The sequence below is a fragment of the Dendronephthya gigantea genome, unplaced genomic scaffold (assembly GCF_004324835.1).
Source record: "Dendronephthya gigantea isolate DGI-Jeju-01 unplaced genomic scaffold, DenGig_1.0 000141F, whole genome shotgun sequence".
Taxonomy (NCBI): Eukaryota; Metazoa; Cnidaria; class Anthozoa; order Malacalcyonacea; family Nephtheidae; genus Dendronephthya; species Dendronephthya gigantea.
In genome coordinates, this window is record NW_021163151.1 from 121108 (window position 1) to 193196 (window position 72089).

Below are 72089 nucleotides of genomic sequence, written 5' to 3' on the forward strand. Positions count from 1 at the left end.
CGACTGAAATTGCGTATTACATTGTACTTCTGAATTTGCGTTTTGTAACGATAGGAGAAAGAAATTCGCAAAGTTTTAAAAAAATATTCTTCGAAAATCCATTATTCTCCATTAATCCATTATGACCAGTACGAACTGTCGTTAAGCCTGAAATTGCCGCTAAACGCCTGGAAATCTTATATAGTTTGCATTTTTGACATGTCTGACAACGTTCGATGTTCGTGAATATTTGCAATTCAAATCAGATATTTCGTTTGCAAGCAAAGTTGATTTGTCCTATGTTTGTGAAGAGTATTATAACGAAGTATTTGGCACGGTATATATATTCCTGTCGAAGTTTTAATAAAATGCCCATATTGAAAAAATTGATTATGATTATGCTAAAGGGGATGGCCACTGACCAACAACAGAGGGCACCACGGTAAGGATTTCTGTCGATGGTTAATTGTTTTAAAGTTTGAAACAGTCGGTGCTACTCGCGGGTGTTTAAACCCTCTTTATAATAGTGATGCATTGTGGCAATAAGGGACACTCTACACACAAATTTCTAAATTGAAAAATTTGTCAACATTCGCATGCATGGTTTCAAATACGTTTCAGCCATACGCAACATACCTAACTATCGGACATTCAACTTCCTCTAAACAAGTAGAATAGAATCGAATCTGAATTTCCGCTTTCGAATTCTTTGTTATAATTGTATATCATCTCGCGAAATTCTTAGCATTATCAATCGGATGTCTTTTCACTTCTTGGAATAGCGGCACAGTATAAGAATTGAAAATGCATGTCAAAGCACATTTACACTCTACAGTCAACCGTCCACAAAACTAATAAAAATGCATAACTAACCAAAGGAAAGATACGTCATTGTAGGATGGAAGAAAGGTAAATTGAACATATATATCTTTTATAAAACGAGTGCGTGCAAATATAAAACTTCCGTCGTGTATTGTAGGATACAGGTGTTCAAAACTTAAAGAGGTAATTAATTAGCACTGCCATTCAAAGGGATATACAAGGATACTATAAAATAGTCTTCCTTGTGTCAAATCTCAATAGTGGTATATAGTTAACAACTGCCTAGAATAAATAAAAATATCTTTCGAAGTTTCGACTTTTCGATCTTCGTTTTTATAACACATTAATAATCGGGTGTTAGTGGTTTAAAGACGCTGTCATGCATGCTGCTTCCTGCTTTTGATTATCATTACTGGACGATCCTTGAAGTATCCATGCAATGCATCTTGTAATTACAGAACATACAGAGTGTCGCAGGCGCACACGAAATAGATAAGTAGATTGCACGACTTCGGTGCAAAGGTAATATTTGCATTAAAGTAGTGTTAATTGTTTTAAAGTTTGAAACAGTCGGTGCTACTCGCGGGTGTTTAAACCCTCTTTATATAGTGATGCATTGTGGCTCTAAGGGACACTCTACACACAAATTTCTAAATTAAAAAATATGTCAACATTAGCATGCATGGTTTCAAATACGTTTCAGCAATACGCAACATACCTAACTATCGGACATTCAATTTCCTCTAAACAAGTAGAATAGAATCGAATCGTAATTTCCGCTTTCGAATTCTTTGTTATAATTGTATATCATCTCGTGAAATTCTTAGCATTATCAATCGGATGTCTTTTCACTTCTTGGAATAGCGGCACCGTATAAGAATTTAAGATGCATGTCAAAGCACATTTACAGTCTACAGACAACCGTCCACAAAACTAATAAAAATTCATAGCTAACCAAAGAAAAGATACTGTCATTAATTGTAGGATGGAAGAAAGGTAAATTGAACATATATATCTTATATAAACGAGTGCATGCAAATATACAACTTCTGTCGCGTATTGTAGGATACAGGTGTTCAAAACTGACGAGGTAATTAATTAGCACTGCTATGTAAAAGAATTTACAAGGATACTATAAAATAGTCTGGCTTGTGTCAACTGTCAATAGTGGTATATAGTTAACAACTGCCTAGAATAAATAAAAATATCTTTCGAAGTTTCGACTTTTCGATCTTCGTTTTTATAACACATTAATAATCGGGTGTTAGTGGTTTAAAGACGCTGTCATGCATGCTGCTTCCTGCTTTTGATTATCATTACTAGACGATCCTTGAAGTATCCATGCAAATCATCTTGTAATTACAGAACATACAGAGTGTCGCAGGTGCACACGAAAAAAATAAGTAGATTGCACGACTTCGGCGCAAAGGTAATATTTGCATTAAAGTAGTGTCATCACCAGAAATCATAAGCATTGCTGAAATTATGCACTGGCCCCATTCCTCTTATGCAAGTGGCCGTGATACATTTCATACATAGAAAAGTATTGAAAACATGTTTATTGAACGATTTTATTCCATTTAAACAAAAAAACTTAAAAGTTGAACTTACATCTTGAAAATTGACATGATTCGAAGATACTGGTGTAAACATGGGCCAAAAATATTGAAAAGCGACCTTGATTTTTTTCGTTTAAAAACTTGTTGCTCCTGAAAGTCCTGTCAATTTGACGCGTGTTGCAATATTCTAATTACAATACAAAATGTCATCAAATAGCCAAAAAATCTGGTCAAATATAACGAACACATGGCCTTAAAGAGGAATGTTGAACTTGGATAATTGCACACGAATATAACTGCACTCTATTCGAATGACTTTTAAGTCAAAACAAGATATATTACCTTGCTTTTCCCGACTGAAATTGCGTATTACATTGTACTTCTGAATTTGCGTTTTGTAACGATAGGAGAAAGAAATTCGCAAAGTTTTAAAAAATCTTTCGAAAATCCATTATTCTCCATTAATCCATTATGACCAGTACGAACTGTCGTTAAGCCTGAAATTGCCGCTAAAAGCCTGGAAATTCTTATATAGTTTGCATTTTTGACATGTCTGACAACGTCGATGTTCGTGAATATTTGCAATTCAAATAAGATATTTCGTTTGCAAGCAAAGTTGATTTGTCCTATGTTTGTGAAGATTATTATAACGAAGTTTTGGCACGGTATATATATTCCTGTCGAAGTTTTAATAAAATGCCCATATTGAAAAATTGATTATTATTATGCTAAAGGGGATGGCCACTGACCAACAACAGAGGGCACCACGGTAAGGATTTCTGTCGATGGTTAATTGTTTTAAAGTTTGAAACAGTCGGTGCTACTCGCGGGTGTTTAAACCCTCTTTATATAGTGATGCATTGTGGCAATAAGGGACACTAACACACAAATTTCTAAATTGAAAAATTTGTCAACATTCGCATGCATGGTTTCAAATACGTTTCAGCCATACGCAACATACCTAACTACGGACATTCAACTTCTCTAAACAAGTAGAATAGGAATCGAATCTGAATTTCCGCTTTCGAAATTCCTTGTTATAATTGTATATCATCTCGTGAAATTCTTAAGCATTAATCGGATGTCTTTTCACTTCTTGGAATAGCGGCACAGTATAAGAATTGAAGATGCATGTCAAAGCACATTTACACTCTACAGTCAACCGTCCACAAAACTATAAAAATGCATAACTAACCAAAGAAAAGATACCGTCATTGTAGGATGGAAGAAAGGTAAATTGAACATATATATCTTTTATAAAACGAGTGCATGCAAATATAAAACTTCCGTCGTGTATTGTAGGATACAGGTGTTCAAAACTTAAAGAGGTAATTAATTAGCACTGCAATTCAAAGGGATATACAAGGATACTATAAAATAGTCTTCCTTGTGTCAACTCTCAATAGTGGTATATAGTTAACAACTGCCTAGAATAAATAAAGATATCTTTCGAAGTTTCGACTTTTCGATCTTCGTTTTTATAACACATTAATAATCGGGTGTTAGTGGTTTAAAGACGCTGTCATGCATGCTGCTTCCTGCTTTTGATTATCATTACTGTACGATCCTTGAAGTATCCATGCAATGCATCTTGTAATTACAGAACATACAGATTGTCGCAGGCGCACACGAAATAGATAAGTAGATTGCACGACTTCGGTGCAAAGGTAATATTTGCATTAAAGTAGTGTTAATTGTTTTAAAGTTTGAAACAGTCGGTGCTACTCGCGGGTGTTTGAACCCTCTTTATATAGTGATGCATTGTGGCTCTAAGGGACACTGTACACACAAATTTCTAAATTAAAAAATATGTCAACATTAGCATGCATGGTTTCAAATACGTTTCAGCAATACGCAACATACCTAACTATCGGACATTCAACTTCCTCTAAACAAGTAGAATAGAATCGAATCGTAATTTCCGCTTTCGAATTCTTTGTTATAATTGTATATCATCTCGTGAAATTCTTAGCATTATCAATCGGATGTCTTTTCACTTCTTGGAATAGCGGCACCGTATAAGAATTTAAGATGCATGTCAAAGCACATTTACAGTCTACAGACAACCGTCCACAAAACTAATAAAAATTCATAGCTAACCAAAGAAAAGATACTGTCATTAATTGTAGGATGGAAGAAAGGTAAATTGAACATATATATCTTATATAAAACGAGTGCATGCAAATATACAACTTCTGTCGCGTATTGTAGGATACAGGTGTTCAAAACTGACGAGGTAATTAATTAGGACTGCTATGTAAAAGAATATACAAGGATACTATAAAATAGTCTGGCTTGTGTCAACTGTCAATAGTGGTATATAGTTAACAACTGCCTAGAATAAATAAAAATATCTTTCGAAGTTTCGACTTTTCGATCTTCGTTTTTATAACACATTAATAATCGGGTGTTAGTGGTTTAAAGACGCTGTCATGCATGCTGCTTCCTGCTTTTGATTATCATTACTAGACGATCCTTGAAGTATCCATGCAAAATCATCTTGTAATTGCAGAACATACAGAGTGTCGCAGGTGCACACGAAAAAAATAAGTAGATTGCACGACTTCGGCGCAAAGGTAATATTTGCATTAAAGTAGTGTCATCACCAGAAATCATAAGCATTGCTGAAATTATGCACTCGCCCCATTCCTCTTATGCAAGTGGCCGTGATACATTTCATACATAGAAAAGTATTGAAAACATGTTTATTTAACGATTTTATTCCATTTAAACAAAAAAACTTAAAGTTGAACTTACATCTTGAAAAATTGACATGATTCGAAGATACTGGTGTAAACATGGGCCAAAAATATTGAAAAGCGACCTTGATTTTTTTCGTTTAAAACTTGTTGCTTCTGAAAGTCCTGTCAATTTGACGCGTGTTGCAATATTCTAATTACAATACAAAATGTCATCAAATAGCCAAAAAATCTGGTCAAATATAACGAACACATGGCCTTAAAGAGGAATGTTGAACTTGGATAATTGCACACGAATATAACTGCACTCTATTCGAATGACTTTTAAGTCAAAACAAATATATTTACCTTGCTTTTCCCGACTGAAATTGCGTATTACATTGTACTTCTGAATTTGCGTTTTGTAACGATAGGAGAAAGAAATTCGCAAAGTTTTAAAAAATATTCTTCGAAAATCCATTATTCTCCATTAATCCATTATGACCAGTACGAACTGTCGTTAAGCCTGAAATTGCCGCTAAACGCCTGGAAATTCTTATATAGTTTGCATTTTTGACATGTCTGACAACGTCGATGTTCGTGAATATTTGCAATTCAAATCAGATATTTCGTTTGCAAGCAAAGTTGATTTGTCCTATGTTTGTGAAGAGTATTATAACGAAGTATTTGGCACGGTATATATATTCCTGTCGAAGTTTTAATAAAATGCCCATATTGAAAAAATTGATTATGATTATGCTAAAGGGGATGGCCACTGACCAACAACAGAGGGCACCACGGTAAGGATTTCTGTCGATGGTTAATTGTTTTAAAGTTTGAAACAGTCGGTGCTACTCGCGGGTGTTTAAACCCTCTTTATAATAGTGATGCATTGTGGCAATAAGGGACACTCTACACACAAATTTCTAAATTGAAAAATTTGTCAACATTCGCATGCATGGTTTCAAATACGTTTCAGCCATACGCAACATACCTAACTATCGGACATTCAACTTCCTCTAAACAAGTAGAATAGAATCGAATCTGAATTTCCGCTTTCGAATTCTTTGTTATAATTGTTATCATCTCGCGAAATTCTTAGCATTATCAATCGGATGTCTTTTCACTTCTTGGAATAGCGGCACAGTATAAGAATTGAAAATGCATGTCAAAGCACATTTACACTCTACAGTCAACCGTCCACAAAACTAATAAAAATGCATAACTAACCAAAGGAAAGATACGTCATTGTAGGATGGAAGAAAGGTAAATTGAACATATATATCTTTTATAAAACGAGTGCGTGCAAATATAAAACTTCCGTCGTGTATTGTAGGATACAGGTGTTCAAAACTTAAAGAGGTAATTAATTAGCACTGCCATTCAAAGGGATATACAAGGATACTATAAAATAGTCTTCCTTGTGTCAACTCTCAATAGTGGTATATAGTTAACAACTGCCTAGAATAAATAAAAATATCTTTCGAAGTTTCGACTTTTCGATCTTCGTTTTTATAACACATTAATAATCGGGTGTTAGTGGTTTAAAGACGCTGTCATGCCTGCTGCTTCCTGCTTTTGAATATCATTACTGGACGATCCTTGAAGTATCCATGCAATGCATCTTGTAATTACAGAACATACAGATTGTCGCAGGCGCACACGAAATAAATAAGTAGATTGCACGACTTCGGTGCAAAGGTAATATTTGCATTAAAGTAGTGTTAATTGTTTTAAAGTTTGAAACAGTCGGTGCTACTCGCGGGTGTTTAAACCCTCTTTATATAGTGATGCATTGTGGCAATAAGGGACACTCTACACACAAATTTCTAAATTTAAAAATATGTCAACATTAGCATGCATGGTTTCAAATACGTTTCAGCCATACGCAACATACCTAACTATCGGACATTCAACTTCCTCTAAACAAGTAGAATAGAATCGAATCTGAATTTCCGCTTTCGAATTCTTTGTTATAATTGTATATCATCTCGTGAAATTCTTAGCATTATCAATCGGATGTTTTTTCACTTCTTGGGATAGCGGCACCGTATAAGAATTTAAGATGCATGTCAAAGCACATTTACAGTCTACAGACAACCGTCCACAAAACTAATAAAAATTCATAGCTAACCAAAGAAAAGATACCGTCATTGTAGGATGGAAGAAAGGTAAATTGAACATATATATCTTATATAAAACGAGTGTATATACAACTGCCTGTGATATACAATGTGAGTGTGATATACAACTTCTGTCGCGTATTGTAGGATACAGGTGTTCAAAACTGACGAGGTAATTAATTAGCACTGCTATGTAAAGGAATTTACAAGGATACTATAAAATAGTCTGGCTTGTGTCAACTGTCAATAGTGGTATATAGTTAACAACTGCCTAGAATAAATAAAGATATCTTTCGAAGTTTCGACTTTTCGATCTTCGTTTTTATAACACATTAATAATCGGGTGTTAGTGGTTTAAAGACGCTGTCATGCATGCTGCTTCCTGCTTTTGATTATCATTACTAGTCGTCTAGTATCCTTGAAGTATCCATGCAATTCATCTTGTAATTACAGAACATACAGAGTGTCGCAGGTGCACACGAAATAAATAAGTAGATTGCACGACTTCGGCGCAAAGGTAATATTTGCATTAAATTAATCAAAGAGACAACCGTCGAGAAATCTTCTATCTGAAAGCATATAGTAAGCATCATATGAGCTTTTCTTAGTTATGGCGTGAATTTAGTTTTTCTTCTGGGTTGTGTATTCATGCATCTTAAGCTTTGCAAGCTTTAACAATTTCTTTTTGCATCAAATGACTACTATAGTATGCATTCCCGAACATTCAATTTAAATTTGTAAGTTTTGTCAATAAACTTTACCTAAATCATTTCGTGAATATACATAGCTACTGCATTTATATATATTATTTTCGACAGCTTGTGTTATGATTTGATGTTTTATAAACGATCGTAGCTAATAGCCTAATATATCGTGTAGTTTGTGAATGTTCGTATGAAACAATGTAACAAGAGTCATATTTTTAAGTGTTTTGCTCATCGATTTAGATGATATTTCTGGACTGATATTATTTCTATATTTTTGTTAATTTCAGGTCAATGTCGGTATCGTTTTTTTATTTAATTCCTATTAAAAACACAGGGGGTCTGACTCTTTGAAAGCTCGGTGTTTTTGAAAGCTAATCTTTATCACGATTTCGCGAATCCCTGCTGGTAAATGTTAATCACTTTATTCAGGTCATATTTATTCAACTCAAGTTAATTCTGATATAAAGAACGTAACAATAAAAACTGCACGTATAATAATTTGTGCGTTATTATTGAGAAAGGAGCAATAAGAATATAGCTATACAGCTAGTTTTTCGTGTAATTTAGTACATATTTTAGTACTATATAGAAAACGTGGCAATCTTAATAATCATAGTTATTTTTAAGAATTTTTTATCACCGCACATATCATCCCAAGGGGAGGTGAATGATAAAAATGGTCCTAAGTGGAAATAGGTAATTTAAATATGGCGTAATTGTACGGGTTCTACAGAGATTTTTTTGTATTTTTGAGACCCCATTGCCATGACTTGATTTCCAGCATTTTGCGTGACAATTACTGATGAATTCATTTCTGCAGAGTAAGGTCTGTTGAGGAAATAGCATTATCACTGCATATATATCTCATCTTATCACTGCACATTCTGCTTTTATCACTGCACAAATTGGTTATCACTGCACACTAAAATTAGTTTGCACCTACCAATTAGAATACTCCGTTTAAAAAACCAATTTTTGAAAGACACTTTTAGACCATTATTATTCATTCAGTGATCGCAATTTCATTAAAAAACTCAGTATGAAGTCTAAATTTCTACTTTCGAATTCTTTGTTATAAATTTGCATCATCTCGCAAAATTCTTAGCATTGTGAATCAAATGTCTTTTCATTTGTGCGAATAGTAGGAATTGAAGATCTCAAGATGCATGTTACATGCAGATAACTGTCGAGAAAACTACCAAAATTCATAGTCAACCAAACAACATATAGCGTTAGTGCAGGGTGGAAGAAAGGTAAATTGAACGTATTTGATATTTACCAGACACAGCTCAGCCCTGTGCACTTATACCAAACACCGTCTATCATGCGACCGCGAACCCATGCAAATAACGGGTAAAACGAGTGCATGCAAATGTATAACTTCCGTCTTGTATTGTAGGATACAGGTGTGCAAAATTGACGAGGTAGTTAATTAGCACTGCCATGCAATTGGAATATACAGGACTACTATAAAATAGTCAACCTTGTGCCAATAGTGGTATAGGTAAAAGCTCTCTAAAATAAAAAAAAAATTTAAAAGTTTCGACCTTTCTGTCTTCGTCAGGAATGTTAGTAAAATCATCTTACTAAATCTCCTGACGAATTAAGGCCATATATAGATAGTCAAAAGTGTCGTGAAGCGTCTTTGTCTATTTTAGGCAGTTGTTATATCACATATATGATCCGGTGTTAGTTGTTTGAAGAGGCTGTCAATTAAGGTGCTTTCTGCTTTTGATTATCACTGAACGATCCTTGAAGTATCCATACAATGCATCTCGTAATTACAGTAGCTACAGAGTGTTGCAGGTACACACGGATATTAAATAGATAAATTTCACGACTTCGAAGCAAAGGGTTATATTGGCATTAAAGAGGTGTTAATTGTTTGGAAGTTTGAAATAGTCGGTGCTACAACGGTACGACTTTCATGCAGTAAAGTTTCCTGTTTGTCCAACCCTAATCGGTATGAATGCTCGCGGGTGTTTAAACCATCTTTATATAGTGATGCATTGTCATGATTTCAAATACGCCGGTTTCAGCCATATACGCAACATAACTATCGGACATTCCACCTGCTCTATTCAATTAGAATAGTCTGAATTGATTAATATTTGCCAAAGACAAAGTGCATGGAATGAGTTTAAAGTGCATGTCTCGCGATGTTCTTTTCTTATAACGAACTTGTTTGAAGGCATCATATGAGCTATTCTTAGTTATGGCAGGACTGAATTTAGTGTTTCCTCTGTGTTGTGTATTTCTGCATCTTAAGCTAACTCGCTCGACGCTGCGCCGCTACGTGCCTTATTAGCGCGTACGACTCAAATTCGCAGAATAACCGGTAAACTAATTAGTACATTATTTTCTAGAAATAACCTAACAAAAACCGGGGTTAACCGAGGTCAGACCGAGGTCGAAACACGGTGAGACGGAGGTTTAACCTTGGTTGAACCTTGGTCTGACAGACATTAAGATATTTTCATTTGATTAATGTGTTGTCGTTCTTAGCTGTTCATAACATGCATTCCGTTCGGAAGCGAACGGCAACCTCGATCGTATTTTTTCCCTTGCGGTTGTCTGCGGTCGACCGCAATCGTAGCTGGAACCGCAGTGTTAGGTTATTTCTGGACAGTACTGTATATATCTTTTAATGACAGTTAGAGTAATCCTATCCCTATAAGAACTTTTATGCAAATTAAATATCGTATAAGAGCTAGCATATACAGGCCAAGCAAACACAAGGACGCAGATGAGATGCGCAACTTTGAGTTCCCATTCATTTTGATAACGGACAAAATTAGCTAAATATTTTTATTTTATTAACTCGTTAGAATACAGACGCAAGCCGCAAGGAGAAACTTCTTAGCGCCTTCAGAATTTGCCCATAACTAATTTAAACTGGCCAAAACGCAGCGTTTAATCCAGCATTAGTAAATTTCATAGTATATTTCAGTAAGCTAAACAATTGTGTTCATCTTCTGACGTCACACGACAGCAAGATGGCGACCAAAAAGTTCGTACAGGAAGTTCCAAAAATTGCAACTTTAGAGAGCTATAAAATCTGAATGTTGCGTTGACCAAATGACGAAACGGTTTTTATACAGTGAGAAAGGTCCCGGGCAACGGTGATTTTAAGTTTGTATATTTGTATCTTAAGCCGGTTTGTATATCATTGTGTATTTGTAACCTCGTGGCTGCTTGGGCCAATATATCACTCATTCAAGTGTCTTCTTTGCATGCAACCGAACCTAAATATGCAGGCACGCAAATTTAATTGGCTTTCATAGTTACTATTTAGTTGTTCATCAATTCAATTAAGATGTGAAGACTTACTTCAACATTTACTTTCTGTGTATTATTTTATAATAGCGTCAGTTTGCAACCTAACAGCAATGGCGATAACAGCGAAGAAGAATGCCCTTCTAAGGAACGAACACGCTTTTGCTTCAGATCTGGAATTCAACAGAAATGGGCTTTATTGCACCAGCTTTTTATCATATTTCTTGAAAAACTCTTTGAAATATCTGCCATATTTATTTCTCGACGGCCATTTCTCGTGACTTTGTGTTGTCTTTTTGTCACTATTGCTCTTACGGGTGGCTTCGGGAAATTAAAAGTCGAAAAAAGTGTGAAGTTTTTGTACCTACCAGAAAACAGTGAAGCATCACAGGATATACGAAGGGCAAGAAGTCTAGGCTTCGAACTGGAAGTGCGACAAGAAGAACTTATTGTCTTGCCTAAACCTGGGAAGTCTGTCCTGTCGCAAGAATGTTTGGCGGAAATGATTGATTTACATAACATTATTATAGAGATAGAGCATTACGACGAATACTGTTTTAAACTAAACTCTAATAGCAGTTGTGCCTCAACAAACATATTGGAAGCTTTTGGTTTGAAAAAGGAAAATCTAGTTGGCAATATTTTACAACGTATCGAGACCATAATCCAGAATGATACTTTTCTTATGTCGAACGGAAGAAGACTCTTGGATAATTTTAATCAAATTTTTGGAAACACCGCTTCTATTAATTCAATTAATTCCACAAACGCACTGAGAATAGTTTACTTTATGAGAGAGTATGACAGAGGAGAAGAGGGAAGGGAAGGCATCTTGGAGTGGGAAAAGATATTTTTGAATAAAGTATCATCTTTTTCGAAAAATACTACGTGTGCGAATGTCTTTTATGCAGCAGAAAGAAGCCTGGACGACTCAGTTGAGGAAAGTACTGGTTCTGATATTAAGTTTTTTGCCGTAACATTTGTGATCATGGGAATTCTTAGTGGCGTTGTGAATGGAAGATGCGCAGATGCTCGTTACGGCCATCAATTGTTAGGATTTAGTGCCTTGTTGTCCATATATCTAGGGGTCACTAGCTCGCTTGGTTTCTTAATGTTGGTCGGTGTTCCTTTTATCAGTATGGTCGGTGTTCTACCATTTTTGGTTGTTAGCATTGGCATTGACGATGTGTTCATTATCCTCCACGAACTGAATGAAATGATCCATCAAGATATACCTGCAAATCATATTCTTAGTGCGACAATGGCTAGAAGCGGTCCAACTATTACTATGACAACTCTTACAGATCTCGTAGCATTTGCCGTGAGCTGTCGCTCCATCTTCCCTTCTATTCGTATTTTCTGCACATACGCAGCTCTAACAATTTCATCTGTTTTTGTTCTGCTGCTAACATTTTTTGTTGGTTGTATGTGGTTTGATATTAAAAGAATCAACGCTGGACGCCGTGATTTTTTGCCTTGGTTAATGAGTCCTTCCCCAACTGATTGTTGCTCAGGAATCCGGAGAAGTGGACTTGATAACGTTATGAAAGCATGGGGGAAGAAAATTGTGTCACCCGCTGGCAAAATCATTATCTTTTTGAGTTCACTAATTCTTCTTTCCTTTGGGATTTATGGCGCTCGTAGCATTGACGAGAGCTTCAACAGAAAGCTGTTTACAACTGAAGATTCGCATTACCGGGAATTTCTAAAAGTTTATGAAGAAAACTTTCATCTTAATATCGAAGTCAATATTATCTTTACATCACAGGCTGATCAGTCGAGCAACGAAATTGAAAAAAAATACTTCTATGTGGAGAATCTTGTTAAAAATAATGAATATTTCGTCACAGGAAGCATATCATGGTTATCTGAATATATATCTTGGGCACAAAAAAGAAACATCGAGATTAACAATACCAGAATGTTCCATGCCTACTTGCATGAATTTATTTCAATTCCGAAGTATCAAAGATTCGCCCAGGATCTCAAATTTTCTGAAGATAAAACACATTTGAAAGCTTCAAGGATCTTAGTTTATTCTAGAAGTGACCCTGACTCAACCTTTCAGAGAAATATGATGGCCAGCATTCGAAAAGATCTCTTCCATTCCTCGAATGTTCATGCTTTTGCCGTTGCCCTACCGTTCATATACTTTGAACAGTATGCACGTGTACTTGATGAAACCATTAGGTACTTGATCGTCGCCGGAATTTCAATTATTGTGATATCGTGCTTGTTTCTTAATCACTTTGTAATAATATTTTGTCTTATGTGGGGATTTGTTGCTCTTATATTTGAACTACTTGGCCTGATGTACATATGGAATGTCTCGTTAAACTCAATTTCTATGATAAACCTTGTTATGGCATTGGGATTTTCTGTAGATTACAACGCACACGTCGCTTTTCACTTTGTTTCCTCTAAGGCTACCACGCCTGAATTTCGTGTCATCGATGCTCTACACAGAGTTGGCGGTAGTGTCTTCCTAAGAGGGCTTAGTACCTTCCTTGGAATGATGCCAACGTTATTCACTTCCTCCACAATATTTCAAACATTTTTCAAAATGTTTGTTGGCATCGTTATTCTTGGTTTGCTTCATGGCTTAGTTATATTACCTGTTTACCTGACTCTACTAGGAAAGATATTTGACTTCCGCGAAGAAAACAATGACTGGTTTATTACGAAATGGTTCAACCGTACAAAGAAACGCAAATTCAGAAAAATTAAAAACCTAAGTTTTTCTAAATCAGTTGCTAAAACTGAAACGCCTAATCCTATTGCAATTGTCGGAATCAGTTGCCGGTTCCCCGGTGGTGCAAACTCAAAAGATGCCTTTTGGGATATGATAGCAGAGGGTAGATGTGGTATTGGCACTTATCCAACGAACAGGCCAGACGCGAGAGAGTTTACCGATTCCTTTAATACAGGAAAACACACGCCAGGAAAACATTATGTCCTTACTGGTGCTTTTCTTGATAAAATTACAGGATTTGACGCCCATTTTTTTGGAATATCCCCAAGCGAGTGTCGGTCAATGGATCCGCAACAGCGAATACTTCTCCAAGTTGTTTATGAAGCAATTGAGGATGCTGGCATACGTCTAGAAGATTTACAACAATGTCGAACTGGTGTTTATGTTGGATCGATGAATATAGAATACGCTTCTCTTGTTATGAATCAGTCAAATATTCGAAAAATTGATCAATTCTCCTCGACTGGTTGTGCTTTGTCAGTTTTGGCAAACCGTATATCTTTTTCCTTGAACTTAACTGGTCCAAGTTTAACGATGGATACAGCCTGTTCATCTTCTCTGGTTGCTCTTGATGTAGCATATGTACATTTACAAAATGGTGAATGCGACGCTGCGATAGTATGTGCGCCAAATATTCTTCTGGTTGGAAACATATTTCATACAGCATGCTGCAGGACTGGATTATTAGCCGAAGATGGACGTTGCAAAAGTTTTGACATAAAAGGAGACGGATATGGGCGGGGGGAAGGTGTAGCTGCCATCATTTTGAAACCAACTCAAAACGCTTTGGATGATCGAGATAACATTTATGCGGAAGTTGTAGCGTGTGGTACGAATAACGATGGTCAAACGGCAATCCCAATGACAGCACCTAGTGAGGCAACACAAGCCGCTCTGTTTCAAAGAGTTCTTCAAGAATCTGGTTTGTCTAAAGACGACATAAGTTATGTGGAAGCGCATGGTACTGGTACAGCTGTTGGAGACGTCGTCGAAATGGGCTCATTATCCGAAGTTTATGGAAACAGTAGTGGAAGGGTACTTCGTGTAGGATCAGTTAAATCAAACATAAACCATACGGAGTCAACAGCAGGATTAGCCGGATTGATAAAAGTATGTTTGATGATAAAACATGCTCGATTTGTCCCTACAATTAACGTGCATCAATTGAAGCCGCAGCTTAAATTGCCCGAGCGAAAAATGGTTGTTCAAGCTTGTAATGAAGCTTGGAAAACTGAAGAAGACAAACCGAGAGTTGCTGCGATCTCCTCGTATGGCTTCGGTGGAACAAATGCTCATGCTATCGTCAGAGAAGTTACTAAGAAGCCTGTCGTGATAGTTAAAAATAGATCTTCATTTAACAGAGTTCTGACACTATCTACGGCGTCGAAAGATGCATTGAGGGCAATGGCCGGGAAGATGTCCCAATCGCTTATGTTAAAGCCTGATGACGATGAAATTCTTAAGGACGATATTTGTTATTCCCTAAATGAAAGGTACACAATATTGCCCCATCGCTTAGCGGTCAGCTTTCATTCATTCAAAAATGCAGCAAAAGCCCTAGAGATGTTTTCCAGTCAGACAAATGGATGGGAAGAATTAGTGGCTACCGGCAACGTTGCTAAAGTACCTAAAAGTGTCGTATTCCTCTACGGTGGTCAAGGGGCTCAGTGGCACGGCATGGCAAAAGAAATGTTGGTCCATGAGCCGAAATTTAAGGAAAGCATTGAAGAGATTGACGCACTCCTGAAAAAACACAATGCTCCCTGGTCCTTGATTACTGAGCTCAAAAAACCCGAAGAAACCTCCCTACTTCATGAAAACCAAGTTGGACAGACGGCATTGTTTGCCATACATGTTGCTTTGACTGACCTGCTGCATTCATGGGGTGTTCGACCGTCTGCTGTAGTTGGTCACAGCCTTGGAGAAATATCAGCAGCTTGGGCATCTGGAGCATTGCCTTTGAGTAAAGCTTTGCAGTTGGTTCTGTTTCGCTCCCAACTTCACGAGAAATGTTCCCCAACAGGCTGTATGGCTGCCATTGGGATGGCAGAGGAAGAAGCTCGACGTATGCTGCAAGATCTTCAATTGGAAAACGAAGTTGATATTGCAGTCGTCAATAGCCCTGGTAATGTTGTGCTATCTGGTAACAAATTGTCTGTAGATCTTGTTGAAAACCACGTATCCAATCAAAGAGGAGAAATATTTTGGAAGAAACTTACCACAACACGAGCATATCATAGCCGGGGAATGGATGAAATAAAGCAAGCATATTTCAAACTCACAAGTAAATTCAATGTCAATCAGACGCAAAGCAATATACCATTTTACTCAACTGTTACCGGCGCCCAGCTATCTGGTCACCTCTTGTCACTCGAGCATTGGTGGCGTAACATCCGTGAAACGGTTCTACTAGAGCCTGTATTAAAAAATATGTTTTCTGATGGTCACCAGTTCTTTCTTGAAATTAATGCAGCGCCTCAGCTTTCGTACCATGTTCGTGAAACCTGGTCCCGCAATCAAGCGTCTGGCCCCCGGCAGTCAAATGACGTCGTCGTGGTTCAAACTCTGCCAAAGCGGTCAGTTAATAACCAGCACTTATCATTTCTTCAAAATTGTGTTGCTCGTCTCTTTGTAAATGGTGTGCCGTTATCATGGAATAAAATACAAGGCTCAGGATCGAAAACCTTTTTCCCCCGTCCGACATATCCATGGCAAGAGAAAGAGTTTTGGTACCGCAGTGCCCATCCGCCTGAATTCGTTACATTCCTTGATCAGCGAAACACTGACGAACAAACTACTACAACTGCCACTATCCATCCCCTTCTTGGCAAAACTGTACCGACAGAAACATTTACTGGTTTAGAAGCTTGGGAATCTGAAATCAATTTGCACGATGTTCCCTACATCAAGGATCACAAATTTTCACAATCATCGGACCCAGTGATGCCTGCAGCTGTTTATGTCGAGATGATAGCTGCAATGTCGTTGCATTTATCTCCACAATCAACTCCCGAAATACGGATCATTCGCTTTGAAAAACTCCTGACCATATCCAACAACGATTCGTACAGGATTAGAACACGTCTTCTGCCTAGAAAATCTTTCAGTGAAGAAAAATCATTTCAGATAACAATAGTGGAAAGCAACGAAGAAGAGATTGTTGTTTCACAAGGCTCTATTCAACTTGGTGTTGAGGATGGGAATATTTTAAAACGTATGTATTTTTAAACAGGTCATCCGTTTACAGTTAGATAATTACCTTCAGATAACGTTTGCATAACCTCGCAATTTAAAGCAATCAATCAAAATGAACTATCAAGCAAAACATGAGGCAGGTTGCGATGGCAAAATACTAATTACCACGGGAAGTTGCACTTTCAAAATTTTAAGATAATTTTTCGCATCCTTTTCTAAATATGAACGGTAGATTTTGTTGTGATCGTAAGGTGGCCCCGTATAGGGTATTGAAATTGTCAAAATAGTACACGTCTTGAACAGGAATATTAAGCCATATAAATGTTTGTCTAGAAGACTGAACTTTAATATAACATTTACGCAACATATGTAGAGCCGAAATCAATTTCGAACTTTCGCTTGGCAACCGTTGCTATAGCAAAAGAGGCGTTTCAAAATGGCCGCCAATTAGAATTTAATAAGTATATATCAGAAACGAGTACGGTGACCCCCGATTTTTTTGGCATCAATATTTCAAGTTCAATATTTTTAAAAAAAAACATTTTTTGCAATATAAAAAACTAGATTAAAACTAGATTAAACTTTATTCAACGGCCATTTTGAAATGCCCGTAAGATCTAGGCTAGCGTAACCCGTATACCGAGGGCGGAACACTTTTTTGTTAAATGTGACATCGGCACCGAAGTGATTTAAATTTCATTATCTATGTGACATTTAACTGGAAGGTCAACAGTCAGGTATTTTTTGTTATTCATATGTACTCGTGTAATATCTCTTTGTTATTGTGGTTTTATAGTTTATAAGGTATTTACGTATTTAGAGACCACACGGCACACACAAACATACACGTTAAAATTTATACGAGTGCGTTTTCCGTTGACAAACCCAACAACGCCTCTGTTGCTCTGTTGCTATTGCAACGGTTGCCTACCAAATGTTCGAAATAGATTTCGGCTCTAAATACATTGCCTAAATGTTATATTTAATGTTTAGTCTTTATATATATATATATATATATATATATATATATATATATATATATATATATAATACTATTATTATTATTATTATACAACGCTTTTCAACTTAGGTACCCCCCGAGAACGAAATTTCAACACTATTGAAAAGCTCAAATCTGAAATGGAAGAAAGGTCTACAACAGATATTGAAGAGATTCGTAAAATTGCAGGATTCGCTTTCGGTCCCCAGTTTAATTTGATATCTCAGGCCTGGTCTAATGACACTGAAGCTCTTTCTCTCATATGCCCAACTGAAGAGATCAAGAATACATCAGCATATGTAATCCATCCTTCTGTAATTGATGCTTGTTTCCAGACAGCCTTCCTATTAAAAAGTATTGCAGGTAAATTGGTGCCTAAGACGATCACAGGTATCACCATTTTCCAGAAGATCCCGTGCACTCAACTGTTTCATGCTCACGTGAAAATAATAGAATCTAAAGAAGCACCCACTTACAGTATTACTCTTATGGATTATTATGGTCAAGTTGTGATGATTATTGACAAGTACATAACGGCACAAATTTTATCAGACAAAGTGAAGACAACATTTGATGAAGCAGTATTCACTATTGGTTGGCAGCAGTTAGCGACTGAATCTTCAAAGGCTAGTCAGGATAATGTGTGGCTTATTTTGAGGGACCAAAGTAAGTTTGCAGAACGATTTACACAGCATATTCCCGAATACGAAAGTGTAAATTTTGTTGATGTACAAGACACGACAGATTCAACTCGTGACGCAGTTTCTCAAGCAATAGATAAAGTATTGAGAAAAATAAAAGGCAATAAAAGCTTGCTGGTGATCAATTTTTGGCCTGTCGATGCCCGCATGTTTAATGCTGATGCAAACAATTTCCACATTGTCCACAGCCTTACGTTCGAAACTTGTCTTTCGGTTTCTCAAGAGATTTTAAAAAGAGAAGGCTCTCTCCCGAAGATTCAGCTCGTTTTTGTCACTTCAGGAGTGGTTTCAATTCCTCAAATCCAGGAAAATCAAAATGAAAATTTTCCATGGGGTGCTTCTGTGTTTGGATTTAGGAGAACCTTTTCCGAAGAATTCACAATCCCTAGTGCCTCAGTGATCGACTTGCCAACCGATCCTAGCGAAGAAGATTTCCATGCAATGCTGCAAGACGTTGAAAAACATGTGTTGGAAGAAGAAATTGTTTATCGAGGTGGTGTACGGTATGTCAATCGTATTAAAAAGCTTGTCCTTGATGATTCTACCCTTGCAAAAAAAGAATCGCCTCTCTGGAAAGACGGGACACGTAAGCCTATAAAATTGGCAAGTATGTCAGGGCAGTGGTTCCTACAAAAAGTAACGAACGAACGAATTAAAGAAAAAAAGGAAATTGAAGTTCATTATGCCTGTTCTATCTTAGACAAGGAATGGCGAGATATGAAGAGGAACGATTGTATTTCAATAGCCGGTAAAATATACAATGGACACGAAGAAACTGATTCCTTTGCGGTTGGTGTTTGTAAAGTTGGTGATCTTGCAAGTTTTGTTGCTGCAGAAAAATGCTGTTTCGCTGAGATGAAAGTCGATTTCACAGCCCAACAAGCTGCGTCCATTGGATTTCCAATGGCAATGTCCTACCACATTCTCACAAATATTCTTGGTAATCTGGAAAGTAAGAGAAAAGTCCTTGTCTATCATCAAAGTGAAGAAGTGTGTTTCATCTTCGCTTCCGTTGCCGTATCCATGGATAAAAATGTCGTGTGTCTTGTGGACAATCAGGCAAGTAAAACCCGGATGATGAAATTTGGTATGTTCTTGGTTGTGACTGAAGACGAATTAACGAGGGCTGACTCAAAAGATGCTTGTTATGAGGAATTAGATGCCGTATGCTTTCTCGGTAGGACCAGTTCTTATGTCACACGCCAAATACTGAAACATCTTAAATCAGGGGCTACTGTGATTGCAGTTACTCTCAATGGGGAAGAAACGTTCAGGTTCAACCCATGGATTTACATGAAAGATGTCTTCCTTGTTTTGACCAGTTTACAAGACATCACTGAAAACTCTAAGGATTTTTCAGAGCTATTGGACTTGTGCTGTTCAGTCTTGAAATCGAAAGGCCATTGGAACAACCTTTTGAATATACTACAACACGCATCCAGCATATACGATATCATCGGGTTCCGCAATGAATCCAACAAGCGATGCACGGAAAAAACGCCTGATGTTGAAACAAAGAAAGAGTTTTGTCTAAATACAATTTCTCTGAAGCCTAAGTATCCTCCTGATCAGGTTGATTTTTACAGTCTACCTCTTGACGACAACGGTTTGAAAGATGATCGCACTTACCTTGTTATTGGTGGTGTTCGTGGTTTTGGATTCGAAGTCGCGAGATGGATGGTTGAAAATGGAGCAAAAACAGTCATGTGTACGGCTCGCTCAGCACCATGCGAGGAAAAGAAAGAGGAGGTCAAACTTTTGGAGAAGAAAACTGGAGCTCGAATTTTTTTACGACAAGCAGACGTAACATCTTTGGAAGAAATGAATGTAATAAGGAGTGAACTAGAAAGTTTGCCTGCGACAGCCGGAATTGTTTTTACTGCCATGGTATTAGCCGATCAATTGCTAAAAAATGCCGACTTGAAGACATGCAGAGAGGTTGTGGGTACTAAGGTAAAAGGTAAGTGTTCTGCTTATTGTGGTATTGTAGTCTGCTATAAACTTAACTCAGAGGGGGTTAGACAGCTGTCACTTGAATTTTTGGACCAATGGCAGTGCGCTGTTTCCCAAAAATATTACACAGGATTAAGAAGAGTGGTTTGAGAGAAGGGTCGTTAAGCTAGCGATATATGTGGAATTTTTTTGAGATAAACGTTTCCAACCTGATTTATGAAATTATATTTGATCGACCCGATCGATCAAGGAATTTTAACAACAGTTACAAGAATTTCTTTACGTTTCGGATTTGACGGTTCATGTGCGCTTTTATTTACGATTTTTAAAATTGAAAATCTTAGGATTTAGGATTCAATATACGCCTCTAAGAAAAAAGTGAATGGGGAATCATTAAAATTTGCTCTCTATGTAGCCCAAGTATGTTCCCGAGAAAAAATATTTTGATGATGGCCATCCTAATGGGAAAGTATATGTACCACCACAGCTCTTGGGAGACAACTGTGACATAGATAAATACGGTCACATACACTTATCAAATACCAGTATATTTCGCGCCAAAACACACTTGCGACGACGAAAAATCATAAGAAAAAAACAAAAACAAAACAAAACCTAAGTGAATTTTCAGCTTCGTCTCTCACGCCAGAGTAATAACTGAATACAACGTTATTTTACTGTTAAAGCGCCTGGGTACGAGGCTCTGACTGACCTACATTTCTGGCCATGTTAACAGTGGACATTGCATTACGCTATATTCGAATTCATTACAAACTCTTGCGATATTTTTTTCCTATTGACAGACACACGAGTTACTACTTATTTCCAGATTAATCAGTGAAAATTTAACATTCTTCCTGATGTATGTGTTCGGGAAAGATGTTTTGCATCTTAGACTATAGCTTATGAGAGTAAAAATTGTTATTAATTTCTTTCTAAATTATGAAGTAATTATCAAAAGGGTCTATTAGTTTATTAAGAAATTTACTTTGTTCTAAATAGGAAGTGTTATCCTTCATGAACTCAGTCTATCGATGGATCTAGATTTCTTCATCATGTTTTCCTCAATATCTGGAGTTCTTGGTAATTCTGGCCAAGTATCTTACGCTGCAGCTAACTCCTTTTTGGACCAACTATGCGAATATCGTCAAAACAAGCTTGGGCTGCCTGCCTTGTCGATTAACTGGGGAGCGATCAGTGGTGCTGGGGTATTGGAGAGAAATAAAGATGTTACCTCTATCCTGGAAACTTCTGGATTGCTTTCCCTTCACTATACAAAAGGTATATTGTAGCTAACTATATACGAAATTCACGCATACAAAGACCCCTTGCCTTTTATGATGGCTCGCAATTAGTTTTCACACAGTTGTGCTGAAAACACAATCATTTTATCATGTTACTCAGTATAGTTCTCACTTGTTATTTTTGGGTATTTTTTACTCCTTTTAGAGAAGAGGGTAAATATTACCCCCACAGTAGATTAATGGTAGGGATGTGATTATTACCCCAAAACGCGGGGTATTAATTCGTCTCACATATTACCCGAATTTTCGGGGTGACTTTAACAAGTGAAGCAATAAGCAATCTATGCATTTTTCTTATTTATATATCATAAAAAACAAAAGCTGAAGATAATCAACACATTGGTGGATGTACTGAATTAGATACATAATAAATGGCATGCAGTGTTAGTAAGGCTAACTGCAGTCTCCGTCTCATAGCATATTTCTGGATTTGTCTAAATTATGCAAAAAAAGCCGTATCAAATATTAATCAAGCTTTTCTCAACTGAAACATGCACTATTAGCAGTAAATAAATGACACTTGACAAATTGTTTATTATGAAACAAAGTAGCTATTATTAGTTACAGAAAACAAGGATTTCGGATTGTGTTGCCCGAAAGTCTTCTTTTTCATTGTGTTTCACTGGTGATGTTATCTCGGAAATTGGCATGACATACTCGTGGAACAAATCATCGTTATTGTCTACTTCAAATACTTCAGCAGAAGGAAGAAACTCCTCGCTCTGAAATAGGAATAATGCGGCAATTTCTGATCCATGCATATGCACGTTTCTTAACTATACAATTATGCTACAAGTGTTCTATTAAGTTTAATTGGCGTAAAATATATCTATTATATGAACACGACTGTTATAGAGGTTTATACGCCACTGAGAAAAATCTTTATATATCATCATATTTATAAAAAAATCATATTTATAATATACACGTTCAAGAGACTATAACTATAAACGCATTTTACTGAACACTGTTATTTTAAATGTGTGCCCTTCAATACATATTTGTTTTTGAGTTACTAAGAATTGTCGTTAAAGCATAATTTGCTCATATAATAAACAGAATAGCACATGGTTGCTTGGAAATATAGATTTATCTATTGTATAAAAAAAATATTGCTCACTCGTTCGCTGCGCACACCCGTGAGTAATATTCTCTCAACACTCGAAATAAATTCCATATTTCCGCGCAACCATATGATATTCTATATTTAATACATATATGAGGTCTGGATAATATATTGCTAATGTTCTTTTAAAAAAACACTTCCGGCCGTAATACAAAAATATACTAAATTATGTTGCTAATTTCAGGCTATATTATCAACGTTTATAACATTTTACGGTATGCGCTTTCCGAAAATTTCCACTTCATATCGCCTAGATAAAGGCCGAATAGCGAATAAGGCCATTAACAAATCATACCGTGATGTTGCTATAATATAAACAATTTGAAATAATAGTACTCGCCATGTTTGAAATCACTCGTACTATTAGACCTAATCCCAAATTATTCTCGACATCGCATAGCTTGCTACCTATACAAATTCATGCACAGCTATTTTTCCGACTTAAAACTTTTGTGCTACTCAGCATAACCCCTTGTCTATAGTTAGCTATCTAAATTAACCCAAAAACACATACATCGAAGTTTGGCGTATAGAGTTGTGATATGCTGCAACATTATACATGTATTTTCTTTTTATATAATTATATAGGATTCGAATTTCTGAAATCTATCATGCTTAAAAAATTTAACGAAGCTCAAGTCTGTGTATGTCCTGTGGATTGGCAAATCTATCTTAAAGGGCATACTTCTTCGAGATTGCAATTGAAACGAGATGAAACGATGGTTGTTGCTGACGATATTATGTTGGAAAACCTAGCACTACAACCGTTAGACTTCAGAGTTAACTACGTTCAAGATTTTGTTAAGCGCCTCCTCAGCTCATGGTCGGGAAGTGAAGCCTCCGAATTGAACTTAAACATCGGTCTTTACAAGTATGGCATCGATTCAATTGTTGCAGCAAATATGAGACTTCGAATTAAAAATAGCATTGGTGCCACGTTTGAGGTACGTTTGTAATAATATTTAAGTCAGCAAGATCTCGTGCATTGCCAAGTTCATCTGATGATGACTGCACTTATCCGATACAGATTTGTATTTATAAAGATTTCAATTTTTCTTGACATTTAGACGTACTATTTTATTCAACCAAATGTGAGCGGCCTAACAATCGTCAATGATATTCTGGAACAAATCGAGAACATCAACACCACGAGTGTGAAGGGTGAATCTTCACAAAAAGCTAACCAAAGCAGAACAAATAGTTTGCCTGTTGACAGAGAGAAGGGCGCTTCTGCAGATAAAAATGTTCTCTTATCTAATGTTTTCCCCGTTTACAACGCTGAGAATGAAGAAAGTGAAGATGGAGTTGAATTGCAATCCGTTGACAACCCCGAGAAAGTAATTCCTCTCTATACATCAGAAAGTGTGTTTGTGAAAGTATTCATGGTTCATGGTAGCCCCAAATCAGCCCTTGCTTTGGCATCATTTGCACAAGGTTTCCAAAAACAGGTGAAAACTTGTTGTTTTAACATAAAATATACACACAGGAAGAGCACAAGAAGAACTTTCAAAACGAGGACAGATCGCACTTTCTCTTTTTTTCCGCGCTACTCAATCGCCTATAAAGATCGTTTGACAAATAAGGCGTGAGACTAGGTGTGGCAATGCTCTTGTTTATCGAGAGAGACATATGTTATTCATACACTTTGTTGTACAAGAGAGCTGATTTAATTTTCTTCTATTCCATGCTTCCAGAGGTTATCATTTGTTCAACTTTCTGTTACAGGCCAAGATTGCATTGTATGGTATTGGAGTAGATGACACGTCGATTGAGAAGAGTGACTATGGAACAGTGCTGACACTCGCCCGAAGATATGTAGATTTAATCAGAAAAATACAGCCAAGCGGTCCATTTTATCTTGGTATGGATATTTATATTAAGCATTGTAGCAAAACAAATAACAAAAGACTTTTTGTAATTCAGTGTTGGGTTCTCAACTGTCATGCATGCTAGACGCCTTATCATAAACAATATAGGGAGATTTAGATTTACGGCTACGAGATTCACCATCGTCGAGCAAAACGCACATTTTTTTGGATATGCTGCCTGGTACCGTTCTGATAATTAAACCTCGCCACCAACCATAATAAAAGCGTGTTTATACTGTTAAGTTTTCCGTAAATAATTAGACTTTTCGTTTTGAAAAATAAATTTAAAATTACGGTCATGAAAACAGTCCTCTCTGACCCCCCAAGAAATATCAATATTTTTACACTGAAATGCCGTAGTCAGTCAGTAAGAAGAAGGCTTTAGCAGTGACTACGAGTACGACTACGGGTCGCAGCGTAACACCTGATACACCCCCTGTTAACGGTACTCCACGCAGAAGAAAAGGTGTTTGAAAGACGGAAAATGTTAACATTTTAAAGTTGACTCTATCGATCACCATCTTTGCACCTTAATTTTAAAAATAAACGGTAAAGGAATATTGTTTGGTTAAAAAATATATGCGTTATCGTCTACCACACTAAAAATCACGAGGCATCCTTTTTTTAAAAAAAAGCAAACTAAAATATCTCCTAAATCGATCCTGAATCCAAAAAATATATAATTAACGCGAGGATTAAACGAAAAGTTTTATTAGTTAGGGTTTTTCTCCGAGCAAATGAAAGGATCCATTGGTTATTTTATTGTTTCATTGTTCTATTGGATTGTCCTCTAAATTTATGAATATATGTAAAACGTAGGCGTCGCTTTTCTTAGCAAACTGAAATTCTCATTCCCCTTATTTTGGGAAAAGATAACTAACAAAGTTATAAAGCAATCTTGATAAAATTTTCATTGTAGACTTTAAAGGGTCAATTGCGTCGGACGTGAACCTGAAAGTGTTGTATTTCGTTCAGTCCAAATAAAATAACGACTGTTTATTTTAGATAGATCGTAGACGTTTTAGAAATTATAGAAATAATCGAATCGCAAACCATATAAGAACTAGGATATTATGTTTTTAGCTGGATACTCCTTTGGTGGCCTGGTGGCTTACGAAATGGCGAGTGAACTGAAAAGAAATAATGAAACTGTCGCGATGGTGTTCATGGTGGATACGTACGGATGGCACCCTAAAGCTTTGGCAAACTCCAACGAATTCGTGAGAAAATTTGCCGAGCATAAGTTGAAGTTGACTGAAAAATATGTGGTAAAATGCGATCATTTATCATGTTGATTTACTCGTGCTATATATTACTATTTTTTCTTGAATCCACGGGCTGGGAAAACCAGTATGTGAGAATGTGCTATATACCACAATTGTCGCGGCCTATAGCTATATATAGCACCAATCAACGGGCTTTTCCATTGGTCAATTTGAAATTGTGGAGATAATACCATGACTATAAAAACAGTAAACAATTGGTTACCTATTTATTGGACCAACTTTTTATTGGATTTCAAATTTGATTTCTAGACAAGAAAACTCATCGAAAAAATGGCCTTCGCTGAGCTGGGTATAAATAAGGATACCCTTAATAATTTTTATGGAGAATTACAAGACGACGTGGAAGTCATTGCGGCGTTAGAGAGTCAAGCTGCCGAAGAAAACCTTGTGTTTCCATTGAAAGAAAAAGCTGAAAAACTTCAGTATGAACTCAGATCAGCCGCTGAGGCTCACTTGGATTGGCAACCTTCCAAGGTAAATGTTTTACTTTATCTTAAGATCTTTTCACTTTTTTAGTTACATGAAAACACCAAGAAATTGAGATGTTAATGGAATATTAGGGCTTAATTAAAACCAGTGTAGGTGGACACTGGCGTAGCCAGCATCGATAATTGGGGGGGTCTATATTCATATATTCATGTAAACAGACTGTAAAGACAATTGATTTGAAAAGAAATTAATCCTGCGTATCACGAATATATGAATATGGACCCCCCCAATTATCGTTCTGGCTACGCCGCTGTAGGTGGAAGAATAATCCAGAGCAAGATACTTGCAACATTACCTTGATCAAATTTTAAAACCGGTGATTTCTGACTTTTTTGTATGCAAGTGCAAACGACAAATACATTTAGTGATTACTAGTACGGTAGAGGCTATTTATTGAAAGCGATATCATATTGACAAGTAAAAGAGATTACATCTGTGTTCGTTTGAAATTTGGAAGCACATGCAATTACCTAATTTGTACATTCGCTTTAACGACTTCTGCACGATGATTTGTGTTGAGTTTGGCAATTTCATGTGTTAAAAGTCCATATGTATGTTTTTTTTTCTTTTTTTTTAAGATATGCTACGAAGGGACATTAACATACGTAAGCTGTGATGAAACAAACTCATTCTCTCTTTCCACACCAGCGATATGGGGAACGTTAGTTGAGAGAATGGATTTGCTCTACGTTTCTGGACGTCATCTAGAGCTGAGCGAGGAGACTCGGGCGGAAATTTGTGGATTCATCATGATGACTACAGCAGCAATGAACTATCTGTCAAAATTTTCATACAATAAATTCCAGGCAGTAAGATCAAAGCGTCAAGAACGATTGGTGGAATTTCTAAAGCAAGGGCTATCAATCTGGATGCTGTCAAGTCAATCTGGTACATCTATAGGTTCGTTAGAATGGATAAAAGGCACTCTCTTGTTGAATTGCGAAGAGACCGTATTTAGTTTTCAATATAAATCGTTTGGATTTCACAAAATGCAAAATATTGCGATGAGAGGTAAGTCTTATCCTCGAAATTAATACATATTCCTTTTTCTTGATGTCGGAGCCAGCAAATGAGATAACTTTAAGCCTTGAAAATAAGTAAAAAGAGCGATTAATTAAATCAATAACATTTCGACTTGTAATAACTTGCGCCAGTGAAACCCAGTAAGTTATTCTCATTATTTGGGAAGAATTCAAAATCCGTACCGGAAGAGGAAATAGGTAAAATGAGACTTTGAAGGGGAGAGATTACGATAGCACAGGTAGTAACGTGCCCCAGAGGTACTTAAGGGCGACGATGGTACTATGGCTTGTTTACCGTGCTATGATGGTACTATGGCTTTTTTAACTTCCACCATCTTCGGCTTCGCAGTTTTGCTAAGGACGAATGACGGAAATTCTTACTGCAGATATATATTAAGCTCACTGGAAACTCTACCAGATGTTTACATCCTGACGTTTTTACATGTCACGTGTTTTAGTCGAATATTTAAATCAGTTCTCGATCACAATGAAATGGGCAACCCTGGGTGTGGGTTGGGTTTGTCATTAATTGGCTTTAGTTGATTTGCTGCCAGTGATCTCTAAAAATATTTTAACGAAGGGCAACAGTTGAATTTACAGCACCGGCAAAACAACGTGGGTTTTTATGCACAAGGCCATCTCATCTGAGCAAGAGTAAAAGCCTAAAACAAGCGCAAGGACACCTCAAATTTTACTATAAAAAGGTTTAATCATTTTTTGCCAGTTGGAGGCGATGTTGTTGTTTTCTTGCAAAGTAAGCTATCGCCCAAAAAATAGATGCTCCTGTAAGCCCATAGGAGCAATGCTAATGTCTCTCTAGGCCAAAACCGCAAAATAATATTCACGTTACCCGTATTTTTTCACAGTTTTCAGCCAGAGAAAACAATTTACCACTATTTTTATCTATGGACTTTTCATGGTAAATCGCCGATTAATATATCACTCTCTCTCTGATACAATATATATTTCTAATATGGTCCTGGGTTTATTTAAAGATTGATGGTTTCGCGCAAAAACCACGCAAATATAAAGATCACGTGATTTATATATTTAGGTATCATAAGACAACAATATATTTTACTTTTTAGATTTGACAAACATCATTCCTGGCAGGCATGTTGATGTAATTCAGAAACACCATGGAAAAAAATCATACGTTGATTTACTGACATGTTTGCTGACCAAAAAAGACCGTCTTCAGACGTTCCGATCCATGGACATGCAGCGCCTCAAACTACTAGTGGATTGTTTAGAAGCACTTTTTGGGATACCGTTCATGCACTGATAGAAAATTTTACACAGTCTCTTTATGGACAATATTTATGCCCTACATTAATAAGTTTTAAAACACAATGTATACTGCACTATCGCTGTTATAATCATACCTATGAAATGTTTTTGTTTTAGACTATATAATTATATAGTGGATCAAAGACTAAGGTGGATTTTGATGGAAGTTCACGAAATAAAACTTAATTTTCCGTAATCAATAAATTTCAAATAATCATCTTTTTATATTGATATTTAAAATGTTTAGTCCTTCACTTACTTTTTTAAATAAATATATCATTGTTATAATAATCTATATAATGTGTAGAGATCAGTTTGACACTCAACGACTGAACGACACGCTTTTAATATACAAAAACACAACAAAAATCTAAATTAATATTTATGCATCAAAACATATTTTTTACCGTTCAGTTTCTTTGTAGTTTTGTTCAATAGAAGTCAGATACTCTTTCCTGATTTTACAATGGGATTGTGCGAAATGAAATTTATGTTTTGAATCTCACTTCTACATATTTCGACCTCGTCTTGAAATAAATGTAAACAAATTGACGCCAAAAATTAATGACCTACGACAATTTTTCACACGTTAAAAAAACGTACGTCCAATCAAATTGCATGAAGTTAATTTACCCAGTGAGATACGATTTTTTTTTAACATTGGTTTTTTTCATCATTGGCGTATATCAGTCCCTTTATTCTCACGAAAAGTTAGATTTGCACAAAATTTGCACTAGATGCATATTTTGTGCAAATTGCGTATTTGGAATTTACAACCATTGCGTATTTATCTTTGCAACCCAATAAATTGGAAGCGCTTTTGCCACAAATTTGCCCGTGTGCAAAATTTTCTTAAAATTTGCAACGCATTTGCTTATACCTGCAAATTTTGAACAAATTTATCAAGTTTGTCTTATAAAAAATTCTTAAAAATCGCTTTTCGTGATTTAGCAAACGAAAATTAGTTAGTCCACATGGATAAATATTTATATATCAATAAAAATAGTTCAACGACAAGATTTTAAAAACATATTTAAATGTACGCCGGATTATCATCATGTCTCGATTATTATTAGAATAACGCCTTTTCGAACGGTTTGTTCTAATTATTACTTATATCATTGTACAATTCTGCAATATAGCTAAATGTGCCTGGATTGTCGTTTTGAATATCAATAAGAGCAAGCCGGCTAGCACGGATAGCACTTTGTATAACCTGACTGACTGGATAAAATAAAAGATATGCTCAAATAAGAGGTTTTACTAAGCTATCTATAGGCTTTTATATTTTTTTAATTTTTGTATGAACAATAAGTATATTAAGGCGTATGTTATCGAAGATAAACCTAACAAAAGGCGGCAACGAGGCATTAAGCATTTCTCATATTAGTATATATCTCCACCAAATTGGCAATAAATTGGCATATACATTCGCATAATAATTTTACTAAAGCAAATAAAGCACCAAATACTTCTCAACTTTGCTGCATAGGGCAAATTTACTGCAAATTTATCCTGTGAAACCGGGCGAACGATTACGGAATTTTTTAATCAAATTAACTATAAAAAACTATACTAACCCTTTAAGAAGGTCCTTAAATGTGGTTGGAACGGCGAAGAGAGGCTTTTTGCGCATGCCTATTTAAATTGAAGCATTGACAAAATACCAATTAAGCAAGGGCTTTGAAGCAACGGAAAGGTTGTAGTTGGTGATATTGAAGGACAACATATCTCGTCAGGTGACTTGTATTTTCCAATGTGACGGACGCATAATTGCTGCCAAATTGAAGATTTTGCAAGGGCGCGAAGCGCCTAAAGTAAAGTCGAAATTATATGTGTAATGTCCCCTTCGCTGATATGTAATAACTCACACAAATCTTTAGCTTTTCTACAATCGCTTTAATACAAAATACACAAACGATACAAAACGAAAGAACACACTTCAAACGACAGCCTCGTGATAAGTTGTCACGTGACTTTAATCTAATACAAATAAATCTAATCAAGTATCCCGATTCTACATCCCTTCCTTTCCAGTCAATTTAGTGTTCGAACAACCAATCATAACTTCAACTACACGAACTATCGTGTTCATACTGTTTCGTAATATATTTGTATCACTTTGGTTTGTCCATGATAAAATCATTGAATCGCTCGGGTAATCTAATCTCCCGCTTAAGTCTATTGGTGATAACCGTTTCGCTATCCGGTTGCGGCTGTTGTTGGGACTCGCTTTCCGTAGCTGTCTCCACTGGATTATTATATGGTTTTACAAATGAACTGTCTCTCCTAAAGATCGAGCCATCGTCCGCCTCTACCATCACTTCGTTCCCCTCCTTCGTGACCACCGTATACGGCTCCTTTCGTAGTTGGCAGCTAACTTCCCTGACGTTTTAGTGTTCCGTAGTAGTACTTGGTCTCCTGGTAGAATAGTGCTATCATTTGCCCTCCTTTTTTCATCTGCATTAGCTTTTTGTACTAGCTTGTTTCGCCAATCGCGATCCCTTATGTTCTCATCAAAGTCGTCTATATCTCCCCTAAGTTCTGGAAGTTTACTTCTCAGTTCACGTTTGAACATAAGGAACGCTGGTGTTTTTCCAGTTGTGACTTGCGGTGTTGTTCTATACGCAAGAAGGAATTGTGGTAACTCCTTTCTCCAATCCTTGCCTTCAACTTGGGCCACTTTTAGTGCCTTGAGAAGAGTGCGATTTTGGCGCTCCACTTCACCGTTAGCTTGTGGCCAAAGTGGTGGTGACGTTCTGTGTTCAATATTCACTTGTTGTAAAAACCTCTTGAACTCCTCACTAACAAACTGTCTCCCGTTGTCTGATTTCAACGAGTAAGGAAAACCAAATCTAGCAAAAATTTCGTTTAGCGCTTTGATAATCTTTTCTGAAGTTGTTGAGTGCATAATGGAAACTTCGTAGTATCGACTATAGTAATCCACGACTACCAGCAAGTATTCTCCGGTTGGCATTGGCCCCATCAAGTCTACTGCGACATCTTGCCATGGGCCTGTAGGCATCTCGGTCCGTTTCATGGGTTCCGGTACATTATACTGGCTGACTACTTGACATCCATGACACGATTTACACACTCGTTCAGCATCTATGTCCATCTTGGGCCACCATACTTTCGTTCTTAATCTGCTTTTCGTCTTTACAATTCCTTGATGGCCTTCATGTGCCGCTTCCAAAACCTTTCTTCGCAACATCTGAGGAATAACGATTCGATTCCCCCGTAAAACAAGTCTACCAATCATGCAGAGCTCATTCTTTACACACGCATATGCCGACAGTTTACATTTAGTCCAATCTCCCGATTCGATATAGTATCGCACACTTTGTAATTCAGCGTCGATTTCTGACGCTCTCTCTATTTCTTTAGTCGTTAAGGCCACGGGTGTCGCTTGTATGGCAACGAAACGGATGACGTCCTCTTTCTCGCTGCTGTGGTCTTTTGGACTCTTCTGGTTCATTCTAGACAAAGCATCGGCAATGTTCGTCTTTCCAGGCCGGTAAACGACCTTGAAGTTGTGGCACTGAAGCCGTAATACCCATCTTTCGATCCTTGCTGAGGGTTTCGATGTCTTGTTGAAAATACACTCTAGTGGCTTATGGTCAGTTTCCAGTTCGAATTCACGACCATACACATATATATTAAACCGCTCGCAAGCCCACACGAGTGCAAGTGCTTCCTTCTCTGTTTGGGCGTATCGCCGCTCTACGTCCGAGAGGTTCCTGGAGGCATACGACACCGCTCTCCACTGGTCTCCTTGCAGTTGTAGCAACACAGCTCCAATTCCCTCCGGCCCTGCATCCGCGACGATTCTCGTTTTGCAGTCGTTTCTAAAATAAGCCAGGGCTTCAGCCCTAGTCATCATCCATTTCAGCTTCTCAAACGCCTGCTGTTGCTCTGACCCCAAACGAACGACTGTCCCTTTCTTAGTACACGACGCAACGGCTCTGCAATCTGCGCAAAGTCCGGGATAAACTTTGCCGAATACTGTACTAACTGTACGAACGACCTAACTTCCGAAACATTTTGTGGTGGTCTAGCGTTGACTACAGCAGCAACTTTCTCTTCACTTGGTGCCACCCCTTTGGCACTGAGCTTGTGGCCAAAAAAGGTCAAGGCCGGAAGTCTAAACTGACATTTGTCCCCATTTACGGTAAGACCTTTCTCTCGCAGACGTGTTAGTACTTTATAAAGATTCTCATCATGCTCGGATAAATCAGCCCCGTAAACAATAAGATCATCCGCAATATTTGCCACCCCATTGCACCCTGCCAAAACATCTGAGATTATTTTCTGGTACTTCTCTGGAGCTGAAGTAATTCCGAACATCAGTCGACGATATCTATATAACCCCCGGTGTGTCACGAACGTCGTAATGTCCCTTGAATCCTCTGTGAGTTCCACTTGATGAAACCCCATTTGAGGTCTATCTTACTAAATACCGTTGCTCCATTTAAATCATACAAAACTTCTTCTATGGTCGGAATAGGATGTCTTTCCCTTACAATCGCCTCGTTTGCCCTTCTCATATCGATACAAACTCGAATATCCTTTCCATCTGCTTTTGGAACAACCACTAATGGTGAAACCCACCTTGTAGGCGTTGCTTCTGGCAATTCTTCGATAATACCATGTCGAGTAACTCGTCTAACTTATCGTCTACTTTGTCTCTTAGACCGAATGGCAGTCTACGCACCGGCTGAGCAACTGGTATAACATCCTCATCGATATGCAGTTTCAGCTTGTAATCCTTAAGTAGTCCGACTCCAGTAAAAATATCAGCAAACTCCTCACGAATATCTGAATCACTTCCCTCTTGTGTGACCGTGTTAACAGTTCTTATTATTTCTTCAGGTCCAACCCTGAGTACTTTCAATTGTTCGGCTGTTTTCTTCCCCAATATAGGCCTTCCGTTCTCTTTAATCACAGTGAAATCGTCTACACATCTTTCACTGTTTGCCTCGCACACAATCTCTGCTGTAAATGTCCCTACAACGTCGATTGGCTCTTTCTGTCCATACGCAAACAGTTTCTTGTCTGATACCCTTGACTCGCACCTAACATGTTTTCTTTTAAGATAGTTCCAGAGTTCACAATCAATTACATTACATGTTGCACCTGAGTCAATTAAAATACTTTCTAGTTTCACTCCTCCTAATTAGATCCACCTGACCCATATCTTTTTGTCCATGCCCACCAATAACAAAGGCATAGTCATCTCTTGTTGGTGTTTTTCCTTCTTCTCAGAGACTTTATATGCTCTTTTCTCCTCTTTTTTTCTTTCTCCTTGTTGTGCTTCTCCCCTGCTTTTTTGCAGCAAGCTGAGAAGTGACCTATGATTCCGCATTTATTGCAGCTCTTGGACTTTGCTGGACAATTTGCGTCTCGAGCAAAGTGCCCAGTTTTATTACAGTTGTAACATCGTCGTACGTTATCCTTGTTGTCGTGCCCAGTCCCCTTGGCTGAGTATCTGCGCTCTTTCTGATCTGTGTTGACCTTTTTCTCTTTTCGTCCGCTCCAACGCGATTTATGACTCACAACGTTTACTGTATTCGAACCTTCCATTGATTTCAACTGCTCTTCTACCGCCTCATATGCCCGCGCAATATCTTGTAAATCCTTGAGTGTTGCATTAACGCGTTCAAGAAACTTCCGTCTAAGCTTTGAGTCGCCACATTTCTCAATTAGTTGGTCTCGAATTGCTTCTTCCACGTTCTGAAATTCGCACGTAGTAGCTTTTTGCCTAAGACGAGAAACAAAATGATCCACTTTCTCGCCGTTCATCTGACTCATTTGACGAAACTGGTGTCTCTCAAACGGTAGATTCACTTTAGGGACGAAATACTCATCCAAGACTTGACGCAATCCTTAAACTCTTTCTCTTCGTCTTCGTTTACTAACGTAAAATATAGTTCTTGCAACTGCAACCCCCCCGTATGCAGAAGTAATGCCACTTTCTGTTTGTCATTTATTACTCCCTTTGCCGTTAAAAACACATTAAATGACCGCTTCCAGCGCTTCCATCTCACAGCCAAATTCGTTGGGTCTTCCCTGGGGTTAAAGCAAGGAAGCCCTTTGACGTCGCTTGTCAATAAACTTGCTTGAGCGCCTGCCGGATTGCCGTTTTGTCCTGCGCCATCTTCGTCCGCGACAGACATTTCAAATATTTTCGCTAAATACTACACTCCCGATTGGTAATCTTGCCAAATTCACGGCTATAATGTTAGACGAACTTCCATCCTCGTCGCCAATGTAATGTCCCCTTCGCTGATATGTAATAACTCACACAAATCTTTAGCTTTTCTACAATCGCTTTAATACAAAATACACAAACGATACAAAACGAAAGAACACACTTCAAACGACAGCCTCGTGATAAGTTGTCACGTGACTTTAATCTAATACAAATAAATCTAATCAAGTATCCCGATTCTACAATATGGGAACTCAAAAGTGAGATATAACAATGCTTCATACCTCATCAAACTCGCAAAATTAATAACCATGCATATAAGGTAATATGCCCCATGCAGTTCCCCCATCTCATGCGGTGTTCGTGAGTTCGAAAAAGGAAGGCCAATACGATAAACAATTTCATCCCAAAGCATCAATAACAACAAAAACAGGAACATGTACAACATTACACGATGCAACGGTGTACAGAAACAGCCTATACTAAGCGTGAACATTCAGAAACCAACCCATCAAAGAGCGAGAGCATCTGCCATCTAGCCTAAAAAGATCGATGACATTACCGATAAGGTTGAAACAAATAACTGTAATTCTACTCAAACATAAGGGAAGAGCTAGGAGAAATTGTTATGTCCGACTTCTGTGTTCTCATATAATTTCGACTTTGCTTCAGGCGCTTCGCGCCATTGAAATCTTCAAATATATATTTCAAACACAGAAGCTTCGATATAACAATGCTTGTTTAAAGCCTACAAGACTCCTCAACTCTGTTTTTGGGACAAGACTGCATGACCAAAAGTGGTTGCAAACACTGGTTTATAGTTAAATCGTTTAGAAGTTGAGGAAGATGTAGACCAGTCTGCCATGCGTTGAATATCCGCTATACAAACACCCTGTTTTCGGGCCGTAGTAGTTGAGACAGACCATGTTGAATGAGCCTTAAATATCTCCGTGTCTATTCCCGCATCCCCAATAAGGGTTTTTAACCATCGTGCAATAGAGCAATATTTAACCGGCTTGAAAAGACGGTGGTAAGATTGGAAAATTGGATTGCATTGTGAAGGGGATAGATTGCAAAGAAAACCGAACGTATGTCCGAAGAAGTTTTAGTTAAACCTGGAATGTTGTATTGCATTCTGTATTGTAATCCAATGTCAAAAAATCAGACAACAACTCAATTATATTTCCCAAAGAGGTGCGAAGTGAATTAATTTTTCGTTCCGTATACCAGCCAGAGTTTGACAGCCCTCTCTGAAATTCCTTTTGCCGAGATTGACTGCTGGTTCAAGCCATGCTGCCAGAGTCTTGTTCATCATTAGAGGGTGTTGTTCCCCCCGAGGGCTTCTGAGAAGGTTGGGAAATTGAGGGAGGAGAACTGGTGCAGATATCAACATGTCCCGAATTCCGAATTGCTGGGTACCAGGCCTGTGTCGGCCAAACTGAAGTAATTACCAGCAGTCCCCTCCCCCTCCTCCTGAACTTTGGCTAAATTACTAAAATTAGGTTTCATAATGAGGCGAAAGGGTGGGAATGCATAATGTCTCCCTGGGGACCATGTCTGTCGAAAAGTATCTGATGCTAGACTCTGGGGTTTCGGTTTCTAAAAAAGTTTGGAAGCTTTGTGTTTAGGCGATTCGCAAACAAAACTATCTGACAAGGACCCCGAATTTTTATTAGAGCACAGAAAATCTCGGGATTGATTTTCCAGTCGCTGGAATCGTGGTAATACCTGGATTCCTTATCGGCCTGTGTGTTCCATATCCCTGGTAAATGTTCGGCATTCAGAATCATGCCCTTCTCCAGTGCCCAATTACATAATTGAGCCACTAGTTTGGATAGAATTGGAGTGGGTCCCCTCAAGTTTGTTAACGAAACGGACATGTAGATATAACATGTTTTTCGTAAAACTTTTGAGAGCAAAGGCCCCTGCCAACAGTTTTAGACAATTGATGTGGCATAACCGTTCTGTTTTGCCATGCAAAGTCCCCAATGCTTAATCCATTGCACACGGCTCCAAATTGGGTGGGGGGAATTAGAATGGCCCTACCATTCCAAGCATCTAGATTGGCTAATCACCACTGAAGTCCCCCCCCCCCTCATTGAAGGGCTTTGTTTTTCAGACTCTGGAGATATCGATAGTGCAATCCAGCAGGAAAAATGCTTAGATATAAGCAATAAGTTTCCCTATTAATCGAGCAACGTCTCCACAGTGATCTCTTTTTGTCCCGTCATCTGCGCAAAGAGACTGTATTGACCTGATTTTGGTTTGGGGTAAGACCAGGGTCGTGTTCAAGGTATTCATCTGAGCCCCAAGAACTCCAAGGTTTGTGAAGGGGTGAACATCGATTTTGTCTGATTCACTAAAAATCCTAGGTTCTCACGCAAATGTAATGCTTTTGACATGTCCCGACGGAGTCCTAAAGGTGTTTGGTTCATAAATAACATACCGTCTAAGTAGATTAGGCGTATTCCCTCTCTCCGGAGGAGGGCAGGGACTGGTTTCATTAATTTCGTTAAAATACGAGGGTCTCAAGCTAGACCGAACGGATTCAACGGAAGGCAGGCAAATTCCATCATGGATCCCTTCCAGAGAAAGCGCAGGAATCTCTGATGGTTTTTCCAGATTTGAATCACAAAATGGACGTCTTTGAGATCTATTTTGCCTAGCCAATCGTTCGGTTGTAGCAGGTCGCGAATTTTTAAATGGTGATAGCTTAGAAATTGATTTACTTCCTTGAGATCTATAACGGGACGATAGCCCCCATCTTTTTGGGGGACATGCATTTGTTTTAGGTTTGAACCGGATTTCTCAAAAACTCGAGCTTGTATCGTTGAAATAATTCCAGAATGACTGGATCGCTTGTTATTAACTGCCAAATTGAGTGAAAATATTTTAACCTGCCAGCGAATGATGCAGTTCCCTCGGGGTTCAAATATTTGAAAATCAACTCGCAAACGAGGCAAGCTGTTATTACGAGGCAGGTACCTTGGGGTTCTGGTTTTGTTGCCGAGTTTGTTGATTTCGGTTCCCAACAATTGAAGCTGCCGAAAGGATTACTTTGAAAGTTCGGGCCTTTCCCGGGCTGCCCACGAAAAAATCGATTGCTTTGAGATCGACAAGACGGCTGAGCGAAGGGTGTTTGTCGTTTCCGACGCATCAGATTATCGATTTCCTTGCTCAATTTCAGATCTTTCAAGAGGTGCTAATGAAAATCTCAAGCTCACTTTAAAAGCTGTGAATTACAATCTTACACTCACAGAAATATGGGAATCTAAATATGGAAATGGTTATATCATATGCAGCCCGGTCAATATGGGGGTACCGCATACTATCTTATGTATATAATCATAAGTTTGCCCAGAAATCTGTGTGTGACTCAGTCTTCCACAATGTCTTCGACTACATTGTTTACGCGCGCAGACATGCAGCTTTATACTGACTTATGACCATTGTTCAATGCTTAAGACTGAGTAGTTAACCCCGCCCCATCCAGCGTAGAGAACACGCAAAGTCAGCAATATTAGTTGCGCGGGGTCCACGCGTGAGGTTTTCGATGACATCGAAAAGAGTCGAGTAGTTTCCGATGATGAAATCGGATGTGTTTGGAAATGTTCTTATTTGGCCGAGTAAAATCATAAGCAGCCCGGCCAATGCGGGTACCGCATACTGTCTTATGTATATAATTACCCAAAGGCAGGCAACTCTTTCACAAAAAATATAATGCATACATTAATACCGTCGCTTCAAACACAAAAATTACGCTACGGTTTCTGGAAAAAGAACTAGATACAAAACACGTTGGATATATTTCCTAAATTTTTAGACTTGAAAACAACTTAAACATCCTAAATTTTGCTAATAAAAAGTGTATTTTTATCCAAATTTTGTTAAACAGAGGCGGGATGCAATTTACTCTGCAAACGTCATCATCGGAAAATTGTAGGCAAATTTCTTATTGGCTGTTGAAAGTTCGGAAAATCACGAAGACATTTTTTCTTCATTGAGTTGGCCTTCGTGATTTTTCCAATAATGACGTTTGTCGAGTAAAATTGCATCCCGCCTTTTAACAAAATTTTGATAAAATACACTATTTATTTGCAAAATTTAAGCATTTTTAAGTTGTTTTCAAGTCTAAAAATGACCGATGAATTTAGTAAATAAGTATCCAAGGTTGTTTGTATCTAGTCTTTTTTTAAGAAACTTGCATAATTTCGGTTGTGTTTCAGGCGATAGTATTTTAAAAATTGCTTTTTTACATAAAGGTCAGATTCTGTATATCATTCTATAGAATATTGTGTACAACATGTTCTATAGAATATATAATTGGATAACTAATGTGAAAGTACAATAGAATATTCTATAGGATCTGTAAATTCTATGGAATATGGCAATGGAATATGCTATGGGATAAGCAGTCCTATAGAATATTCTATAGCATTTAGACTATGCTATAGCATATTCTATAGGATTCTATTGAGCGTCCTTCACCAGTAACAATTGAAAAGAAAATCGAGCAAATTTCGTCGGATCGAAAAATTCCGCCAAGTGGAGTACTGCCTTATTTTGTTCACTATTTTACTTTACTGAACGGAATACAAGCCAGTGAATGGAAACCGGCCCGAAGTGGAAAGCAGTCAATACTTCAGCAAAGGAAGATAGAACAACATTGAAACAAAGCCAAAGAATGTCCAAGCAATATTTTCGTCAAAATAAAGCATATCATCCGTTCACACAATGTATAACCCGACTGACGACATTCAGTAGTATCCAGAAATAACCTGTTTATTTCCTTTTGTAACCTGTCTGTTCCTTTTTGTAACCTATCTGTTTTATTGGACTTCGCATTTTAATTTCTAAGGCCTCGTGTAAAATATTTTGCCCTGATAGCTTAATATAAGCTTTAAAGGCATTTAGGTTTATTTACGGGGCTTCGCTTTTTAGAGCCACGTTATTTTATTTTGTGGCCATGCGCCTTTGGGCCCTATTTTCCCTTGGGGCCCTTTGGACGCCCTCTCTGCTATCTTGTTAATCCGGCCCTGTTTCCTTTTGTAACCTGGCTGTTCCTTTTTTTAACCTGGGTGTTCCCTTTTGTAACCTGGGTGTTCTCTTTTGTAAGGTGTCTGTTTCCTTTTCTAACCTGACGGTTTACTTCTGTAGCCCGACTGCCCCTTTTTGTAATCTGGATGTTCTCTTTAATTTGTAACCTGTCTGTTTCTTTTTGTAACCTGGGTGTTTCCTTTTGTAACCTGGGTGTTCCCTTTCCTAACATGACTGTTCCCTTTTGTAACCTGGGTGTTCCGCTTTTGAAACTTGTTAACATGACTGTTCTCTTTTGTAACTTGTTTGTTTCTTTTTGTAACCTGACTAGACCACTAAGCAATATTTAATTTTCTGGAGGACTTGCTCTCGGCGAAATCTGACGCCACATGGCTCTTTTTGCTCATGGTAGTTGCCACTGCCACAACGCGATACAAAATAAAAAACAGCGGCCTTTACCCACCTAAATATTGACTTTTTACTACCTTTCTCGCTTTTTGCAACTTAAACACAGAAGTGGCTTCATTCTTTAGCCATGGTTGCCACAACTAACGTCTAAAAACCGGACCTTTCGTCTTTGCATTTCCCTCCCACTGCGACCTCTAATTGGAAAGAACCTTGTGAGAGTTTACTAAACTCCATTGCAGTACAGTCCGTTGCCTCTCCACTTGGACATTTCACATTTAGACATGCAAAATGACACCATAGTGCTTCGCCGTTTTGTTATGTCCGACTTTAAGGGCCCGATAGATTCACAAGATGCATAATGAAGTGGCGGTGATTGTGGTGCTAGATTAGGCATAAATTGAGACTCTGATTTGATTTCCATTGCTTTGCATACAACACATTTGTACTTGACAGGTTTAGCGAGGTCGTGGGCTCTTATTATCCAATACACCCGTCTTGTTTTGGCTGTTGTTGTTGCAATTCCCAAATGTCAAAATAAAGCATATCATCCGCTCAAACAATGTAAAACCCGACTGATGACAATCAGTACTATCCAGAAATAACCTGTCTCTTTCCTTTTGTAACCTGTCTGTTCCTTTTTGTAACCTGATTGTTTTCTTTTATAACCTGGGTGTTCCCTTTTGTAACCTGGGTTTTCCCTTTCAGGGTCGGATTAACCTTTCGCGGGACCCGTAGAATTTTTTAAGCGCGGGGCCCCTCAATCGCGTAAATTATCATAGTGTTTGCTCAGGGCCACCCAGAGAATTTTGAGGACCCGGAGCAAAATCCGCAGAAAAAAATCGCCATGATAAGTTCATGTAAATTTGTACTGTTGTAGCGGGATAATGCATGACCAGAACATTGAGAGGTGTAAGAAAGGTAAATTTTGGGGAATAAGCAGTATTATAGGGGCTTTTGGGGGTATTCTCCCCAAGAAGAGATTTCTGCAACATCCAATATAATATATTGCATATTAAATTACCTAAAAACGTTTTCTGAAAGAAGATTATATACTTCCAAAAACACTTGAATTTTATTCTTGTAGCTTTTTTGAGGTTCTCGCAACTCTGGTTCCCTGGAAAAATTGCTCCCTTTGACCCCACCCACTGGGCGGCCCAGCCCTACTTCAAGTCTTCAATTTCTAAACGTTCCCATCACCCTATAGTTTTCTTGGGAGAACTTATCTGGTTGCATTGCAGGGGTGCTTTTGTGGACCTCGCGTTTTGATTTCTAAGGCCTCGCGTTAAATATTTTGCTCCGATAGCTTAATATAAGCTTTAAGGTGGCTCCCAACATGGATATTTCACATTTAGACATGTAAAATGACGCCATAGAGCTTTTCCGTTTTGTTACGTCCGACTTCAATGGCCCAAAATAGTCACAAGATGTATAATGAAATGGCGGTGATTGTGGGGCTAGACGCTGTGGTGGTAGATTATAAATTATTAGGCCACGTTTCTAATATGCGCAAGTTCCGAATATAATTTAAGAAATAATATACATTAAAATGTTTTATGTCACCATGCGTCATAGAAAATAATACAATAGGAAAATACCAATACCACTGTGGCATAAACACGTACAAGACAAATCTCAGCCAATATATTAATTTTAACAATAACAATTACTACTGCCTACTGGTAACTTTGTCAATAGTCCAGTTCATTGTTCAAACAACTGTAACATCTAACAATTAGGAAAACTTGATTTTAATTCGATTCTGAAGCTAGTAAAAAACTTCACCGCCATCCGACATTTTGAAATTTAATGTAAAAGTGATCAATATTGTCGTTGGTTATTTCAGAGTACACATATTCCTGTGCTCTATAATAGGCATTTTTCGAAAGTCTGGGGCGATCAAATTTCACCCTCTGCACCCCACCCGCGACACCTTTCTACGCCACTGCGTCCTAACGTCATTGTAAGAGAAGTTGTGAGAAAAATTGCATCGTATATCATTAACCTTTATTCTCGTTCTGATTTAGCTCGTGAGCATTACTGTCGTAAAGTTTCGTCAGTTTGTCTTCCTTTGTCTTTCACTTTCACGGAAGGTTTCCTTATATTCCAGGGGTTAGTTCGACTTAGTTGTATTACTTGTATACAGTAGCGTGGCCAGGCTGATGATTTGTCCCACTATGCTAATATTTTGGTGTTCATTCACTGTGAAAACAATAAATTTCTAAAGAAATGAATAATTATAATAACTCGAAATTTACATAGCGGGAGAAAATCGTCATGCAGCCTATACGCTACTGGTTGTATAAAAGGCTAGTGAACTGCATATAGTTTATGACAGAATCAGGGCAATCAGAGTCGTGCATTCCTGAGTTAATTAGGATTTAACTGCATGTGCAAAATGTGGTTAAGAGTTTTATTCAACCGGGCCCAGCTGATTTCGCGCTTATATTTTAGCCCATCAGCGCTCAGAAGAGATGGCGAAATGGAAATCCATTCTGCAGTATTTAATCGATTATATCTTTTGTTATTTTTTCTGAAACGAGTCTTAAATTCTGTGAATATGTTTAGTATAAGAGCTGACCTCTAGCTCTGACATATATATATTTGAAACCAAAAAAGAGATATTTACCGTTATACTGTATAGGGTATTCTTTCATTGTATCTTTCTCCAAATGCCGAATATTTTGACTAGTTACACGGTGTCTAAATATTATGGTATTGCAGTAGCCTTGAATGTTTTTGATTTCCTAACAATTAGTGGCTATAAAGGCAAGGTGATTACTAGCCTTTATTCACTGGAAGGTAAAATATTGCAAAAATTGGCTTGTATCATGACAAAATTACAATGTTTCAAGTTTCAACATGAAACAGACTTGCTGTATACACAACTTGTATTTAATTGAATAGCCCAGTGTTGCTTTCTGATTTTTGAATATGAAATGAAGTGCGCTATGTCCATTTTATATTTCTATGGTGATTGTATCTAGATTTATTTATCCTGGATTCCTGGTTAAGCGGATTGGTTGCACAAATTTGTGCAAATCAGCCCCCGGATACTACATCCTACATGCCCTTTCTTGTTAACTCCAGACTTCATAGATCTCATATAGAGGAATTTGCAATTGCATAATAAAAAAACTATGAAACATCCCTATTTATCGCTTCCCTTCATATCTAAAAGATACCTTGTCATGACGAGCTCTGTTTTCTGTGTTCTAGATCTCGTACAAAAACAACTCAGACACAGAGTTGGAATAATTTTGGCAATGTGCGTAATTGTCTAACGCACATGCCGATTTATTAATTTTTACTTAACAACAAATTAATTATTAATCAACAAACAATAAATTCAATTACTAAACAATTTGCACAGAAAAGGTGGGGCTAATTTAAACGCCACAAGGCTCCTTGGGTAAAGGAGACAAACCCCACCCCGTCATGACAAGGTATCCACAGACAGACTTGTAAAATCAGCAAAACAAATAATATATAAAACATGCATATAAGAAACCACATAAAGAATCGCAGCAAGGAAAAGGTACAGATCTCCAACCAGTCGTGCCCCTGCATTGACCGGCCGAGTATCTGCAACCTGAGTCGCCAATATGAAAATAGTGATATGAGGTAGAGGAGCGCTAGCTTTACCCCTGTATCAGCATTGCGCCCGATTACCAATGAGTCTCATCGTAGTTATCGTAGTTGCAACGAATATGGGATATAACGAAATAAGTACGAACTAAGAGGTGTGCAGCCAAGGTCAACCCCGCCAGGCACGGCAATAAATTACTCATGTCGACATATGATGCGAAATAGGTCGCGAAGATAAGTTTGGACTACGAATGTACTTGCGGAATGCGTCGGATTTCCACCTACCCATTACTCTGATTTGAGCGTCAGAAAAACCGCATTCCGCAGCGAAAGTAGCTGCACCAATTCGAAAACTGTGCCCCTTATACTTAGTAGGGTCAAGACCACATGCACGAAAAATCAAAGCCAAATGCTCAGTAAATAGTTTGCGTGTTACTGCGCGCCCATCGAGAGTGCGAAAAAGTGGGCCATCGGATAAACCGCGACGCGCAAAATAGTCGAGTAATGTCTGCACAGGGCAAATATCGGAACGGCGGTGAAGTGTAAGAGAAACACGAGGTTGATTGTAGGAATGTTTAAAGTTCGCAAAATTGATTTTCAAACCGGAAATATTGCCCAAATTATCAACAAGCTGAACCACTTGAGATAATTGAAGCACGCCGGGAGACCGTGGGCAAGTCGTTATTTCACCAACCCGCAAAAAGGCAAAAAAGGCTGTCGTACACATTGCCCTAAATAAAAGTGCGCGATATTCACTAGATGCAACGAGAGAAGTCTGTTGTAAAATTGTGCGGAGGATAGAAATAGTGATTGGAAGGCGTGCATCAACACCGGAGCCAAGCTTACCATATCCTTTCAACATTTCGAGAACCCAAAATACCTTTGTAGGGTCATGCACGCCCGTTAAACGGTGACAATAACCTAATGCAGAAACATATGTATTCGCGGTCGAGGCTGCATAATTGCGCTGAAACATGAATGCGATAAATAAACCCAAGTCTGAAGGCGATATGGGCAGTTTGACTGAAGCAGATTGAAAAACTGCAGAAGAAAACTGATTGTAGAGTTTCCATGCCCTGCGATAGGTAGGGATTGACGAAGGCTGCAAACTAGATTGAATTAACCGCGAGGTAATAGCGGCCAATTGTGTGGGAGAAGGTGAGGCGGTATGACTGTCGGTGTTGGCCGAACGCCCACCGGAGCTAGCCGTTTGAACTTCGAAACCTGCAAGCGAGATAAGGAGTCAGCCAAAAACATTTGTAACCCCCGCTACATGGCGAGCGCGAAAGAGAATATTAAATTGCAAACAAGCCAGCACCAGGCGTCGAACAAACACCATAACAGTCACATCACGAGAAGTAGCCTTATTTATAATATCAACCAATGCCGCATTATCGGTGAAAAAAGTTATACGCTGGTTACGCATCTGGTCTCCCCACAGAAGAACGCTTAATACGATTGGGTAGAATTCCAAAATCGTTATGTTAAAAGTTTTCCAATTGTCGGGCCAGGCACCGTAACACCACTCAAAACCAAAAAGCGCGCCATAGCCGAAGCTAGCCGCAGAATCAGTGTACAGGTTAAGGCTAGCAGAGTCATGCCACATGTCATTGAGAAAAAACGATCGGCCATTAAAATTGGCTAAAAACGACTGCCAAATTTCGAGATCAGCCTTTACCGATTTAGTTAGGCGAATGAAATGATGAGCACACCGTACGCCCTTAGTTAAATCAATAAGACGTCGGAGAAAGGCCCGCCCAGGGACAACGACTGAACAAGCAAAATTGAGTAAACCGGTTAAAGATTGTATCTCGCGTAATGTGACCTTTTTGCGACAAAGAAAAGCCGATATCAACTGCTTGCATTTGTCAGTTTTATCCAAAGGTAAGCGGGCTTCCATGCACAAAGTATCTAATTCAATGCCGGCAAAGGAAAGAACGTTGTGTGGGCCGATTGTTTTTTCTGGAGCGATTGGCACGCCTACGTGTTCACAGAGAGACAAAAAGCGAACAAGGTCAATGCGACATTGGTGATAAGTAGGTGCGGCCATTAGATAATCATCGAGAATGTGGATTAGATGCGCGATTGACAAGTGTGTCTTAGCAACCCATTCGATAGCAGTGCTAAACATCTCGAAAGTGCGACATGACGACGCACACCCCATAGGCATAACTCGATCATAATAATATTTGCCTTGCCAAAAAATACCCAAGAGATCGTAATCGGCAGGGCGTATGGGAATAATACGAAATGCGCTTTTGATATCTGTCTTCGCAAGAAAACAACCGCGCCCAAGCTGCTTGATCATAGAAACTGCATCATCGACACGAGCATAGTTCACAGAGGTATGCTCGGGAGCAATCCCATCGTTAACAGAAGCACCGTTCGGAAATGACAAATGGTGAATCAAACGGTACTCCCCTGGAGTTTTCTTAGGAACAACGCCTAGCGGAGAGACTCGAAAATTGGGAAAAGGGGGATTGTCAAAGGGCCCAGCAATGCGATTCGCCGCTAATTCTTTCGAAAGTTTAGCACTAACGATTTCCGGGTTCTGCAGGGCCGAAACAAGATTTGTTGCAAAAAACGATATACGAATGCCTTCAAAATGAAGGGGAAAACCAAATTAAAACCATTATATAACATAGATGTCAATCGCACATCATATCCACATAGTAGAGGGGAGAGTTTATTAATTTGTACTGGTGTTGGCAGGACGGGACTTGGATGCTGCAGGGGTTGACTGCGAATTTGAGCGTGAGGGACGAAAATTACATCGGAGTGCGGAGTGGACTACACCACATTTAAAGCATTGATGTTTAAAATTACAGCCCGGACAATCGCCGCCCCGATGGAACTTGCGACAAAATCCCCTGGGAACAAATAGGGCAGGAACTGACGCTGGCGAATTAGACCCATGATTACGCGTAGGTAGCTGGGTTTTAGTGAAGCGTGAATGATTGAAATTTTGCGCCCTTATCCACAGTTCCCAGTGAGTGTCGCTCCACGGTGCATCGGCTGGGTTAGTTTGACGCAAAAGACGAAATTGAGCGTCGTAAAAACGCCAGTCACCCCCGCGAGCAGCCAAATCGCGAACAACTTCGCCGTATTTCATCAAAGCGGGGGCCTCCATGGGGAATTTAGTTGTGTACACCCCGACAAAAATTTGAAACGCTGAAGTCCATGCCTCGATATTAGGGATGGACTTCACTTTGTGTGTTGGTTCCAAAGATAAAAGCGGAACATTGGAGCCTTCTTGAGGCCCCACCGACAGCTGATAACGAGTATCACAAGCCCCAGAACCAAGCAATAGGCTGAAATCTAAAAATTCATTGGCCCAAATTTTCGACTTCAATTTGGCACTAACGTTTGCTCCGATAGGCAAACTGATGGAATTAAATTTGGAGCTTGGCGTTGGGGACCGCGATACCGGCACTAAGTTAGGCTCACCTGATATATTGAGTAAAGCAGACGCCACCGGCCCCTGCATCGTGGCGTCTGCCGTACCCAACACACCCGAAGCAACCACTGGCAATTCACGCGTCTCCGTCGAGAACTCGGGCGGTGTAGATGGGATGGTGTGTGACTGGAGGTTGGCCATGACCGCCTGCGTTGTTTCCGAAATTATTCGGGCAAGAGTAGCTTCTGAGAGGGTAAAATGGTTGGTAGACCCCGCAGAGGTGTTGTCTGTTGTTGGTGCAGTAGTTGGCGCGGACAATGGCTGCGGCAAGGTATTCACCGATGTACTGGGAGCCGTGAGTGGACCGGAGCGGGACGATCGTCGCGGACGGCCGGGTCGGGTTGGTTGCGTTCGCCTTTTCACTCGTTTACTCGCTCTGGTAGTGGTAGCAGGCATAATTCCGTATAGCAAGAACTAAGGAATAAACAAAGAGCAGAGCAAGAGCGAAACGAATGTCTGTGGTGATACGTAAAATACTATATACCAGAGACACGCCACGCACAATACAATTGAAAAATATTAAAAAAGACAGGAAGAATGGAAAAGGCAGCGGAATAATCATGGCATACAACGAGGGTAGCCGCATTTGATTATCCCGTGATGCTGCAAATACTGAAAATTATCGGGCAATCTGAAAACAACATGCCGCACCATCCCACAATATATTGACTTCAACTGTGGGCATCCGGAAACGTAAAACGCCCTACCCACTAAGACATGCATTTTTTCCTACACAGAACGAACGAGCGATATATGCATAAAACTACATCAGCACGACAAACATCACAAACCACACAACGCATATATAACAAGTAAAATCATGAACTCGTCCTGCGCAGCAAAAAACCCAATGTTGAAATCTCAACGTGGGCATCTGTAAACAGTCATGTTGCTCTAGCCCATATTGAGTAAATCAAACGTATGATAAACGACAAATAAAAATGCGGAGTATGCGTAGTAAGAGTATACAGAAAAAACATATACACACATATATAATATAATATATGCATAATATATACACGATAAATGAACTACAACAGTGCCAGAGCTTTCAAAATAGCCCCGCGATAGCTCCTATACAAACAATATTGCCCTTGTGTGTTACAATGAACGCCGTCCGTGGATAACAGAACACGGGCGGGATTGAAAAATTCCCGATGTTCCCATAGAAAAATACCCTGCTCCTCTGCAAGAACCACGGACAAATACTGGCGCAAAAGAGCGGCCTTGGTGTTAAAAACACTATCAGATTCCCGCGTTTTGGCGATGTTGCGGTCAATCACCTGGCACACCCCAATGACGCGAACGTGAAATTCGTCGCGAAGTTGGCGAGCGAGCTCTTCAAGCCTCGATCCTACTACCTCAGGGGCATGTGTAGTTAGATCATTTGTGCCCAACTCGAGAATTATAATGTCAGGTTTGGCAGATCGGACAGAAGAAAGATCGAATTGAATCACTTTTTCAACTGTCCGGCCACCTGTACCCAGCATAGTGACATAACCCGATTCGGGAATATGGAAATTTTGGGATGCACGGGAATCGAAATTAGCCTTTAAATCATCCCGTAAGCGACGGACAAAAGAATGACCCAAAATTAAAATATTGGGAAAGCCAAAAGACATTCTAAATTATTTCTAATAAGAATAAATATAGAGATAGTTACCTGTTCAAAGAGGTGTCAAAAAATTCAAATTTGATCTGTAATGACCTTGTCGAAGCGAGGAGCAGAATGAATTGGCAGCACATTCTGCTCTTTATCTATACTGACCCTCATCTCCGCTTTCCCACACGTTACCTATATGTCATCAGAATTCCAGGGAATTTACCTGCGCGTCAAACTAAAGTATTTAATCTACTTTATTATAAAGTCTCAAGTGCAGGAAGCAATAAATTCTTTATTGGTATGCCAATAATTCCTTTGTAATATCTATTACTTTTAATTGCAGGCTTTCTTTAAAAAACAGTGGAAATAACACAAGATTGCAAAAACACTATTTATTGCAATTATTGAAATAATATTTTAACGACAAAGTCACATTATAATTCTATATTCCTATACTTTAAGGCAGCTGTATAATTACTCCGGCGACAGAGCTGAAAGATCGCCTAGGTTTGGTTTTGTTTTGTTTTTTATTATTTTTCGTCGTCGCAAGTGTGTTTTGGCGCGAAATATACTAGGATTTTAAAAGTGTATGTGACCGTATTTATTTACGTTACAGTTTTGTCTGCCAAGAGTTGTGGTGCAGAGCTCGAAATCTTTGGCTAATTTCTGATGCGCGATTTCGCTCGCATCATAAGGCAATTCCTCCAAGAGGAAAAAATATACCGTTCTTTTGACGCTGTTCGATTAAGTTTAGATTTAATTGTTGGTAGGAATATATTTAATACATGTAGATTCTGGACCTATTTTAATAATATCGCTGCTATTTCGCCGTTTTACAAGATGTGGTCGTGTATGGGCGCGGTGATACGTCGCAGTTTGCAAAGGATTGAAGATTTAATATAAGCGCGAATTCCAAAGTGTAAGACAAAGTGAACGTATTATGCGTTTTATTTACAATTTTGAACAATTGAACTTCGATACTTTTTGAAGTACGATGTGCTTCTGAATGTCGCGATCGAATAACAATTAGGTTGAGGAATCTAAATGCGAATATGAACTGTATTGTTTATGTTCAGAAGCTTTATATTGAAGACTGGCACGTGCGCGGCACGCCGGAGTTAACGCCAGAACAGGCGTCTTGTTTTGGAATGAATTGCCACCACACAAGGAGTTCATTGTTAAAATAGAGAAGGCAGTTGTTTTTGAAATAAATCAAATTCGACTTTCTCTTTCTTAATAAATCTAAAAGCAGAATATTTCAATATGTTACATTAGCGTGTGTGACTGCTTGTCGCTCCCTTCGCACTAATAAGAATGTACGCATGGAAAATTATATCATTGAAAATGTCAAAAAATTTCAACGAACACTCACTTGATGTTCTTCATTGTTTCAAGGAGATTTTCGTCTTTTGAAATTATCCAAAATTCAGTAAACAGCTTTCACTCAACACGAAAACTTAATCAAACTTGTGCATTCAAAATGACCGCAAAGCATACTTTAGCGAAGGCCTGGTTGCCACGTTTTGAGCAATTTTGTGCAAAAATACGCGATTTTCTAAAAAATCTCCTCTTAAAAACGAGAAAAGTGAATCTAAGAAATGGTGAAGTAAAGTTAATTAATAGAATCACTGGAAAAAGGGAAGCAATTCACCAGTTTGTTCTTTAATAGAACCAAGTTACGCCACTGCATGGTTATACCGTTCAGATTTTGGAAGACGTGTGCAGTGATATTGACTCCTAACGAGAATATTTACTACTTCCTTGAAGTGCGGGAAGATTACGAATGCTTGGAATATGGTTGGCATTTTGTTGCAAAATTCAATTATTCATCTTTACGTATTTTGCATTAATGTGTACAGGATGGTAATGGCGGGAATAGTTGAGGGAGAGAAAGCATTGCATCGTCCCAAGAGTAGGTTCGATTCCTGCCGGAGGAACTATAGTTGACTCATTTTCATTCAACTGTTCCGTGAAGTGTGTATAATTCCACTAAGTCTAGGACCTGTAAAGGAAGTTTGTATGAATTTCATTTAGGACAGATTATCTCAATTGCTTTAGGGTAAAATGACCATGGCAGTCAACATTGCATATGTGCCAAAATCTGAATCAGGGACGAAAGTCCTGAAAATGACCACACCCAGAAACGGCATAGTCGACATAGCTCTAAATCCTGAATTATCAAAGCTACAGTTTTTTTGAATTGTTTATATGGTTCAGAATCGTGGCTTTTAGGGATGGTCACTGGTGGTTGAAATTATCATATTTTCATTATATTATCAAAGTTTCATATTTTAGAAGAAAATAAATGTTTACCATTTTAGGTCAACGCTGATTACGCATAAAATTACCGATTCATCTGGCAAAGCCGGTCTAATTTGAAAAAACATGCTTATTTTCGTAAATTTGTTATCAACTAGGAAATAACAATGTTCTGTTGCGATACGACATATTTATTTCAATTCACTTTCAAACAATTTTCGATGGGTTTTGTAGTAGTGTCATGTAATGTTTTTTCATTTATGTGTCCCTTCAGATTTCATTTCATTTATTATGTCGCCATTGCAATGTTTCGCCGCTTTTCTGCACGATAAATGCCACTTCTTGATCCCTAACTGAACTTTTTACACAGCATCGATAGATAATTGATAGTACAATAGCAGCTTTTCAAAATTTAAAAGCGCAAAATTTGTCCGGGAATGAAATTCAATTGCGAAAGATTCAAAATAATTTGAAAGCCTCGCTCACAATCCGCGACAAGGCCTCGTGGACAGCATTACGGGGGCAGAAAAATTTAAATCCGATGAACTTAAATTTCACTCGCGATGAACAAGGAGAGGTTTTTTACTTCCAAGTGGGAATATGCTTTTAAATTTTCGATAGCTGCTATTGTACTATCAATTATCTATCGATGTGAAAAAAATACAGCTGGGGATTGGATCAAGAAGTGGAATTTATCGTGCAGAAAAGCGGCGAAACATTGTAATGGCGACATAATTGATGAAATGTCAAAGGACACAAAAATGAAAAAATATTACATGGCACTACAGGATAATTAAGGATTTAGAGCTATGTTGAGTATGCTGATTCTGGGTGTGGCAATTTCAGGGCTTTCGTCCCGGATTCAGATTTTGCACACATGCCATGTTGACCGCCGTGGTCATTTTATCCTAAAACAGTTGAGATAATCTGTCCTAAATGAAATGCATACAAACCCCTTTACAGATCCTAGACTAACTCGAAATCAAGACCCTTTAAACCCCTAGAATTTACGTGCATTGAGTGAAGTGCGAAAAATCACCCTTAACTATTACTTAGTCTATTAGTTTATCGTTTTGAGTTGTTGTTTATCTATCGTCCACCAATCCGCGTCCCCAAAAGCTACACAATTAGAAGTGCTTTGTGCTTAATAACAATATAATTATTAAGTGTTGCGTTTTTTGTACAACCTCCTGTATATAACGCATCGGTTGTGGGACAGGTTTGTGAAGCAGTCCCAACAGCACCAGAAGAATGTGGTCTGGGCTAATCAATATGAAGTTTAATCACATGGAAAGCCCTGATTACTGCGTTGAAACTGTATATCAATGGTGGTACTCGTTTCGAAGTCAAACGTTTCCGGATGTATGGAAAATTTCTAAGGTATGCAGTGTTCCTAAATCTTATCCATGTTCATCAGTAGAAGAATTAAGGCCAATCGCCTTGACTTGTACCTTTCGAAACTTCAAGAGTCATATGCTGTTGAGTGGATCCTAAATGATACCAATAACAAAATTAGCGAATCCCAATTTGGAGGACTTGCAGGAATGTCTGCTGTATATCCATTAATTTTTCAACGCCATTAGTGGTATCTTGCGATGAAAAATAGCTGGTAAAGTAGTATAGTGGTATAGAACTGGAGCGAATGGAAATTAATTTGGGGGGGTACCTCCAGGAAAGTAGATTGGGCCAATCGCGTTCATCATTGAAACAAACCAACTTCCCTCAATCACAAAATGGGAAACGACTGAAACAACCAACAAAAATGATATAGACGAGAAGCAGACAGTAATTTTTATGGATGATACGGCCTTATCTGAGATGTTTGAAGTATCAAATCACATATCTGGGACATCAGTCGGAAGAACCCAAGAAAATGTGATGGTGTAGTTGAGTCAGCCTCGTACCCATGTGCTTTAATAGAAAAATATATAACGTTGCATTCAGGTATTCCATGAGGTCAGCTGAGAAAAGCAAGCGCGCAGGGCTCAAGAACCCCCGCGCGCTCGCGCTTTTTAGCTGACCTCTATACAATTACAGAATGCAACATTATTTTTTTTACTATTACAGTAAATCGCCTGAGTACGAGGCTGTAGTTGAGTTTGCAAAGACTGAAAAAATGGAGCTAAATGGTAACGAATGTAAGGAGATAATTCTAGACTTCAGAAAGAAAAAAACAACCATTCCACCAATAAATATTGGCAACCAACCAATTGCTCGTGTAAAATCATATAAGTCGCTAGGAATCTGGCTAGATGATGATATGAAATGGGAGACAAATACTGAATTTATAATAAAAAGTCTCCAAGTGGCTTCACTTCTTAAAGATCCTTAGGAATTATGGGGCGTGCAAAAGAAGATCTAAATTCCTTCTATTGTACCATCATAAGGTTCACTCTTGAGTACGGAGCACTGGTGTGGCATGGAAACCTGACTCAAGAACAAAGTAGCAATATCGAAAGAATTTAAAAAAGAGCGCTTAGGATCATCTACCCTGGAAAGGAATATGACGAAGCTCTAATAGAAGAGCTCTAAAAGAACGAAGAAAACACTTGATCTCATAAAGGATATGATCCAGCCCAGCAAAAATTTCACAAACTGCTTCCTGATAAACATTCCAGCATAAAAAAGAGGCAAACTAGAGCAAATAGTGACATAATTTATATTTTTACTTGTAGCACAGATTGTTTTAGAAATAGTCTTTTGGTCTATGCGATTGATAAATATAACAAAAGTATAGCTTGCAGGACTTGACCTATATAGGCTATAAACTGTATATAATTCTATAATGTTTTTTAATAATCATAGTGTATTATACCCATTGAAAAGTCTAACGAAAGTATTGCAACAACTGTATAATTATAACTAATTTTTAGATTTACTATATAAATACATATACTGTATATACTTATAATAGTTTTAAATAATCTTAGTGCATTGACTCTATTATATACTGATAACTCCAATCTTATTTCTAGATAGTCATTACTATAAATGTATATAAAATTTTACAACGATGTTAACACATAATAATTTAGCTGTATCAAGTTATTGTAATGTGTTCAATAAACCATCACTAATATTTCATTTCGGTGAAAGATGGAATGTTTCACTAAACTCGGCTTCGCCTTTCACGTCATGAAAATATTCTTATCATTTTATTGCAGCACAGTTAATACCAATAACAATACAACTCATTAACTATGTTGAGGTAGATTTATGTAAAAAATTATACCTTTCTCTGCACATGTCTATTGTATTTTGCACAAATAAACCAATAGCAAACTTATAATTAAAGATATATTTTACAATCAATGTCAACGAGTTTATAGCAAGACGAATGCATGCCATTGGTAAATTTAGCTTATACAATAGACACGTGACAAGAAAAGAACCAATAGCAAACTTGTAATTAAACATTCGCCTCGGATTTGTTTTGGTTTTGTTATTTGTTTTTTTTTATTTTTCGTCGTCGCAAGTGTGTTATGGCGCGAAATATACTTGTATTTGAAATGTGTATGTGACCGGATTTATCCACGCCCCAGTCTTGTCTCCCAAGAGTTGTGGTGCACAGCTTTCAATTGGCTAATTTTCCGATGCGCGATTCGATTTCGCTCACATAATACGGCAATTCCTCCAAGAGGAACAAATAAACCGTTCTTTTCAGCTGTTCGATTAAGTTTAGATTGAATTGGGGTAAGAATATATTCAATACATGTAGATTCTGGTCCTATAATTTTAATAATATCGCTGCTATTCGCCGTTTAACAAGATGTGACCGTGTATGGGCGCGTTGACACGTCGCAGTTTGCACAGGATTGAAAATCTAATGTAACTATATAAGCACGAATTCCAAAGGCAAAGTGTAAGACAAAGTGAACGTACACGAGGTTTATTTACATTTTTGAACAATTGAACTTCTATACTTTTTAAAGTACGATGTGCTTCTGAATTTCGCGATCGAACAACATTTAGGTTCGCAAGGCATCTAAATGAATTTGAACTGTATTTTTTATGTTCAGAAGCTTTATATTGAAGCCTGGAACGTGCGCGGCACGCCGGAGTGAACGCCAGAACAGACATCTTGTTTATTTTTAGACATGCGGCGTTTGTCATGAATTTAAGGCAATGTGCACGTGAGCGTCGTTTTCGAGCGTTTTCAAAATCGTTTTTGTCTATTTTATTGTTTTGACGCCCTGTCCACGCGATGCAAGGAAAGATAATATTATGCTTTATGTTTTAAATTAGCTTCGAGTTCTATTTGAAATTTACGGTGTTTGAAACCGATTTGTTTGAAAACCAATGTGAAAACACTCGAAAACGTTACGGTGTAATATTAATAGACTAAATACTAGACTAATAGAATAATAGACTATGTACAAAATGATAGAAATCATGAGTTATTTCACAATAATTATAGTCTTATAGACCCACGTGTAGGTATATATGTCTTTAGGGAATTCTGTTTTTTAGGTATTTTTAAATTTCACCTTTTTCATCATTGATGGCCCAGAACGATGCGACAATGCCTACGGTTGAATATACACGCACCATCTAATATGCCAACGTTTAGCAATTGAGAGAATAGAAAGTTTACGATCTACAACGCGGTCAGCTCGATGTCTCTAGTCACACTATTTGTTTGAAATGCACGCTACAGGAAGCATGCAGTGGCAAAGACCGTAGCGTTGGGTTTAGTTTCGGTTTCGTTAGGGAAATTTTTAGTTATTGTAAGCAAGGCTGTTTTTACAGTATATAGTAATGTGAATATACACCCTCTCAATCAAGCGGTCTAGCGACGGGTTAGGTTAAAATGCGAATACGAATGCGAAACGGATCGACGGAACGGATATAGGGTTAAAAGGCGGAACGGATATGGGATTAAAATGCGGAACAGATACAGGGTTAAAATGTAGAAATGCGGAACGGATATAGGGTTAAAATGTAGAAATGAGGAGCGGATATAGGGTTAAAATGCAGAACGATTGAAACACGAACTATTTTCCTTTTCAGTATTATATTTTCGTCGCATTTCAGGAAAATTCTGGGGATTTTCCAGTAAAATTTAGTTCCTTTATAATGCGATTTATAACCAGGGCATTTTTTAATATATGAAATAAATTTGGTAAATAAAATAAATATGGAAACACTGTGATGAAAAAGGTCGCTGCAAATTTATTCAGCACTGGAAAACCACGCATTCGAACTGCTTCCTGTACTGCAAAGACAGATGACAAAGACATTAGACCTGATGACACTAGCGATATAAATGTTATATATTGGATTATAATTGGTTTGGATTAGATTGTAATATATCCGCTCACGTCCTGTTACGCGTTCAGAGGAAGAATAGCAATTTAGTATTAAATTTAATTTATTTGATAGGATGCATGAAGATAGAGTGTCAGAGGACAATCAGAGTTGTTGGTCCTATGCTCTCGAAAGGAGTACAAGTTACTTTATTTGAAACAGTTTGAATAACTAATAAAAATAAAGTAGGAGAAAGAGTAAGAGTGAAACCTTGCCTCAAGTGTCTTTATATATACAAGAATATATATGCAGCCGCGCGAGGCTAACATAAACATTGACTTAGCTAACACAACTTTTTTATAATAATTTCAATTTACCTTATGGAACCTAATGTATTAAACATAGTGTGGTCGTATGAAAAGAAATAATTAACCGGTCAAGAATTTTCAGAAATGAATAAATTTTCACTTTTATATTAATTTTAGAGACAGGTTGATACATGTGACGTGTTGTCGTTAGTCTATATGTCTGTGATGAAAAAGTGCAGTAGTGCATCACTATATATACAAAGTAAGTGTTATGTTGTGTTTTAACAAGATTCTTTAGAATTGACACAAGATTTGTTTGAAAAATACCTTCGTTGTTTTCTCATAGAAAAAAGACGCAATTGTGCTACGAACCTCCGATTTCTTGCTCATAATTTGCTCATATATATATATATATATATATATATATATATATATATATATATATATTATTATATATATATTATATATTATATGTATATATATATATATACACCCATTTGCAAAAACGTTGGCCGCAGATAGATAGATAGATACTCGAAGTCTAATTAGAATTGCATATGATTACATTTGGATGGGATTTCTATAATATTACACAACATATTCAATTCTAATTAGATCTCGAGTATCTATCTATATGCGGCCAACGTTTTGGCAAATGGGTGTATATATATATATATATATATATATATATATATATATATATATATATATATATATATATATATATATTAAAAGTTTAGAGTTTGGTTTTCTTCTGGTTTTCTTAAAAAAAAGGAATTTTTCTCTAGTCTTGATATTATTATATAGTTGCATCGGTAGTCGTGGTTTATATGGCCGATAGGCGCAGAAAATGATTATTTACCATTGGTTATGACCTGTTGTGGGTAGCTAGTGAAAGATAAAATTAACAAGCTGTATTTCGCAATTGCTTTTCCTAGTTGTTTGATATAATTATTATTATATTTACTAATAATACCGTTTAATGTGTATTTTAACGATGCCTTTTCAAAGATTCAACATTGCTCTGATGGGGTTATTACCTTCCGGAGAATCTCTAGGGGGGCTACCCCCCAGTAAGACATTCCGGGGAGCTTCAGCCCCTCAGACCCCCCCCCCCATACTCTACGCTTATAGGCCGCATTGGAAGTTTTTAAAATGATCAGCGGTTCAGAAGCACTTCTAAACCAAAACAGTGGATTAAAATTTAGGCCAAGGTTAGCGCTGACCCAGCATTGAACAACTGGCCCTTGCACGCTAATTGATCGAGTATGTGTCACTAACGCAGTGACAAAAACGTTACCGTGACAGTGAATAATTAGAACGTTACAGTGAATACTTAGAATCCATTACTCTTACTCTTATTCCATTGGGATGACAATTTTAGACTGGATATGTGAAAAACAGCTAATGAATTTATTTTCATTTAAATTCCGCGTGAAAGCCAATACATTAAGAAGGATATTGCTTTCTAGCCACGCTTGGGTTTTATCTACTTCATCAAATATTATGTTCACCTGTCATTTTTAGCCATTACTTCTAATCAACGTAAGTTAATATGAATGCGACTGACTAACTGTCAGTTGGTGTACATGTCATTTAGTTGGTTGACCTTGATCTTACAGCTGACTCAATAAAATTTATAGCTTTAGTGACATTGAGTACTAGCAACTCGCCAAAAATATGAACTTTCTACGTTTAGCAATCGTAAGCTGATTTTTTTCCGACAAAAATATGCGTCTGCATGTTATCGTTGTTACCCTGGCCAGATCGGTCATAAGCTGAAAAGAGAATGTTTCGTTTTTTCCGATAGGCAGAATGATGTAAGATACAAATATGTTAAATGCTATGACTTTGGAACAGTAATATGTCTGTATATCTCTGAAAATATGCACAGGATGTAGCAACTATACCTAGCAATAACCGAAGCCGGAACTAATGAATTTCTAGCGCCCTAACTGAAAAGCATTGAAAATTCACGAAAAAGCCTTTCTGTTAGACTATGTGTTTTCATGGTTAGGGTTTAAGTTTGCATGAGATTCTAAAACGTTCGTGCGCAAACATGACGATATTACCCCTATAGCCTACAACAAAACTATTCACTTGAAAGGCTTTTGAAACGGCTCGAAATGTTTGGCAGTTTTGCTATGAACACTTGTATATACCGTCACGAAATTGATCGTTATAGGGCTGCTTTCTGTACTTACCTATATATAGGTATATCCTTACATATGTCATATTTAAAAACGATATGAGAATTAAATACATTTATAAGGAATAAAGAATACATTTGTTGCCCATGAACTTAATACATTTGTTGCCCATGTGTTAAATAATAAAAACTTCCATGGAAGCATTTAAAATAATATTTTTTATTAAGGAGTCCAAATGCTTAATCAAGCGCGAAGATGAAACAACATTACAGCAAATAATATTCCATATAATATTTTAGTAAAACTAGGCATATCACCTGTCACCTATATTCAAACAATGTTATAACCCGACTGACGAAATACGTACATCCGTCATCCAGAATATTGAAGTCCATTATCTATAAACAAAAGTTGGTTTCGAGTGTTGATATAAGTGGTGTTGCTTTAAAAAAACAATGAACGTAAGCAGAAAAGGCCGTTTTTAAATAGTATTCAGTTGTTTAACAATACTTGCAGCTGCAACATGCATTGTAATCGTGGCTTTATTTTTCGATTTCTTTGTCGAGTCTTTCTCATCTTTCTCTGTTCGTCTTTTTTCTGTATCTATCCTGGTGATTGTGGTTCAGGCCGCATCACGCGAGAGATCAGAGCGAGAAGATTAAATGAAGAGTTGGCAAACAGACCCTTAAAAAGTACAGTTTCAAGCGAACAAGATGAATGGATCCTAGACTTTAGAGAAAATATTGACCGAGTTGATACCGACAAGACTGTGGATAAAACGGATCTTGCGACAATTCGAGAGAAAGGTGAATTCTAAAATATGAGATCATTTTCATATAAAAGTTTCCAACAATTTTAACTTTGTAATTTATCTTTAAGAAATTGTGACAAAAACACAGCAAGGTACTGAAATACGGAAGAGATCAAACGTATATTTTTCAACTTCATCACCGCCTAATTTGAATCATCCAAGAAGAGAATCAAGTAACATCTCTTCTTTAAGTCAGACGAAATTGGGAAAGGGTTTCAGAAGAAAAGCAAAAAGAGAAAAATTCGTTCCACAGACAACGCAGCCCACTCGGAACAAACGTGATATTGACGCGACCTCACGTAGCAAGTCTGGTTCAAGCGAATGCACGAACTCTACATTCACTATAAATTATGAAGATGATTACACAGTGTGGAATAACTTCTCAATCATGTACCAAGGGCAAACGTACGATTATGACCAGTACAGAGTAATAGACGATGAACTACAGGTTTGTATTTCCTCCAACCCTCTTATTCAACCGAGATGGCAGAATTTGATTATCATGGAAAAGAAGAAGATGGCTTACAAACATTGCAGAGTATCCGTCGATGGTTTCCTCCCACAAAGTGGTTACAAAGTGTATAAAAATTTAACTGTTTTCTTTGAACTTACTGGGCAAAATTTTACAAGGCACGATTACGGAGTAATTCTTGGATATTTTGTAATTTGTTCTGCGAAGCTCAGTCTATCCTGCAACGATAATTTGGTCAGAGTAAAGTACGGGGAAGAATACAAGGTTTCGAAGAGCTTTTCGTTGTTTTACAAAAGCAATATTTATCATTACAACGATTATCGACTTAACAAAGACAGTATTGAGATGTGTGCTTCTAATGATTCGCGAATTCAGGCTGTTTGGAGATCGCGAAATTTGTGGGAAAAGTCTAAAAACGCGTATCAATGCCATGCCCGAGGAATATCTCTCAAAAGAAGTAAATATTACGCCGTAAATGAGCAGTTCCTGGTTTATTCAGCATATGGAGGTCAATATTTTAAACGAAATGAATATAGCGTGGAAGACGGCAAACCTCACATTTGTAAAGAAAAGTTACGGCCAAGTTCAACAGAGTATACCAAGGAAGATCTATCAACATGCAATGATTCAATCATCAATATAAAATACGATGATGAATACAAAGTTTGGAATAACTTTTCAATACTCTATAAGAACAAGGTGTATGATTATACTGATTATCGAGTTCTGAATAATGGTATAAAGATTTGTAATTCCACTGATGACTACGTGCGGAATATTTGGAGAATGCGTAATCATTGGATAAAGAAACATAAGTACCGTAAAAATTGCAAGAGAGGTGGTTATTTTCGGACGTTAATATATTTTGGTCTGAGCAAGCATTTCCATGTCTACAGAGCTGGGGCTAGTCAATATTTCACAAGAAATAACTATGGAGTGATAGATGGTAAACCTCGTGTGTGCAAAGAAAAGCTACGACCAGTATCAAAAGAGTATACCAAGGATGATCTATCGATATGCAACGATTCAATCATCAATATAAAATACGATGATGAATACAAAGTTTGGAATGATTTTTCATTACACACTAGGGACAAAGTGTTTGGTTATACTGAGTATCGAGTTCTGGGTGATGGCATAAAGATTTGTAACTCCACGAATAACGCGACATCTGGAATATTTGGAGAATCCGCAACAAGTGGGTAAAGGAACAAATCTCGTTTAAAGATTGTAATAAAGTCACCGCATTGAATTATTATGTTGTGAACAAGCAGTTCCATGTGTATTGGTCAAAAGCCAATCAATATTTTCCAAGAAATAGCTATGGCGTGATAAACGGTGAACCATACGTATGCAAAGAAAAATTAAAACCAGTCACGGGAGAGTATACCAAGGAAGATTTATTAAAATGCAACGACTCAATCATCGATATAAAATATGGTGATGAATACAAAGTTTGGAACAACTTTTCAATACTCTATAAGAACAAGGCGTATAATTACACTGAGTATCGTGTTATGAATGATAGCGTAAAGATTTGTAACTCGACCGATGACTACGTACGCAATATTTGGAAAATGCGAAATGACTGGGTGGAAAGGGAAACACGAGGTAAATACCTTGACCTACAATTGCGGAGTATTTACCGCATGGCATCATGGCATCAAAAAAAATTCTTATTTAAACTAGTAAATCGTCATGAGATGTCAGATCCTTCCAAGAAAGATCGATTAACATCGAACGACTCAAACATCAATATAAAATACGATGATGAATACAAAGTTTGGAATAACTTTTCAATACTCTATAAGAACAAGGTGTATGATTATACTGAGTATCGAGTTCTGGATGATGGCATAAAGATTTACAACTACGTACGCGACATTTTGAAAACTCGTAACGACAGGATAAAAGAACAAATGTCGAGTTTTAAAGATTGTAAAAAAACCATCACCTTTAATTATTATGTTGTGGGGAAGCAGTTCCAAATCTACTATGCAGTAGCTGGGCAAATTTTTGGAAGAAATGATTATGAAGTGATAGATGGTAAACCATACATATGCAAGGAGAAATTAAGACCTTTATCATCAGAGTATACCAAGGAAGATCTATTAACATGCAACGATTCGATTTTCAATATAAAATACGATGATGAATACAAAGTTTGGAATGATTTTTCATTACTCTCTAAGAACACGTTATATAATTACACTGAGTATCGAGTTCTGAATGATGGCATAAAGATTTGTAACTCCACTGACGAATACTTACGGGGGGGTTGGAAAATGCGTAATTACATAGTAAAGTTAGGAATGAAGCGTAAAGGTTGTAATGTAAGCATCACCTCCGATTACTATGTTGTGACGAAGTACTTGAATGTCTACTGGGCAGCAACTGGTGAGTATTTTACAAGAAAAGATTTTGGGGTGAATAACGGTCAACCGCATATATGCAAGGAAAAGTTAAGACCAGTAACAACAGAGTATACCAAGGAAGATCTATCAACATGCAACGACTCAATTATTAAGATTAAATATGATGATAAATACAAAGTTTGGAATAACTTTTCATTACTCCATCAAAACAAGGTGTATGATTATACTGAGTATCGTGTTCTGAATGATGGCATAAAGATTTGCAACTCCACTGATAACTACGTAAAGAATATTTGGAAAATGCGAAATTACTTGATAAAGTCGTTTATTTATTTTGAAAGTTGTAATAAATCAATCATCACGAAGACGAACAATCGAGGTGATTTCCCTCTACTGAAGGGCGTAAAGTTGCAGAGGGTCACAAAATCGTACCGAATTCATAATACGACTTATATCGGGTATACCGGGAAATATACCGCGTTCAATGTTAGTATTTTGTTGTCAAGGAAAGTTTCAACAAAGTACAGATATAGCGTGGTGGATGGTAAATTTATATTATGTACTGATAAGCGTGCTAAACTCAAAATATTAGATATTAGACTGTCATTCCTAGCACCATTTTGTGCCTTAGCTCTTTCAATAATTTCTTTATTATTTCTGTTGATAGTTTATGGAATGCTTCCAGAGTTGCGCACTCTTCCTGGTTTGAATTTGATGAGTTTAAGCTTCTCTTTTCTATTGGCATTGTTTAGTTACGTGGTGTATCTGTCCCTGTACCTACGTGTAGGTAAAGAGCTGGACTTTCCATGTGCACGCCTGAAAATTATAAATAAGTTCATTACATATAACATACTCACGAATGCTGCTGTTAATATCTATCACTTAAGAAAGACCTTTTGTGGCAATATTCTGGTGAGATCTGATGTAAACAAACTGAAAACTTTCTTGAAGTACTGTCTCTTTAGCTGGGGTCTTCCTCTCCTTATAACGTTTATCAACATTGTTCTTGTGGTGACGGAAGTCTCCAGGTTTCATCAGCATGTAACTCAGGAATCAGTTGTTTGTGCTAATTATCATAATCTTCCTAACTGGTTGGTTGTGGTGGAAAATTATTTTGTTCCAAGCTGTCTTCTTTTCTACATCATTGCAATGTTCATCTTCACCGCTTATCGAATTCGCCAAAAGCTCAAAGCAAGTAGCAGCATTGTACAGAAATCTAATATTGTAAAGAATCGCAGAAGTTTCATAATGTTATTCAAGCTCTCAACCACCACAGCTATAAGCTGGGCACCTCTTATATTTGAGGGCTTAGTGTTTAATTCTGACGTAATGATAGCATTGCTGACGGTAGCGTGGCTTACTGGGGTCTATGTTGGAATCGCCTTTGTTTTCACACGTAAAAATTACCAGCTACTTAGGAAGAAATATTTTGGCGAGCAAATAAACAAGTAGAAAATAGGTAAGGATGTGAATATAAGTGAGTTAGTGATTTTGGAAATTACAGAAACCATAACGTACAAAGAATCGATCGTAATTCAACTTTGAGGAAATGCTTAAATGTTAATTCATGTACTTGCTGCCGATGATGGAAGGATAATATTTAAGCCAAGAGTCCACTTATATTAATCTTTGCTTGTCGCAACAACAAGAAGTGAGTGATGTGATAGCGTCATTACATCTTTACGATCATTAGAGACTGGTTTGTATACACCTCCCAGAACAAAGGATAGATTTAGACTATTTCACATCTACCACTGCACTTGTCGAGATTTTAAGAGATGTTGTATAATATTTTTATTTGGATTACTTATAATGGCCTTATTAGATTAGATATAGTCCATCTAGCAAAGTCAGTCGCAGTAGCAGAATAGATTGAACGGAAAATCAGGCATGTATATTTAGTACAGAATGAGGCCTCAGTAACAGTACACCATACTGCATTAGTTTTTGTATCGCATTATCTACGTTGATTCGATATATACATATGATATTGGATTTGTCTTGATTACACGGTACCGGATTGATTCAAAATACAAACAAAATGGGTCAAAAAATAAAAAAAATGTCCTCGTGTACAGACAGTGAAATAGAACTTCTTTTGGAATCGGTAACTTTTGCAATCGTTTGATGTCCATTTATTTCTCCCGCCAAACATATTACATATCGGATAAGAGCGATTACACGGAAGCAGAAATGTACTGAATCATTTTTCATGTCACCTCCAGAGCGGAGTGATTTTGACACCGCGGGACCGTGGAGCGTACCGGATTGCTATATCCTCGTGTAACTGCAACGCCTATTAGAAAGTAATCTGGTACGCTACTAATCCGGCAACGTGTAACTGCATGGGCCTAAGAATCGAATTATGACAAGATTATATTGACCATAGGACCAGGTAATGCAAGAGGGCATTGTAATATGTACTATATAGACGATAACCAAAGTATGTAAACAGCTAGTAATGTGAGATATAAGAAACTTTTTTGGCTTTGCATAGTTGTTAATTCAATATATGCTTGCAGTTTGCATAGCAGCATAGTAAAAATGAAATGTACTAGAATAAGTTTGCATATGCACAGAAAAAGATGTGTCAGCATACAAGCAGCTGATAACTGAACAAGAATTTAGCCTTGATCTCGACGTATCCTGTATAATTGCGTGTCACTAAAAGTGCATAATGCATATATTCAAAAATCAAAATAGTTGTAGTATAGCACAATAAATTAAATTGTACTCTATTGTATACATCTTGTCCCGAGTGAAAAAATTTTCTGGCTAAACTTCATTCACACAATAAAAGCCCACCATATATCAGGACGAGGGCATTTCTTTATTGCCAAATGTTTTACAGCATGCATGTACTTCTAACTATACATACGCAATTCACTCCAAATCTAATGTTCTTATATGTGGCAGAGAATGCACCGAATGTATGAATTATCGACTACACACGCTTTTACAATTGATCGTTACCTTAATGGAAGTCTCTTCAAGAATCAATGCATGTGTACATTCCGTAATGCTAGAAAATTCATTTATAAAACAGAGCTTTGTACGTGTCTCAGTTTTTTTTTTCTAAGTTTCTCAGTTTTTTTTTTCTAAGTTTCGCTTCAAAGCTGACTAAGATAAGCTAAGTAAGGCGGCCATTTGTCTATAAACCTAAGCATGCTTGATTATTACAGTTCACGTAAAGGAAGTATAGTAGTAAAATGGCATTAGATTTGGAGGATATTATAGTAATGTTAACAAGCATAAACTAAAGGACACGCCCTCATGGAATTTAGATTAGTCTAAATATAGCGATGATAGCGAAAGGAGCGAATAATATATATATCTAGAACACGATGTATAAAAGAACATAATATTGGCGACGAAGATAAAATAATAATACTTGAACGATGGCCGAAGAGCTAGATCAACCGCAACAACAACCGCCTATACAGATCATGCAATCTGTAACGATAAATCCTATGCCAGAATTTTCCCCAGATGCAAAAATTGGCACAAGTTTAGCCACAAGATGGAACAATTGGCAAGCAGACTTTGAGATGTATTTAACGGCAAGTGGCATTACGGATCCAACTAGAAAACGAGCATTGTTACTTTACCAAGCCGGACCTAGAGTGCGAGAGATTTTCAAACAAATCCCCGAGACTGGAACAGACGCAGATTACGACGTTGCGAAGCAAAAATTGAAGACGTATTTCGATCCCCAAAAGAATCGAAGGTACGAAGTATATCAATTCAGACAGGCAACACAAGGAAAGAACGAGACCTTAGACCAATTCCATACAAGGCTAAGAACAATGTCAGAAACATGTGAATTCGGAGACGTTAATTTTGAAATTGAGGAACAAATAATAATAGGCGGAAATTCAGAAATTCAGAAACACAATAACAAAGTCAATGTAACGGTAAGCGGAACCAAATTTAAAATAACAATTGACACTGGCGCGACAATAAATGTCATTGATCGTAACACTTTCAACAAAATGCAAGACGTAACATTAAATCGAACCAGCACGAAAGCTTTTGCATACGATACGAAATCACCAGTCCAATTCTTAGGCAAATTCGAAGCGGTTATAGAAACACGGAAGCGGATTTCGGTGGCAACATTTTACGTAGCAAAAGGCGAAAATAGTGGAAATTTACTTTCGCTATCCACAGCCCAAGACCTCGGACTTGTTAGCTTGCATATAGACAAACTCGCTCCAGTAAAGGATACAGCACTTGAAAACATCATCCATAAGCACTCTAAAGTGTTTTCGGGACTCGGAAAATTATAAGGCCAGAAAATTCAACTAGACATTGATAAAACCCAAACAGCGAAAGCACAGCCACAGCGGCGTATACCATATCATATTAGAGAAAAAGTGAAAAACGCGCTAACTGAGCTTAGGTTAGAATATGTGTTGATATGAGACTCGCAAACGAAGCTATAAGACGAGTACGTCATCCGATACCAACAGTTAATGACGTGAGTTTCGCCCTGAACGGAGCTAAATTCTTTTCGAAACTCGATTTGAGTCAAGCGTACCACCAGTTAGAATTAGACGAACAGTCTAGATATGTGACCACATTTAGCACGCATGTAGGATTGTATCGATACAAAAGACTGAACTATGGTACTAACGCTGCCGCAGAAATATTCCAATACACCCTTCAAACTGCACTTCAAGGACTTGAAGGCGTAAAAAGCATAGAGGACGATATCATTGTCTTTGGGTCGACAAGAGCCATTACCAGAAATTTGCGACATGATAATTTGCATGTATACTAATTTGCATTTAACTTTCAGCATAATGGCCTTCAACATTTACTATAAAATATATATAGTAAATATACAAAACTTAAAAATGCCGTTGACCTAGACCTTGCCTACTGTTTGCCGACCTCTAGATCGGTCGAGCAGCTGTTTAGAAACGTTTTGGTGGCCGAATTTTTTTGCTTGGGCATTTCTGTAATCTGCCAAATTTAAAAACATATTGCTCAAAGTTTTATCCGTGTTCTGTCAACGAACTTATAAAATCGCTCACATTGATTCGAATATTTCGATTCAAGTAGTTGATGAATTGACGTGTAATATACCAAAAAAAGTTGTTAAAGATATTGTCTTTCGTATTTGTGTATAAACTTTTCTGTACGGCTCGGATTTTCACTGCAATCACTTTAAAAGATATTATCAGTCTTATCAGGAACTTGAACAATACGAAGGCTATATACACATTTGTTCACAATCAGTTGGCCGAACGTAGAAATACCTAAGGTAAGTAATTCGATCATTAAAACGTTGGGAAACGGCTGTTCTATTGACCCAGAGGTCGGCAAACAGTGGGCAAGGTCTAGGGCAACGACATTTTAAGGTTTTGTATATTTACTATATGTATTTAATAGTAAAAGTTGAAGGCCATTATGCTGAAAGTTAAATGCAAATTAGTATAAATGCAAATTATCATGTCACAAATTTCTGGTAATGCTGAGCACGACGCCAATCTTGATAGATGTCTGCAACGACTTGCAATAAAAGGTTTGAGACTAAACCAAAGCAAGTGCGATTTCCTAAGAAACACGTTGTCATTCTTCAGACAAATTTTCTCGGAAGAAGGTACGAGACCTGATTCTAAGAGAGTCGTTGATTTACTAAACGCACCTCAGCCAAATAATGCGCATGAAACCAGAAGCCTTCTTGGTATGGCTAACTATTCTAGTAAATACATTAGAGATTTTGCAACCCTGACCGCTCCACTGCGTGAACTGACAAAAAAAGACGTTCGATTTGAGTGGACGCAAAAACACCAAACAGCATATGAAAAGCTAAAGAACACACTCGCGACTGCGCCATGTATGGCATACTTCGACAAAACGAAGGAAACATTTGTAGTCGTTGACGCAAGCCCAGTAGGAGTTTCGGCGATTTTGTCCCAAAAAACCAAAAAAGGTGACATTAACAACCAGCAGATCATTGCGTATGCCAGCCGAGCGTTGACCGACACTGAGAAAAGATATTCTCAAACGGAAAAAGAAGCGTTAGCGATAATTTGGGCAGTTGAACACTTCCATCTATTTTTTTTGGTAGTGAATTCACATTAGTAACAGACCATAAACCTCTAGAAATAATATATGGACAGCGTACAGCTAAAACATCCGCACGTATCGAAAGATGGGTACTTCGCCTCCAACCATATGCGTTCAAGATAATATATAAATCAGGTGCAAACAACCCAGCGGATTATCTTTCTCGTCATCCAACCAATGAAAGCAAGCGAAAACAAGAGAAGATGACAGAACCGTACATCAATTTCATAACTCAAAACAGTGTTCCTAAGGCAATGACCTTAAAGGAAATACTTGATGCAACTAATGCTGACGCGGCATTATTAGAACTGCGTGACGCAATCAAAACCAACAAATGGGATTCCCCCGTAGTGAAACCATTCAAAACAGTGAAAAATGAATTGACAACCACCACAGACGGCATAATATTGAGAGGAACGCGAATTGTTGTCCCTGCAACTTTGCAACAACGGGCAATAGACATTGCGCATGAGACGCACTTAGGCATTGAAAAAACGAAATCACTAATTCGCGAGAAAATATGGTTTCCGCAAATTGATAATCGAGTAAAAGACACAATCGAACAGTGTGTAGCATGCCAGGCTGCAGGTAGACCAAAACAACCAGAGCCTTTACGCATGACAGAAATGCCAGAATTACCATGGAGTGTCGTACACGTAGACTTTTATGGACCACTACCTACGTCTGAATACCTCTTAGTCGTAGTGGATAGATACTCCAGATTCCCAGAAGTGGAGATCGTTCATTCCACACGAGCTTCAACTGTAATTCCGAAACTGGACAAAATTTTCTCTGTCCATGGAATACCTGACACAATCATATCGGACAATGGACCTTCGTTCAATGGAGACGAATATGCACGATATATGAAAACCCTTGGCATTCAAACCAAGTTCTCAACCCCTTATTGGCCTCAAGGGAACGCTACGGTAGAAAGATTCATGCAACCGTTAGGAAAGGCATTAAGAACAGCAAAGGTAGAAGGACGACCATGGAAACAAGAATTATATCGTTTTCTCCTTCAATATCGGACAACCCCGCATTGTACCACAGGTGTACCACCATCAGAACTATTATTTAATCGAATTGTAAAAGGAAAGATCCCAGTGATAACGCGGAAGAAAGTCATTAATAGACACAAAGAAGCTCGAGACAACGAAAGAACAAAGAAGGGAAGAAATAAAGATTACGCTGATCATAGAGGAAATGTAAAAAAGAGCGAGATACAAGTTGGTGATTATGTGTTAGTAAGGCAGGAAAAGAAAAACAAACTAACAACGAATTTCAAACCAGAACCATACAAAGTCATTTCGAAGAATGGTGTAGAAGTAACAGGTCAACAAAAGAATGGTCACAAAGTCACAAGAAATATATCGCATTTCAAGAAAATAATGAAGCAAGAGGACGACACAGATGATGAATATATGGATGAGAGAATACCAGCAGAAGTCCAACCAAGACCTAATTACCATCCTCAGCGGAATGGTGATAGTATAAGAAGATCATCTCGGAACAGACGACCACCAGAGCGATACGGACTACAGTATCCTTCTGATATGATAAGATAATTAGTATGAACAGTATCATGAGCAACTATATGATTCGTGATAGATTTATATATATATAGATACATTAATAACATAGACATAATATTCAAATTGGGGATTTTGTTTAAAACAAGGGAAGTGATATAGTAATGTTAACAAGCATAAACTAAAGGACACGCCCTCATGGAATTTAGATTAGTCTAAATATAGCGATGATAGCGAAAGGAGCGAATAATATATATATATCTAGAACACGATGTATAAAAGAACATAATAGATATACTTTCAGTGTGAAAAAAACGGGTAAAAGTAAAACTTTTTTTGTTTTATCAAACACATTACACATCTTTGCTTGTTTTTAACTCGGTTTACGGCTAATATCTATTTTTCTCTCTTGTCCAGGAGAGAAAGTAACGCATAAAACAGGAGCCCGCCACAAAAAAAGTAAAAACATAGTTCCTGAACGCGGATGTAAAAGTCGGTTACTATCACATGACACCGGCCCCACCCCCAATCTCAAATTGCTCGCTCGCCTCTGCGTATAAACTTCCGATCAAACTTCAGCCTTGTAAAATATGCTAATGCTCAAACTTTTTGCGCCTAATTAAATATTTCTTGTTGAGAATGTATCAATGGCGTTTAATTTATTGGCTAGACTACTAAAATAGAAAAAAAACTAAAATTAAAATAGCTAAGATTAAGATTATGTGTAAATTATTTTTACAACAATATTTGCATATTCAACTGTTGAACAAAATCATGAGTGGAAGTTATTATAGACCACGTTAAATAATTAAACCGCCGATCAATCAATCAACACGAATCTAAGCGAGAGTGATCAGCACACCACGACAATCAAGGTATAGTGATTAACAATGCTACATATTCTTTTATTTATGTAATTTATAAGACTTAACTAGCAAGTCGAGTATTAATTAATCAAAACAACACTCTTTAAATTTCATCCCATGCAACAACGTATTTGAACACGATGTAAAATCCACGATCATGTTAGTCGTCAATACATTGATACTTATATGGAAATTTCAGCGTTTAAATAATAATCCTATACCAAAAGCCAGTACCGCAACTCCTCCACCGATTAGGTAATACTTTCCTGTGATGATTTCTTGCCATCCCTCAGTATCAGGCTCCTTTATTGAATCTTCCCTCGTGTTTGATATTTGTCTACGTTGCTCTTCGAGGTCTTCTTCTTTCTTCTTTCTTTCTTCCAATTGACATCTCTCTTTTTCATCATGAATGGGTTGCAGATCTTTATCATCAAAAAGACCACGCAATGCTTGATGGCAAACTGCCCCTTTCTTCTTATCAATGATGGCGACCACAGAAGAAATATTCTCCAGGCTCATTTCAGTCGTCAACATCGCTGGCTCTATGCACAGGGACAACT

At 37.7% G+C, this 72089-nt stretch overlaps 3 protein-coding genes across 3 annotated transcripts; 2 read left to right on the forward strand and 1 right to left on the reverse strand.

Annotated features, from left to right (window-relative positions):
- Nucleotides 1-7130: 7130 nt before the first annotated feature.
- LOC114536617 lies at nt 7131-16286 on the forward strand. The gene is made up of 3 exons (XM_028557972.1): nt 7131-7209; nt 11235-16074; nt 16209-16286. Exons 1-3 carry the CDS (start codon nt 7199-7201, stop codon nt 16284-16286), a joined length of 4929 nt encoding a protein of 1642 aa, XP_028413773.1. The 5' UTR covers nt 7131-7198.
- A 22-nt stretch (nt 16287-16308) lies between these two features.
- Nucleotides 16309-29338, forward strand: LOC114536602 (mycocerosic acid synthase-like). The gene is made up of 10 exons (XM_028557958.1): nt 16309-17110; nt 18182-20752; nt 21748-22026; nt 23764-24119; nt 24243-24623; nt 24901-25036; nt 26127-26311; nt 26579-26803; nt 27397-27829; nt 28929-29338. The coding sequence occupies exons 1-10, from the start codon at nt 16327-16329 to the stop codon at nt 29123-29125; spliced, it is 5547 nt and encodes a 1848-aa protein (XP_028413759.1). The 5' UTR covers nt 16309-16326; the 3' UTR covers nt 29126-29338.
- Nucleotides 29339-31450: 2112 nt separating this feature from the next.
- LOC114536618 (uncharacterized protein K02A2.6-like) lies at nt 31451-33028 on the reverse strand. Its single transcript, XM_028557973.1, has one exon. It carries the CDS (start codon nt 33011-33013, stop codon nt 31451-31453), a length of 1563 nt encoding a protein of 520 aa, XP_028413774.1. The 5' UTR covers nt 33014-33028.
- Nucleotides 33029-72089: the final 39061 nt, after the last annotated feature.

Coding starts and splice junctions, on each gene's coding strand:
- LOC114536602 (XM_028557958.1), top strand. CDS start 16,327: ATGTTTTCTGATGGTCACCAGTTCTTTCTTGAAATTAATGCAGCGCCT. Junction 22,027..23,763: donor TTCCCTTCACTATACAAAAG/GTATATTGTAGC, acceptor ATAATTATATAG/GATTCGAATTTCTGAAATCT. Junction 26,312..26,578: donor AGTTGACTGAAAAATATGTG/GTAAAATGCGAT, acceptor TTTGATTTCTAG/ACAAGAAAACTCATCGAAAA.
- LOC114536618 (XM_028557973.1), bottom strand. CDS start 33,013: ATGATGACTAGGGCTGAAGCCCTGGCTTATTTTAGAAACGACTGCAAA.
- LOC114536617 (XM_028557972.1), top strand. Junction 16,075..16,208: donor TAGATCTTGTTGAAAACCAC/GTATCCAATCAA, acceptor TCAGACGCAAAG/CAATATACCATTTTACTCAA.